This window comes from Gossypium raimondii, chromosome 7 (assembly GCF_025698545.1).
Source record: "Gossypium raimondii isolate GPD5lz chromosome 7, ASM2569854v1, whole genome shotgun sequence".
Taxonomy (NCBI): Eukaryota; Viridiplantae; Streptophyta; class Magnoliopsida; order Malvales; family Malvaceae; genus Gossypium; species Gossypium raimondii.
Genome location: NC_068571.1, coordinates 24,631,698 through 24,703,786, shown reverse-complemented (window position 1 = coordinate 24,703,786; position 72,089 = coordinate 24,631,698). Strand labels below are relative to the sequence as shown.

At 34.6% G+C, this 72,089-nt stretch overlaps 1 protein-coding gene, 2 non-coding genes and 1 pseudogene across 3 annotated transcripts; 2 read left to right on the top strand and 2 right to left on the bottom strand.

Moving 5' to 3' along the window:
- The first annotated feature begins 18,790 nt into the window (after window positions 1-18,790).
- LOC105771191 (BTB/POZ domain-containing protein At5g17580) lies at window positions 18,791-20,715 on the top strand. Its single transcript, XM_012592606.2, has 3 exons — window positions 18,791-18,911; window positions 18,989-19,058; window positions 19,150-20,715. Exons 1-3 carry the CDS (start codon window positions 18,877-18,879, stop codon window positions 20,713-20,715), a joined length of 1,671 nt encoding a protein of 556 aa, XP_012448060.1. The 5' UTR covers window positions 18,791-18,876.
- A 1,160-nt stretch (window positions 20,716-21,875) lies between these two features.
- Window positions 21,876-46,775, top strand: LOC105763076 (BTB/POZ domain-containing protein At5g17580-like; annotated as a pseudogene).
- Window positions 42,036-42,142, bottom strand: LOC128042627 (small nucleolar RNA R71). Its single transcript, XR_008198142.1, has one exon. It is a non-coding gene; the product is annotated as a small nucleolar RNA R71 (small nucleolar RNA).
- Window positions 46,776-55,013: 8,238 nt separating the features above from the next.
- On the bottom strand, window positions 55,014-55,118 carry LOC128042712 (small nucleolar RNA R71). Its single transcript, XR_008198225.1, has one exon. It is a non-coding gene; the product is annotated as a small nucleolar RNA R71 (small nucleolar RNA).
- Between the last annotated feature and the right edge of the window lie 16,971 nt (window positions 55,119-72,089).

The following is a 72,089-nucleotide window of genomic DNA, read 5'->3' as shown; positions in this document are numbered from 1 at the left end:
GATAACTAAGTTCTTCCTAAACAACCATGGCTGACCTTCCATAACAGTTTCTAAATCTTCCTCAGACTCAAACATAATCAAAAAAAGGTTTTGCCCTACCAATTAGATCTCAAACTTTTTCTTTGTTTTCCAAATACTCTTCATCTGTGCCCTAAAGCTATCCGGATTGTAGGATTTCTCTGTCCAAATAGTGTAGATTAGAGTTGGCTTGTCGTTTGGTTCCACCATCGAGCTTTTGACCGATAGTTGAATAAGTTCCTCTGCCAATTTGGAGACCTTGTCTCCCCCAAACCTGTTGTTGCCACCACTTTCCGTCATCCCAAGCCGCGGTAGCCACTGTTTTCGCTAGGATACCAAGGAGAGCACTCTTGGCTACTAGGGTTTCACTCTTATTATTATATATATTTATTTACATTGAATTGAAAGTATTTTTTGTTAAGGTAAAATACTAATAAAAAATAAAAGCATATTTTCTCTTCAAAAATTTTAAAATTAATTATTATTATTTATTGAAATAAAACATTAATTGTTTTATTACTATTTAATTAAAGTCACTATTAAAGTAAATTTCCTTAAATGATCATTTTATTAATTAAATATTAACTAAAATTTTATGTTAATTTCTTATAATTAAATTGAATTGAATTTTTTTATTAAAATAAAATATTAATAAATTGTATTTTTTTAGTTAGTTTGCTCTTTTGGCAAGTATTTTCTTACTGTTTCTTTTCAGCTTTCTTTTTGCTTCCTTCTAGTTTTTCAATCTGTCTTCTTCAGAATTCTTTTTAACTTTTCTTTGTCATTTTATTGTTTGTGCTCTGGATCAATTGGTGTTTGGGTTTATTGGTTTCTAATCTAGGGTGCAGTGTACATCGCTCACCATGAAGACCAAATGGCTAACTTGCAGATTGATGATGGGGAGGAGGCCTGGGAAGTGAACGTCGAGGAAAGGGAATATGGTCCCAATGATGGGTTTTGCCTTGTCGGGTGTTTTCTAACCTCTGGTGTAGTCCAATTTCAAACGATGCATTATATGGTTGTGAACCTTTGGCATCCATTGGGGGTGTGTGTGTCTATCTCAAATTTAGGGGAGGAACTATATCTATTTAAATTCTTTTATGGTATTAACATTGATCAGATAGTGGATAGGGCATCGTGGACTTTCAATAATCATCTTTTGGTTTTCTACCAGATTGATAATGATGAGAACCCTTTGCAAGTTCCTCTGTATTTTACTGATTTCTAAGTTTAGATACATGATCTCCCAAGCGGGTTAATGTCGAAAGCAATGGCAAAGCAAATCAGTAATTTTATTGGTCTATTTCTTGAATACAATGTGAAATCGCTAAGTCGGGATTTCAAATTTTTATGTGCATAAGGGTATGAATCGATATTCGTAATCCTTTGAAGAGAAAAAGCAAGATTTCCTTCCCTAAGGGTAGTTTTGTTTACGTCAAGTTTTTTTAATGAAAAACCGCCATTATTTTGCTTCATGTGTGGTCGTCTTGGCCACGGTGAAAACTTTTACCCTCATAAGATTACAATTGGAAAGTAGAAGGTTAGTTTTGGTTGGGATGTGTAGCTCCCTAGCAAGCTACCCCACCACAAGTGTTTGGCTAAGGGAGGAAAACAATTTGAATTTTGTTAAATTTGAGGAGATAAGGAGGGATATTGGGAGTAATGATAGGAATTATCTTAATTCAATTTTTTCCAAGATGTAAAATAAAATTTAGGGATCAATTCAGTTCGTGGATCACGAGGGAAAGAGACTGAACTAAATTCAGTGAGTGGACCTAATGGTATGGGCAGTGATGTGAAAGATCTCTAAATTGACCCAACAAATGGTAAGAAGCAACCCAATATGTCAACTATGGTGCCAAGTGTTTTAGACCAGATTGATTCGTCCAACGCTAATTTGGGGCAAACCTCTACCTACCATGTTATAACAATAGACTTTGCAGTGCAAGGTCGCCAAGCTTAACAAAAATCTTAAGCTAGAAAGTCCATAGGTTGGGGGTCTGTTGTCCGTTCGTCAATTTCAACGTATGCTTAGAAAAATTAGTCCCCAATATTCAAACTAAGTTTGTTAGCTAGGAAGGATCAACTCGTCATCGACGACAGGGAGGTTGAATCGGCCTTTGAGAAGTTATGGTGGAAGCAATAAAAATGTTGCAACAAAGAACACAAGAATTTATAGTGATTCGGCCCCAATTGCCTACTCTACTACCTTAGCTTTCCACAACTAAGTTCACTAATTTGACAACCTTTGAGGATAATGTTTAACCTTACAATCTCTCTTAAGACTTATACCCCAAAATCTTAAGATACATCTCTCTTAAAGTTTCTACCCAAACCTTAAGAATGAACCCTCTCTCAAAGAGAAATAAATAAGCAAACAAACTTAGAAGATCAGGATATTTTCCAATTAAGCACAAATACAAAGAAGGAGACTTGAGCTAAATGAATACAATGAAAGCTCACAAATGCCTACAAGAAAATGTAAGAAAAAAAATTAAACTCTAGATTATTTTGATTTATCTTTTAAGCTGTAGGTATGTAAGAATAAAGTATCAATAAATTTATTAGCATCAAAATTAAAGTTATTATTAAAGTGAAATTTCTAATAGATTAAAATATTAATAAAATATATTACCATCACTATTAACATTAACATTAACATTAAAGTCCTTATTACAATGAAATTACTTAACTGATTATTTTATTAATTTAAACATAACTAATTTTTCTGTCAATTATGATATATATTTATTTACATTGAATTGAAAGTATTTTTTATTAAGGTAAAATATTAATAAAAATAAAAGCATATTTTCTCTTCGAAAATTTTAAAATTAATTATTAATTTTATTGAAATAAAATATTAATTATTTTTATTACTATTAAATTAAAGTCCCTACTAAAGTAAAATTCCTTAAATGATTATTTTTATTAATTAAATATTAACTAAATTTGTAACAACCCGTTTTTCAGTGGTGTTGGAAATAGTGGTTTTTGAGCCACAAATCCGACGAGTAAGTTTGTAAATATTATTATTTAATATTTACATGTCAAATATGGTTTTATAAAGGTTTTTGATATGATAATTTATGCTATATAAACGATTAATTAAGTTCAAGTGGTAAGACCCTAAAGTCAAGTAGTTTTAGAAAATGAGGTATCGGGACCTCGTTTCTATAAATTGAACCATAAATATTTTATAAATATTTACGAAGTGTTATCGAGGTTGTATTAAAGCTTCGTTAAGAAACTTTAATGTTTAGATAGTTAATTAATTAAAAGGACTAAATCATAAAGGATGTAAAATTTGATTACTATTAGATTTGAGTGATTAAATGGCTTAATGAATAAAGGTAAACAGACTTAAATGGTAATTAAAACATTTAAGGAGTTAGTGGACAAATATAGACATGGATTTGGTGTTTTATTTAATTATTAACCAAAATTAAAATGGTAATTTGATAATTAAATTAAATTAAATAAAACAAAAGTTTTTATCATCTTTTCAAAGCCTTCATCATCGAATTGTAAAAGGCGGAAGAAGCCATTTTTAAGCTTGGAGGTTTTGGCAAGTTCAAATGCTAGCATGGTATGTCGTTTTAGCCCCGTTTTTAATAATTTTTATGTTTTGAGATTGTTGCAACTAGGTCCAACTAGCCCGTACCTTCGATTTTGAAACTGATAAAGATTTTGAATGTTACAATTGGTAAATATTTGTGATTTTAGATGTTAAATTATGAATTTGAGGTATTAGTTATTATTTATAAGTATTTTGTTAAGTGATTTTGGGTGAATTTAACGATTAGGGATTAAATTATTGAAATAGTAAAAATACAAGAACTTGATGAGAAATTTTTGCAAATATGGGCTGTAATGGAAGCTATGAACATCCAGTTGGCATGGGTTTTCAATAAAAATGGTTCATTTGCATGTTTTAGGCTTAGGGACTAAATTGAATAAAAGTAAAATATTCAAGAAATTTTGTAAAAATGTAAAAAATGAATAAATTGCATAAAATGAATTATTTTTACTATCTAAATTAATGAATTGAATGAAATTATTAATTTAGATCAAGAACGAGTGAAAAATCGAAGAGAAGGGAAAATTATCAAATAGCTCTTGTACTTTGACATTTCTGCAATTTAGCCAGGTAAGTTCGTACGAACTATAATCACTTAAATGTTTATTAAATTGAATATTTAATGTGTTGTTCTAATGTAAATGAATTAATATATATATATGATTATGTCCATATTATGACGAATTGATGATTATTGATCCCCGTTTGAACATTAGGAATATATACGATACAAATGACATGTCATTAGGGTTTCCATGTTTCGGGTTCTAGTCTTGAATGTCCTACCGATGGTTGAGGTCCTGCATTTGTTGCAGATACTCCATAGCTCGTGTGAGCAGTATTGTGTAGCTTACATTTCAACCCACAGCTTGTGTGAGTAGGCCTATTTCACAGCTAGTGTGAGCAACGATGTAAAGGAAAAGGAAAAGAATGGTTTCAACAAGATGTTTAGCACACTTTGTGTGAGCTTCCCGCATATTTGATATTATTCTAAGTGGTTCAACGAGCATGAAAAGGAAAGGAACGATGAGAATTCAAATGACTTATGTCATGAAAACTATGAAAAAGAATAAAAAGGAAATGTTCAATGAAAGTATGCCTATGTTCATGAAATTGATGATTTCAAGTGATGTGGTTCATGTTTAATGAATTATCTTATGTTAATTCAAATGAATTATGAATTATGCACTAACATGTATTGTTGATGATGCTTAGGCTTGTGCCAAGCTATTGGTTGGATTGTACAATGTTTTATTTTAAAGTTATGCATTGAAATGGTAAGTGTCCAAATGGAAATATGCTTATGTTCATGAAAGGGTGGTATGAATCAAATATGTATTTTCTAATGAAATGGGTTATCATGTGGTTGATGATTATGCTTATGTCTTGTATTATGCAAATGAAACAGGTAGAAAAGGTAATGAAATTGTAAGTTCATAATTGAAATGTAATATGATGAAAAAGGGATTGATGAGAGAATGATATACTTATATGTGAGGAATATACTAATTCATGAAACTGGTGTTGTTATTTAAGTTTATGCTAAGTAAATGGAACAGAAAGTAAGTAAAGAAAGTAGTTCATAGTTTTATAAAAGGTCAATGATGATGTAATATGTGTAATAAAATCCCATGGTGTTTGGAATGAAAATCATATATGATGGTGATAGACTTACTCATTTGTGAGTTGATGGTTATGTAGTTGCTAAATCTTGAGGCACTGATATAGGTTTATATTTAAATTATAAAGTTCATTTTTGAAATAGAATGTTATGTTTAAAGTTTATACGAGCTGATTAAGTATTCATTGCTTACGTAGTTATTTTCCTTTACTTTACAGATTATTAGAAGCTCGACCGGTTTGGAAGCTCGTAGGAGATTTATCACACTATCCAGTGATTATATCAGTAGTTTTGATGTGTTGGTCAAGGTTATAATGGCATGTATAGGTGGACTTATGTTTAATAATTTAGTTGTTATGTTTGGCATGTATATATGGTATTATGGTTGGTGTGCTTTTGGCACATTGATACCTTGATGGATGGTTTTTTTATGGTTAAGTTGATGCATGTTGGAATGACCAATTTGGCATGTGATGGTATGGTTATTATGTGGCTAAATTAGGTTATGTTTTGAGATGGTTATGAGCCATACGAATTGGTATGAATATGGTCAATTATGCATATGATTAGGTATATTTGATGGTTTTTGTTTGAGGTGCCTATACAGCATATTGGTTGGATGGTTAAATGACTTATTGAATTGGTCTTATTATGCATGATTTGGGTACATTTTAAGGTCTTGATTATATGTGCAAGTTGCTTGAAGGTTCATGTTTGAATGGGTAAAAGAAATGGCTTGATTTTGGTCATTTTCTTGTCCACACGACCTAAGACATGGGTGTGTGTCTTAGCCGTGTATAACACATGGCCATACGACACGGCTGTGTGTCCCCTGTAGGTTTTAAAGGTTGCTTTTCAAAAGTAATACGTCCTAGCACACAGGCGTATGAGGCCATTTTGAGTGTTACATGGCCTAGCACACAAGCGTGTGGCTTGGCCGTGTGACCCAAGTTAGAGAGTTACACGGGCACGAACATGGGCTAGGACACGGCCGTGTGTCCCTATTTTGATTGTTACATGGCCTGGCCACAGGGCCGTGTGACCCCTACTGTGTGAATTTTTCTAACTTTTTCCTTCATGTTCCAAATGTTTCCGATTTGGTCTTGAATCGTTTTTAAAAAGTTTTTAAGGCCTTGAGGGCTCGAATAAGAGACGATATGCATGTGTGTGAATGAATTATACTATGGTTAATGAAATTTTTGGAGATGAATGTTTTAAGTTACATTTTCACGGTAATGCTCTGTAGCCTTGTTTCGGCGACGAATACGGGCTAGGGGTGTTATAGAAAGAAAGAAAGAAAGAAAGAAAGAAAGAAAAATCAAATTTTGATGAAAAACGAGGACAGCAGTGACGATGGTTTGGCGATGGTCCCGATGAGGTGAGAAAAATATAAAAAAAGGGGGGAAGAGGGTTCAGTCACAAAGTTAAGAGAAAAGAGAAAAGAAAATGGGTAGAGGAGAATGGGTTTCCCGTGGTGGTTCGCGGCGGTTCACGGTGGCGATGGTGGTGGTGAGGGGTGGTAACCAAAAGAAAAGAGAAGGAGAAGAGAATATTGAGAGGTGGTGTCGAGCTGGTGAAACTATAGCCCACTGTAGATGAATTTTAAGTGGTGGTTGAAGGCGGTGGTTGTTTGTCAAATGGAGAGAAAATTGAGGTGAAAGAAAATGAAAAAAAATGAGAATATGGGAGAAATGAGAGAGGTAGGGACAACAATGGGTGTGTCTAGCTTGGTCAACTGTGACCAAGTTCAATGAATCACATCAAATAGGCAAGATGAGAGGTTTTGGCAAGGGAGAGAGACATGGAGTTAAAAAGGGAATCATGCACCCCTAACTTAAGGTAAGTTTGACTCTTAATGGAGGAAAGGAATCAACTTATATGAGGCGACAAGGGGGTGGACCACAAATACTTATGTCACATGGAAAAATTGTAAAAAAAAATTAAATAAGATAGTGTAAACATTAAGATTTGAACCTTAGACCTCTAGGATAGCTAAGAAGTTTTTAAACCACTAGACTACACATTCTTTTATTCTCATTCTTGAGCACATATTAATGAAAAATATATGGGATGTGACATTTTATCTTTTTAGATCAATTTTTTTGAAGCTTGGATTTTCTCAGATTTGGATCGATCTAGGTCAAGCAGGTGTAGATAAATTCAAATAATTTTGATATTTTATAATATATAAACAATTTTATTTCAATGTAATAATCAATTTTACTTTTATATAATGATAATAATGTAACATCCCAAAAATTGGGGAATAGTAGAATCGGGTTTAGGAATCGAGAGAGAGTGGTCATGCCTTAAATTTTGAGCTTATTTATACGTTTTTAGGAATAAATGAGGTATTGGTTTGTTGGTAAGTGTTAGTGAAATGTTCCTTGAAACTCAAGTTCAAATCTCTTTTCTCTCACCATTTTTATTATTTTGCTAAATTTGCCTCAAACCTTAGTATTTGACACACATTGTTTTTAAAATATATATTGCAAAATTATTTTAAAAATAAGGAAATAACTTAGTCGTTAATTGATAAATTCAAAAGCATGAAAATTAAATTAAGGTCCCAAGTTTGAATCCTTCCTCATGCAAAATAACCATTTTTTTTACAAAATCCCTTACTTCAAATGTGTGTGGTATAAATGTTAATTTTACACAAAATAATCGGCCTTTATTCTATTTTCACTCACCCTAGCCGTTCCTCCCCTCTTTTCTTGTTAAACTAAGCTTTATTTGGTAAAATATTTTGATATAACAAATTAAAAGTGTTTTTGAATATAAGCTAAAATTGAAAAAATAATTTTAAAATTTGAATTGTAAGAAATAAAACTTTGAATATTTACAATAAACTATTAGAAAATTTTGAAAAAATTTTAAAATCAAGTAAAAATGTTTTTTAACGAAGTCAAAATGATATCAATTAAGTTAAAATCATTTTAACACATCAAAATTATTTTCAAACAAGTCAGAATTGCTTCAGGCCAAAAAGTATCGGTACCATTTGGCCAAGTATCGATAATTTTGGAAATATCTATACCCTTAGAAAAATCGAGACCAAAAAGACATTTTGTTTCCAAAAACCTTAAAAATTATCGATATCATATTTTTGGTATCGATACTTTTTTGAAAGTAATTGATACATTTCTTAAAAATGGTACCAAAATTGTATTATGTTTCTCATAAACCCAACGAAGTATCGATCTGGTATCGATACCTATTTCATGAAATATCGATAAAATATTTTTTTAAGTATCGATTATTTCATTCCAACTACCACTGAATTAGCATTTATGACAAAAAAAAAATCAAGTGTGACAATACTAGTGCTATTTGTCTCACTAAAAATCCCATCCAACATTCTAGAACTAAACACATTGAAATTAGACATCATTTCATTAGAGATCATGTCCAAAAGGGTGAAATAGTTCTAGAGTACATAGACACCTTAAACCAATTAGCTGACATTTTCACAAAACAACTAGACAAAGAAAGATTTTGGACACTTAGGGGAGAACTAGGTTTAACAACCTTGTCTTGACTTTGTGTTACAACCTTCTTGTACCTTATTTGATTATTTTTATTGCAAAAAGCTTGTTGAGTTTGGATTTCATGACTTTTATATGCAAAAAGGTAGCGAGAGTTTCATGTGAAAAATTGTTCTATTTTGATTTCATTTCCTTTTACATTTTAGAGAAGTGGTATTAATTTAGTCATTTTTTAACATATTTTTGTTTCATGCATTTTATTCATTTTACTCATACTACATATCTTTATACATATGAAATATTTAGGAACAGTTTTGGAGTCATTTTAGGACCCTTAGCAAACAATATAACCTAAAAATCTCGTTTTTGCTATCTTATTGCACTTGGAAAACAAAATGGTAAGTTGGTATCGATACTAACTTAAAAATATCGATAATTTTATAAAAATATCAATACTCGTGTAAAAATATCGATACCACTAACGCTTTAAAGGTACCTGCTGCTGTTTTAAAACAAAAATCCCTAAAAATAGTTTTTCTCTCTATCGAAAATCCTCTCATCTCCTCTCCAAAGTTTTTCAAATTTCTTCAATTTTTTGACAAATATTGGTTCTTTTATATCTTCAAACATCTTTTTCACAAGATTTCCTCATCCTTGCTTGAAGATATTTCCTATTTCAACATTTTTTAGGTAAATAACTTAAACTTTCAACTTGTTAATTTTGACAAATGTAGGTTGAAATCGTGTTTGTTGATGGTTATTGGGATATTTTTGAACAATATATATCATGTTTTATTACAGGAGGTCAACTATTCCTAAAGATCTTTGTTAAAAAAAATTTTCAAACCTTAACCCACCAAGTGTCTGACAAAATTCCTTAAAGAGATTTTTTTTTTGGTTTTTGTGTTTTTCTAAGTGGTTAATAGCTAGTATGTCCCCAAAAAAGCATTCTAGGACTAGTGCATCTTCTTCTAATCCATATAGTGAGTTAGAGTCATAATTTAACACTTGTTTTCAAAATTCTCACACTCGGTATATTTTTAACTCGTATTTTGCATCAAAACGTGTATGGGAGGCTAGGAAAATTGATATAGTCGTGTTAGAAGCTATTAGCTTTACTTATCTCCCTATTTTACAAAATTGAGGGTGGATGGAATTTTCAAATATTTCTTCACCAACTTATTTAAATCTTGTTTGAGCTTTCTTTTCAAATGCTAAACTCGAACATGATGAGTTCAGCGATACCGTTACTGCCATCACCTCATTTTTAATGGGAACTCCTATTTGCCTCACTCTCGAAGAGTTTGGTGATTATCTTCACTTACCTTCCGAAGGTTCCTCTGATGAAAAAGGGCATTTTGATCCCTCCATTTTTATCCAATTTGGATCGACATCCGAACTCAATCTCCATGATTGTGTTCTCCATTTAATTCTCACCTGGAATCTAAGACCTATCAAAAATTATTAGTGGCTCGACTATTTTAAATCCAATAGCCGTCCTGACCTTGCACTTATCTTGTTTAATGACATTACGAAACATATTGGAAGGGGGATGAGTACAAGTATTACTCTTCCTCATGGTAAGTATTTGTCATACATTTTTAGGCAATTAGGCATTAGCACCTATGGAGACACCCCCATTTCTTCTAATCAACCTATTAATTATGGGATCCTACATTATGTGGGATATCATTTCGATGTTGCCACCAAAACTTGGATGAAACATGACCATCCAGCGAATAATGAAGATGAAAACATCGACGCTACTTTTGACGATATTTCGGTACCCGAGCCCGTTGCTCCACCGACTTCTTCTTCACATGTTGCTTAACCTTCCTCCGAGGTTAATGTGCTATCCCCGATGCTATCCATTCCTTGAGCAATGACATTCGAGGTCTTAAGGAAGATGTTAACTCTCGTCTCTCGACTTTGGAGACGCAAATGACATCTCTCTTAGCTCGTTTCCCTTCGACGCCTCCTTTCTCCCCTCATTATGATGATTAGACTAGCTCTAGACCATACATTTCATTTTCATAACATTTGCACCTTTATTTTTATGTTTATGCCTATATATTTTTATTGCACTTTATTGCTTTATTTGTATCTTAAGATATTTTTTAGATGTTCATTTAACTTTATCTATCTTTTGATGAACTAACTTCTTTTCTCTTTAAGCTTTATTTGTTTTTGATATAACAAAAAGGGAGAAGAAAAGGTAAATTGATCGATTACACTTTGATGATAACTAAATGCAATTTTTGTGACCAAAATTTTTTAAGTAAAATGAATGCCAACTTGAATGACAAATTTTATTTTGGCCTCAAATTTAAAATGTCTTTTATTAAGAGGAGCAATTATTCAAAATAAATTTATCAAATGTTTTTATATCAAAAGGGGAGATTGTTAAACTAAGCTTTATTTGATAAAAGATTTTGATATAACAAATTAAAAGTGTTTTTGAATATAAGCTAAAATTGACAAAATAATTTTAAATTTGAATTGTAAGAAATAAAACTTTGAATATTTACAATAAACTCTTAGAAAATTTTGAAACAATTTTAAAATCAAGTAAAATGATTTTAACGAAGTCAAAATGATCTCAATTAAGTTAAAATCATTTTAACACATCAAAATTATTTTCAAACAAGTCAGAATTGCTCCAGGCAAAAAAAGTATCGATATCATTTGGCCAAGTATCGATAATTTTGGAAATATCAATACGCTTAGAAAAATCGAGACCAAAAAGACATTTTGTTTTTAGAAACCCTAAAAATTATCGATACTATGTTTTTGGTATCGATACTTTTTTTTGAAAATAATCAATACCTTTCTTAAAAATGATACCAAAATTGTATTATGTTTCTCATAAACCCTACGAAGTATCGATCCGGTATCGATACCTATTTCATAAAGTATCGATAAAATATTTTTAAGTATCGATTATTTCATTCCAACGATCACTGAATTAGCATTTATGACAACAAATATCGATACCCTTTTTGGAGGTATCAATACTTGCAGTTGCAGGTGAAATAATTGCTCTGGTTTTACATCCCCAACGGCTATATTAACTTCACCAACAACCTCAATGGCTGGAAATCTATTAGGGGGTATAAATATCATCTTTCAAAGTCCTACAACATCCAAGAAAGTACTTATAAGCAATAATCATCAATCAAACAACCTTAGAGCTTAAATTTTCATATTCTTCCTACATACACTTGGGAGCTTTATCTCTATTCTTTTGCTCAAGTGTATCTCATTGTATTTGTGCTTCAATTTGCAAACAATTTTATCTTGTAAAGATTGTTTTCTTTGTTTACTCATTTGTATCTCTTTGAGAGGGCTTGAAACTTAAGATTTAGAGTAGAAATCTTAAGGAGTTGTAAGGTTAAACCTTGTCCTCAAAGGTTGAACAAATTAGTGAGTTTGAGAAAATCCTTAGTGGTGAAAAGATAAGATAGTGGAGTAGGCAATTGAGGCCAAACCACTCTAAATTTTTTGTGTTCTTTATTTCTTTATTGCCTTTACTTTCACCAAAAATTTTTAAGGCCAATTCATCCCCTCTTGGCATTTTCAATTTTCTTCATCGAGCTATCACCTCTCCTCATTGATCTTCAATTTTTTTCTTTCTTCCTCCATTGTTGTCGTCGCCTACACCTAGTTTTACCATCTCTTTCTTTTTTTTTGTCTCAAGATTTGTTAACATCTTCTTCACCACATTGATGATATTTTTCCTCATTAAAATCAGCCCCAATTCTGAAATCTTGAACTCCAAGATCGATCCCGAACATTGCCAAGAAAGTGTCATTGTCGTTTCTCTCAACTAGCTTGTGTAAGATCTCTTCTTTCTTCAATTTACTGATTAATCTTGTCAATTAAAAACTTAAATTTAAAGATATGAAATTTAGGACAATTTTAAATATTTTAAAGGTGTTTTTCCATATTTTTAATGGATCTTTAAATCGTTTTTAAATTAGCCCCAAATTTGGCCATCGCAGGTGGTGGTGCATGCGCCTCTGTGCAAAAAAATGAGTTGTTTTGTTTCTTGGTTATTGCACATTTTTTCCCAGAATTAATTTGAGTTCATGAACCCTCCTAATAATCCTTTAATCACATGGTTAATTAGGGAAAGACATTCTTGATCAATTAGCCATTCGGATCTCACAATTCGAGAAGTGTAAGTGCGATTAACTGTAAACTACTTTGTTGTTTTGATAGAGTTGTTGGGAAAAGGTTATGAATTGATTAAATCAAGGATTTTAATCAATATTAGCTACTTATTTTCTAATATGTAATTATTTTAGGTGCTGACCAGAACACCCCAAATCAACAGTAAAATCGAAAGACGTTTGCGCGCACGATTTACAACAAAATAGTATAAGAAATCTAACTAGTTTGGATTCATAAAATAGTAGTAATTTTGATGATTTGTTGGAACCCATAAGTGGGTGTTTAAGGGAGATGAATTGCTGGAATTTATACTAATTTTTCATTTTAAGGTTTATTAAGGAAAATTGGAATATTCACTAGTGTGCTGTGAGAAAGCAAAAAATAAGGTGTAGGTCCTAAACTCAAAAACTTAATTAAAAATGATAATTTTTTATATATATTTGATGATTTAGCTTACTGATTGGATTGGCTTAATATCCAAATAATTAATTTTGAAAGTGGTTGAACCAAGTACGTTTTGAGCCCTAAAAGATTGATATGTTAGCAAAGTTGCTACTTTGACAGTGTGACTGTGTGAATATATTGTGATGCATGATTGTGTTATTTGGTATGATATTGATTGTATATATAGCATGATTTGCTGACATATGAGTTTATTCATGATATAATAGCATGGATAGTTTGTTATGTTATATTGGAAATGTTGCTATACATGCACATTAGAAAATCGTAAAAGTATGTGAAATTGTGTACTATTGAATGATATAATCTTAATGGTAATTTGAAAGTTGGAACACTGTTTCCATTTACTAAAAGTATGTAATTATTGAGGGCATGTTGAACTGTTGGATCACTTGTACACCCCATGGCGCAGCGAAAAATTAAGTCCGGCGATCACATCCAGGGATCCATGTGCAAGGAATGAATCGGGGTGAAAACGGCATGAACGATTACCTTTAATCTTCTGAAAAATTGAAGAATCAAATTACACAATTGTGTGTCAATTCTAAGGCACTACAAAATGTTTCGGCCTCTACGTAATCCACCCGGTGTGACAACGAATGGTAAGCACTCTCTAAAACTTTTTTAGAGAGAGAAAAATCTCTTGACGGCTACTAGACCTCACACACACCATATTTTGGGTATCTTAGGTTTTTCTTAAAAACCCTATATATCCTAATTCATGAATAATTGATATTTTTTATATAAATCTAATCATAATAATTAACTAAATATAATAATTATAATTACCATAATTATAATAATTTTGACCAAAAATTACAATTACAATACTTATAATAATATTCGATCCTAAATTATAATTAAAATGTTTATAACAAGGATTTTGGTAAATTATTTTTAGTTAAATTTTACACAAATCAAATTCATATATTAATTTAACCATATTTTTCATTATGTGTACAACATACTTGTACATATAATTACTTCGATATTTAACTGCCCAATTAAATTAATTCTATAATCAATTTAATTCATGTGACAGCTAAACACAATACCAACTATATTTGGATTCCGTTCGTTTCAACCATAAGGTGTGACCTTGTAGGTTCTTGTAACGTTAGCAGTAATACTAGAACGATTCTAATATTACAAACAATAAGTGGCATCTAGCAATGCATCATTGCTATCTAAGTTACAAGAAGTCATGATTCGACATAACCTCTCTGTGATTAACCCTTCATTTATTAAATCATTTTTCCCTTTATATCTAGAACAGACACAAGTCATGGAATAGTCACACTAGCATAGTCCATCTAATGTTTCTTGATATCCTGAGTAGACTATGAAAAACAAATAAGTATGATATCTCATATCAACTTATTCAAGCATGGCCATGCATTTTTAGTCTTACTTAATCAAGTGGCCTAGCATATTGTTCCCATTATGTAGGAGGGACAAATTCTATATTGATCAACTATATCCCACTACATAGATTATGGTATATCCAACATCAGCTTGTATAGAACAACTAGTTATGGTGGAAGTTTGATTGTATCAAAATATACTACTCCCGATGTTGGGATAATAATGATCTCAAGTCTGACGATCGTATACATAATAATCACTATGAGTAATATTGTGACTATTATAGAATAATCCAAAAAACATACCCATAGCGGGTTAGTTCAATATGTTGTTCTCTAACACACATACTCATGTATTGATTTTGACATCTCATGTCAATAACAACACTTTGTCATCAATCAAGTACACGTTAGTCTTAATGTATTATTGTTGTCCAAGCCCACAATAATACTCGACTAATGACCTTTTAAGAATAATCATACTATTTTCAGGATATTATTATAAAATAGTTTATTTATATACACAAAAAATAAACTGAAATAATAATGTTTATGCCTTATATTAATAAATGAGGTAAAATAAGTATGTTATTACAATCATCTCATGATTGGTCTTTGGGCATACTCTAACATTAACATGTCAAATATATGTGAAAAGTATTGAGATATGATTATGTATGAGTTTGTGTGACATATTGCATTTTCATTGGGATGGAATATCTTGTACTTGATGGAGGAGTTCCGTAGAGTACCGGCAGCATATTAAGTCTGCATTTATATGTAGTCAGTTCACTGCACCTGGAGTACCGAGGGGATTGACGATTTTATTGCATATTGTATGTTATTGGCGATTGTGTCGTACTATTTGATATTCGACATATTTTCTGCATTATTGATTATTCGGTGGTTTTACCACATCGAGCTATGCTCACATTTGTTGAAGTTTGGCAAACGGGTTCTAGGGAACACGTGGTGTGTAGCGGATGGTATGGGTAGGAACCTTTTTGCATAGCATCATGCTCACGACATATTCGAATTTTATTGATTTATGCTACTTTTTGTATTGTGTTGTATTGAATGGTACTGAAATTAATGATTGTTACTCGGATGAATGATGATCCATGCTCATACACCGTTTGACATCAATTTGATAAGGCTATATAATGATATGAAATTCCAATGATGGTTCTGTGTTCTTCTGTTAAAGCTAATATGTTTCACTATATTTGATATATATGTCTGTTTAAATAACTATTCCACTCACACTGAGCTTTCATAAGCTCACCCCTTAGTGTCTAACTTTTTAGGTAAACCTCGAAATTAGGACCAGACCTAGCATACAGAGAATCACCTTGGACCTCATACTATTCTTAATAAGTACTATTATTAAGTCTTTATTGGTTTTGGTTTGTAATTTTTAATTATTTTTGGTTTGTGGCTTGATAACTTTTTTTGGGGGGATTTTTACATGCATGGATTACTCAAGCATAATAACAGAAAAATGCATGATGTCGGGCTTAAGTAAAACTTGACATTATTCCCTAGTTTTTGATGCATTGCAAATGAACCGTTTTTGAAAATCAAATCGATAAGGCAACTAAGTTTCTAAAATGACTTGAAAAATAGTTTTTCTGCTACATTAGTTTAACATCGAGTTTTTACAAAGAAGAGTGACAAGCAAACGATTTTTTTCTTAAACAACACTATCAATAATAAAATGAGTCGTAAGTATAGATTATCTAATAAATGAACTCTTTTAAACTAACTCAAAGTGAAAATATGATTTTTCTCTAAAATGAGTTTATTTCAAGTCTTCAAAAGTAATGTAAGTTAGTTTAGCCATTTCGGTGGCTAATGTAGCCTTATCAATCTAGCCATAACGTCTAGGCTTACAATATAATTTATTATAATTTGCATTATTATATTATGTATATGATAATCTATCATATACTATAACTATATTATATTATAGGTTTAATGGTATAAAAAATCTTTGAAATATTCTAAAAATATCAAATAAGACCCACCAAAATTTTTGCACTCAATTGAACTCCAACTGACAAAATACATCAATTAACCCCTTTGACTGTTAGGTTGTCATACCTGTTCACAACAGTTGAGTCAGTCATCTTGATGTTGATGTGACAATCCATGTTAGTAATAGACAAGATACTTCTATGTCAGCAAAAATTTTAAAAATTAAAAATTATTAAGAATTTAATTCTAAAATGAATTCATAGAAATAAATACCTAAACTCAATTAAATTTGGATATCAATTTGTGAAATTCATTCTCAAGATAGGTTTTAAACTAAAAAATTTTATTCATATTAGTAATACATTGCAAAAATAAAAAATATAAAAAAACATTATGGTTCTTGCTTTCTTGCTATCTCAAAACAGGTAAATTCCAATTTTTTATTAGTTTTGAAGTTCTTGCTATCATTTTTTTAATCTAATTTGATAATTGTTTTCTTAGTGGGTTTTTCAAAATAGGAACAATGATCGAACTAGTAAACAATTGATTCTTGATTTAATCGTTAGCCTAGTAAAATTTACTTGTCCAATTCAACTGGATAAATTAATAAAAACTCATTAAAAAAATAGAAAATAGTTTATCTAGTTCAACTGCTCGTTCAAAATTATTTTAACTCGATTCAATCAATTCATACTAGTTCATGGATTAACTAGACCAGCCTCTTATTTTAGATCAGTTTCAATCCATTAGGTTATAAAAAACATATTTACTATTCTTTTAAGTTCATTTTTCTATCAACCGTTTCAGTGTGGGATATAAAACTATAATGTTGAAAAATACACTACTTTTATCATCAAACATGAGCATAAAATGTGAAAAAAAAAGAAAAAAGAAAAAAGAAAACATGATATGTAGTTAATTTATTTAGCATAAATGGTAAAAGATTAGCCTTTGCGCAATTCAATCAATTACTCATTTTCTTTATAATGTTTACAATTATATATATATTTTAAAATATATTTCTAAAAATTAATTTAGATAAATTAATGTTCATATTCAAACGAACTTGGCAATTTGTTATTAAATTTAAAAATATTTTATATTCATAATTTTTAAATTTTTTTAATTTATAACTTAAATTTTTAATTAATTTTATTGTTTATAATTGTTTAATATAACTACCACTTATTTGTTTATGCTTTATTTTTATTTTAATTATTATCATAATGTTAATTATTAATGTCTATTTAGTTATAAATTAGGTTTTGGATCGAACATATTATGGGCTTGGATTGACATTGATCTCGGATTATTTCGAGCTTGGATCAACATGAACTTAGAATTTGCTCAGGTTTGAACTTTCCCAAGCTTAAATTTTTTTTGAGTTCAGATCGTTACATACTCGAATTATTTTAAGCTCAATCATTATGGGCAAGCTTTCTAGCTCAAACCAATTTTGTTAGCCTGACCCTTAAAAAAGTCTAATTAAATAACAATTGTTTAAATTTTAATATTTTTTTAATGATTGTTTTAAATTTAAGTTTTTTCTCAAAAATATTATTTGAGTTCATTTCAATTTATTGGTATAATTTTTTAAATGAATCGGTTTGGGATTTGAATTCAAAAGATTATAAAATTAATTTGTTTTGTAAGGAAAAGTAATAATAATAAAATAAACAGCTTCTAGTATCAAAATCCCTTTGGAAAATATTTTAAATAACAGAAGCCCCCACAAAATTAGGAACTAGTATTTGTGTTATTGTAGAACGTTTGTTTTACTTTTTCCTTCAACTCTTTCTCAACAAATGAAGATTTACCAATGATGTAAATGCTGTTCTTCCTCTCTTACTTCTCTCACCATATTCTTCAAGGTAATAAACATATTTTCTGTGTATAATTTGGCTTTCAATCCTAGATATCACATATACATGCTTCTTGTTCTGTTTTTTCATAAGGCTGTTTTTCCCCATCAAACATTTTGTTTAAGAATCGCTAACATCCGATGTAACTGTTCATAAACATTTGCTGTTAATATTATCAATATATTATAGTTACTGTTATGGAACATTCTGCTTTTCAACTCTGTAGCACTGAATTGGCCTAACTTTGTCAAACTGATCAAGGAACCTGAATTTATAAAGTCTACTGTGATTCTGCATTCTGGTTGGCATTCAAAAGCTGAAACCAAACAACATGACCGAAAGGCGATACGTAGATACATTATTGAGGTATTGAATCTTCGAATTGTTTCTCCAGATTCCTACCAATTTCCGCCTTATAACTTTTTCCTTTTTGTCGTTCTCAGGATGACTAAATCTGCATCTTCTACAGAATCGGAAGTTCAAGTAGGAAGTATGCCTCTTTCCTTAGACAAAGTGAGATCTGTTCCAAAACAACCTTCATTTCATTAATAATATCTTCTCTATCAATCAACACTTAAATTTGAATATGATCATTATAATTTAGGAACTTCTGGCCTCTAAATCAGCTAAAGTTGCTGCCTTAATTCAAGAGAATTCCAATGCAGATCTATATTACTTGCTTCATGACATTCCGGCTGATTCAGAGACTTTCGACCTTGTTGCAAGATTCTGCCATGGATGTGCAGTTCAGATGTCCACTGAAAACATTGTACCACTCATCTGCTTATCTTTCTACTTGGGTATGGATGAAAATCACTGCAATAACAATCTACTAAGCAAAGCTGTTACTTTCTTCGAACAAACAGTCCTTCCTAGTTGGAATGAAATTATCAAGGCTTTGCGCTCGTCCGAAAAGTCCCTTCAACAAACGATGCAGATCGGTTTATTCGATGCCTGCTTACAGGCTATGATTGCAAAGGCATCAGATAATCCCAGACATCTAGGGGAACCAATCGTCTCAACAGACAAAGGCGATGACAGGCCTAATGCAAAGAGGAGGCTCTTTGCTCTTGACTGGCAGGAGGATTTGACAACATTGTCTCTCCAGCTATATGAGCCTATCATTTACACAATGAAACAGCATGAAATCCCACCAACTTACATTTCTGCTTCCATTTATCGATATGCAAAGAAGTGGATCTTTCATTGTAACAATGGAAGGGAGACTATGTCAATTTACAAGAGGAAATCTCAAAGAAATGTAATTGAAACTTTGGAAAAGCTTCTGCCTCACGGAAGAGAACTCCTTCCTTGCACATTGTTGTTCGAAATGCTCCGATGCGCGATCAACTTGGAAGCTAGCTCGGTTTGTAGGAATGGTTTTGAGATTAGGATTGGAAAGCAGCTGGACCAGGCAAAAGTAAAGGACTTGCTAATTCTTCCTCAAGGCTATGCCAAGGAAGTGCAATATGATATTGAGTGCATAAGGAGGATTCTGAAAGTATTCTACAGCAATTACGATAGCTCCGATGCTTCTGGATTTATCACCGTGGCAGAACTCATGGAAGAATTCTTAGCAGAAGTTGCTTGTGATATGGATTTAATGATAGACAGTTTCATTTCACTTGCAGAGATGTCCATGGCAGCAGCGATAGGAACAAAAAGAAACTCTGATGGAATATACCGGGTTATCGACATATACTTTGAAAAGCATGCTTACCTGACAGAGAAGGAGAAAGAACAGGTTTGTAAGGTCCTGGATTTCCGGAAAATGTCACCTGAAGCTTGTGAGCATGCTGCCAAAAATGAAAGATTACCAGTGAGAGCAGTAGTGCAGGTGCTGTTTATGGCACAATTGCAGATGCGAGAAACACTGGCCCGGACGGCTTATGATGACGATAAATCAGAGAAAGAAGAGAAGGAAGAAGATGAAGTAAGGATGGAAATGGAGAAAATGAGCATCAAGGTGAAGGAGCTTGAAAAGGGCTGCCGTGAAATGAAGCAAGAAATCACAAATGGGTGCATCAGGCAAAGAGTAAATAAAGGAAAGGTGAGCTTGTGGAGTGAAATGAAGAGGAAATTTGGGTGCATGACTAGCATGGGGGACTTCCATTGCCCGGCCAAGAAGAAGAAGGAGCATCCAAAATGCGGAATTCATCACAATAGTTGAGTCAGTCATCTTGATGACAATGCATGTCAGTAATAGACAAGATACTTCTATGTAAGCAAAAATTTCAAAAATTTAAAATTATTAAAAATTCATTTAATGAATGCATAGAAATGAATGTCTAAATTCAATTAAATTTGGATATTAATTTATCGAAATTTATTCTCAGATAGATTTTAAACAAAAAAGATTATTCATATTTGTAATACATTGCAAAATTAAAAGTATAAAAAAATTATGGTTCTTCCTTTCTTGCTATCTCAAAACAGGTAAATGCCAATTTTTTTATTAGTTTTTGAAGTTCTTGCTATCATTTTTTTATCTAATTTGATAATTGTTTTCTTAGTGGGTTTTCCAAAATAGGAACAGTGATCGAACTAATTAAACATTTGATTCTTGACTTAATCGTTAGCCTAGTAAAATTTATTTGTCTAATTCAATTAAATAAATTATTAAAAATAAAAAAATAGAAAAATAGTTTATCTAATTCAACTACCCATTCAGTTATAAAAATAACATATTAACTATACTTTTTAAGTTGTTTTTCTATTAACCGTTTCAATGTGGGATATAAAACTATAATGTTGAAAAATACACTACTTTTATCATTAAACATGAGCATAAAATGTAAAAAAAAAAAAAAAAAAAAGAAAACATGATAAATAGTTGATTTATTTAGCACAAATGGTAAAAAGATTAGCCTTTGCACAATTCAATCAATTACTCATTTTCTTTATAATGTTTACAATTATATATATTTAAAATATATTTCTAAAATTAATTTAGATAAATTAATGTTGATATTCAAACCAACATGATCATTTGTTATTAAATTTAAAAATATTTTATATTCATAATTATTTTTAATTATTTTTAATTTATAACTTAAATTGTTAATTAATTTTATTGTTTATAATTGTTTAATATAATTATCACTTATTTGTTTATATTGTAATTTTATTTTAATTATTATCATAATGTTAATTATTAATGTCTATTTGGTTATAAATTCAGGTTTTGGATCGAACATATTATGGGCTTGGGTTGGCACTGATTTCGGATTATTTCGAGCTCGATTTTTTTCGAGCTTGGATCAACACGAACTTAGAATTTGCTGAGGTTCGAACTTTTCAAAGCTTAAATTTTTTCGAGCTTGGATCAACATGAGTTTTTTTGAGCTTGGATCCACTGAAAACATTGTACCACTCATCTGCTTGTCTTTCTACTTGGGGATGGATGAAAATCACTGCAATAACAATCTATTAAGCAAAGTTGTTACTTTCTTCGAACAAACAATCCTTTCTAGTTGGAATGAAATTATCAAGGCTTCGCGCTCGTCTGAAAAGTCCCTTCAACGGTAACACCCCAAAACCCAGCCTAGAAGTTTCGACCAGATCTCGGAGGTTGCATTTATCATCGAAGTGATCGTAGGAAGTTTGTAAAAATCGAGTTGTCAAAGACTCGTTTCAACATAGTTTGCAAGATTCAAGTTAAACCGTTTATTATTTCTGAATTTAAAATAGAAAATTTTAGATTACGTTAAAAACGTTCGGAAATGTAATTCTATAGTTTCCAAAATTTAGTCCAAAATAGTATTTTACAAAAATAGCCCAAGATTAAAGTTTACGAAAATCCGAAATTTAACTTAAACCACAGTTCTTATAAAATCTTAAAGTTCAAAACAGTTTATAAAAATAGGAACTGAAAAAAAAGACTTATTAACTTGTTTTTAAATGTGACTGTCCGAGACCTCCTGTATGCCAAGTCTAGCTACAGAAAACGTGAGTACCTGAAAAGGGAAAACTAATAGGGTGAGCTACACGAGGTCAGTGTGAGTCCAAAACATATACTAAAAGGCAAAAAACTGAGTGACACGACAAATATTCTGGAACACAGTATCCTAAATGGAAACTCAACCGATGAGCCAAAATAAATCAACATAACAGTCATTTCAATGTTACCACATCATCGATACCTCAGTACTAGCATAGTCAAACACACACATATATATATTTAGACATTTAATAAGACGCGTACGAATGCAACAAGTAAAAAAAACCCACCCATCTAGCCAAACACCTCTCCGACCACCCTGCACACCACATATGAGCTAATCAAGCCCAACCAACCCTACACACCTCATAGGACCTCGAAAGACCCATCCAACCCAACACACCACGTATGTGGACGAAGCCACTCAAATGATAATATGCAGCTGAGCTGGCATATGCAAAGTATAATGCGGTAAACCGCAGTACTAATAAGTCACAGTTAAGACTACTCAGAACAGATCAGACTCCCTCATCTTCGTAACCAAACCCAAAAAGAGTAATGTAAATGCATAATGCACTACATTTGTAAACATACATAAAGAAAAAGAATACATAACCTGACATGCACACATTCAGTTGCCCAGATTCAACATCACTTATGACGAAACATCCATTAACACTTAAACGAATCGTTTAACTAGAGCTATGATTGCGAATAACGCACTAGTTCAAGTCGAAACAAAGTTTCGGTCACCCTTGCTAAGACCTAGCCAAGGTTCGGAACACACATAAACACAATCAGATAAAAAACTAACACAGTACAAAAATTGGCGAAATAGGCCACAAAACCGTATGGAAGTGCCTAGTTGTGTGGGGGTCAACACGCCCATGTGAAGGAGGCACACACCCGTGTGAAGAAGCACACACTCGTGTGAAGAAGCACAAGCCTGTATGAGAGGAGGCACATGACCATGTGACTATGACACACGCCCGTGTGACCCAGGAACATGATCGTGTGGACAGCCCGTATAACTATCTGTCTATTTATGCTAAAATAGGGTACAGGGTAGACACGATTGTGTGGAAGTCTCACATGCCCGTGTGCCGACGGGACACGGCCGTGTGTCCAGAACACACGCCCGTGTGAAAAATCGACTAAAGTCCCCAAAATTTGGCTTAAAACTCTAATTCCCAAAAGCTGGGCCGTGTGAACCACCCATGTGAGGCACATGCCCGTGTGGCTACCTATGTGGTCATGCAACCACACTAAAATTGGCTGCAACCCACGCAATTTACTACCAAACCATTTCCCCCAGTTGCCTAAACTCAAAAGTATACTAGAAATTATAGATTGCTCTATGATCCAACATCATCCCAACCCAAAATAACACATCTATCAAACAATTTACGGAAACACATAGAATTTGTCGAAAGTCGTAGAATCTAAGAAGTAATACGTTAAAGGAACAGAAGGGTTTCAAACCCACATCTGAGTACACGATTTTGAATGCCCAAAACGAAGACCCTCAAAACAAGTTTTAAGATCAAAACCCTAAACTTGAGAAATCTAAAAATTGAAAGAGGAAGAAAAGGGGAAACGTGTCAAGGAGAAAAGAACGTGAAAACCTCTTTCTTTTTCTTTTTTCAAATAAAAAACATAAAATGTAAAAATAATTAAAGCAAATAAAAATAAATATTTACACTTTAAAAAAACAAAAATAAAACAACCCCTCAAAATGCACATGAGGATTCGAACCCAGAACTCAGAGGTACACTAACACACAACCAATCATTAGACCAGCAGGCCCAATCTAACACTAAACGCGAAAACATACAAAATTGGTCGAGCTACGTGCTGAACCTCAACACGTACCTTAAAACTTCTAACCCCAAAATTCGAGGTGTTACAACTCACCCCCTCCATAAAGAAATTTTGTCCTCTAAATTTCCCACTTACAAAACAATTGTTACACAAGCTACACTACTACACTCCCACTGCGCACTCTAATCCCGAAGCACTACTTTACTAGATAGTGGGATTTGAACCCAAGACCTCAAACAAACACCCAAAACAATTAGCCATTGAAGCAAATACACATTTTATATCCACCACACACACAATCACTATGCCAAAATCAGAAAGTCGAAACATTTTCAACCATTAGCACCCAACCATACTTGTCTCAATGTCACCGAGGACACTATCTAATCTGATGTTCCATGGAACCGTATTTGAGACACGCTCTCAACTATTTACAACAGTCGCCCAGAAAATGCTTTTTACAGTGCGCACAAGCCGGAGCGCTTACACCAATTTTAGCACCCTCCACACTACCTTTATTGTCACTCAAATGCGTTTTTATACGTTTCGCAGACCGAGGCTCCAACCTCGAAGGACTACGATCTCTTTTCTTTCCACAATCTACACACCTATCTTGAAGCATTTCTCTAGACCTCTCTAAACTAGCCTCAAATACTTTCTCTAACACTTCTCTCATTACCCGAGTTAATGCCTCAGTACCAACTTCTGGGTTATCGCTACCTGAAGTTGGCAGAGTCACTTTGACCTCTGACTTTTAATTAAGCACACATCCTGGAGAAGTTGATGACCCATCGAGAGTCTCACCAAGTTGATCCTCACAATCGACTTACCATCAAAATCCATAACGATCTTCGGACTAATCTCTTATGAAATCTACAATTTCCAAAATTGAACACAAGCATAAATATCTAAACATTACAGTTCTAGTCTTACAGAATTAATCTTACATTCTCAAAGATTCACATAGACCAATATTTGAGTCTCAAACTAACCATTTTCATAAAATCTTTTTCAAAAACACTGTGGTATAGTTTCTCAAAATCATTTTAAAAAAACGAACATACGTGTACACACGTATACGCAAAAAAACATCGACTGAGTTTTTGTAAACTTGGCTCTGATAACATTAAATGTAACACCCAAAATCTGACCTAAAAGTTTTGACCGAATCTCAGAGGTCACATTAATCACTAAATTGATCGTAGGAAGTTTATATAAAACGAGTTGTCGAAGTCTCATTTCAACATATTTTGCTGGATTCAAGCTAAATCGTTTATTATTTTCGAATTTAAAATAGAAAATTTCAAATTACGTTAAAAACATTTGGAAATGCAATTCTATAATTTCCAAAATTTAGTCCAAAATAGTGTTTTACAAAAATAGTCCAAGATTAAAGTTTACGAAAATCCAGAATTTAACTTAAACCACAGTTCTTATAAAATCTTACAGTTCAAAATAGTTTCTCAAAATAAGAACTGAAAAAGAAAACTTATTAACTTGTTTTTAAAAGTTACTGTCCGAGACCTCCGGTATGGCAAGCCCAGCTACTGAAACTGTGAGTAATTGAAAAGGGAAAACTAAAGGGGAGAGCTACATGAGCTTAGTGTGAGTCCAGAACATATACTAAAAGGTCGAAAACAGAATGACGGGACTAGTATTTTGAAACACAGTATCATAAACGAAAACTCAACAGATAAGCCAAAATAAATCAACATAATAGTCATCTCAATGTTACCACATCATCGATACCTCAGTACTCGCATAGTCAAACATATATGTATTCAAACATTTAATCAGATGCGTATAAATGCAACAAGTAATAAAAACCCACTCATCCAACCAAAAACCTTTCCGACCATCCTGCACACCACATATGAGCTAATCAAGCCCAACCAACCCTGTACAAAAGATAGGACCTTGAAAGGCCCATCCAACCCAACACACCACGTATATGGATGAAGCCACTCAAATGATAATATGCTTTTGAGCTGACATATGCAAAGTACAATACAATAAACCACAGTACTGATAAGTCGCAATTAAGACTGCCGAGAACAAATCAGACTCCCTTCTCTTCCCAACCAAACCCCCAAAAAGTGATGCAAATGCAGCACACCATTTGTAAACAGAAATACAGAAACAAAATACACGACTAGAAATGCACACATTCAGTTGCCCAGATTCAGCATCATTTATGACGTACCATCCATTAACACTTAAATGAATCGTTTAACTAGAGCTATGATTGCCAATAATGCATCAGTCCAAGCTGGAATAGAGTTCCGGCCACCCTTACTAAGACCTAGCCAATGGTCGAAACACAAAGAAACACAATCAGATAAAAACTAACATACTATGAAAATTGGCGAAATAGGGCCACAAGGCCGTTTGGAAGTGCATAAGCCGTATGGGGCTCAACACGCCCATGTGAAGGAGGTACACGATCGTGTGACTATGACACATGCCTGTATGACCCAGGAACATGGTCGTGTGCACAACTCGTATAACTATCTGTCTACTTGTCCTAAAATATGGTGCAGGGCAGACACGGCTGTGTGGAAGTTTCACACGCCCGTGTGAAAAATCGACTAAAGTCCCCAACATTAGCCACACGATCGTGTGGCACTGAAATTTGGAAAAAAACCCTAATTCCCAAAAGTTGGGTCCTGTGAACCACCCATGTGGGGTACACGCCCGTGTGGCCACTCGTGTGATCACAAAACCACACCGAAATTGGCTACAACCTACACAATTCACCACCAAACCATTTCCCCAAGTAGTCTAAACTCAAAAGTATACTAGAAATTGCAGATTGCTCTATGATCCAACATCATCCCAACCCAAAATAACACCTTTATCAAACAATTTACGGAAACACACAGAACCAATAAGTTAAAGGAACAGAAGGGTTTCAAACCCACACTTGAGTATGCAGTTTTGAATGCCTAAAACGAAGACCCTTAAAACAAGTTTTAAGATCAAAACCCTAAACTTGAGAAATCCAAAAATTGAAAGAGGAAGAAAAGGGGAAACATGTCAAGGAGAAAAGAACGTGAAAGCCTCTTTCTTTCTTTTTTTCAAATAAAAAAACATAAAATATAAAAATAATTAAAACAAATAAAAGTAATTTAGACTTAAAAAAATAAAACAACTTCTCAAAACGCACATGAGGATTCAAACCCAAAACCCAGAGGTAGACTAACACACAACCAACCACTAGACTAGCATGCCTATTCTGACGCTAAAACACGAAAACACACATAATTGGTCTAGTTATGCACTGACCCTAAACACGTGCCTTAAAAATTCTAACCTCAAAATTCGGGGTGTTAGAACTCACTCCTCCTTAAAGAAATTTCGTCCTCGAAATTTCCCACTAACAGAATAGTTGTTTACACAAGCTACACCACTACGTTCTCGCTGCGCACTCTAATCCCGAAGCACTACTGTACTAGACAGTGGGATTTGGACCTAAGACCTCAAACACACACTCAGAACACTTAGCTACTGAAGCAGATACACATTTTATATCCATCACACATACAATCACTATGCCAAAATCAGAAAGTCGAAACATTCTCAACCATTAACACCTAACCATACCTGTCTCAATGTCACCGATGACAGTATCTAATCTAATGTTCCATGGACCCGCATTTGAGACACGCTCTCGAATTTTTCCAACAGTCGCCCGGATGACACTTTTTATAGTGCGCACAAGCTAGAACGCTTGCACCACTACAAGCAGCATCCGCACTACCTTTACTGTGACTCAAATGCACTTTTATATGGTTCGCAGACCGAGACTCTAACCTCAAAGGACCAGGATATCTTTTTTTTCCATAATCTACACACCTATCTTGAAGTATTTCTCCAGTCCTCTCTAAACTAGCCTCGAATACTTTCTCTAACACTTCTCTCATTACCCGAGTTAACGCCTCAGTACCAACTTCTCGGTTATCGCTACTCGAAGTTAGCGAAGGCATATTAACCTCTGACTTTTAAATAGGCACACGTCCTAGAGAAGTTGACGACCCGTCAAGAGTCTCACCGAGCTAATCCTCACGAACCTGCTTACCATCAGAATCCATTACGATCTTCGGACTAATCTCTTTCGAAATCTACAATTTCCAAAATCTAACATAAGCATAAATATCTAAACATTAAAGTTTTAGTCTACGGAACTAATCTTACAGTCGCAGAGTTTCGCATGGAACAGCATTAGAGTTTCAGACAAACTATTTTCACAAAATCTTTTTCAAAACCACTGTGGTATAGTTTCTCAAAATTATTTTTTTAAAACAAGCACATGCGCATAAATGGATACGTAAAAAAACACAGGCCAAGTTTTTACAAACCTGGCTTTAATACCACTAAATGTAACACCCCAAAAATTGACCTAAAAGTTTTGGCCGAATCTCAGAGGTCATATTGATCACCAAGTGATCGTAGGAAGTTTGTACAAAGCGAGTTGTCGAAGTCTCATTTAAACATAGTTTACAGGATTCAAGCTAAACTGTTTATTATTTCTGGATTTAAAACAGAAAATTTTAGATTACATTAAAAACATTTGGATATGTAAGTCTATAGTTTCCAAAATTTAGTCCAAATTAGTACTTTACAAAAATAGTCCAAGATTAAAGTTTACAAAAATCTGGAATTTAATTTAAACCACAGTTCTTATAAAATCTTACAGTACAAAACAGTTTATCAAAATAGGAACTGAAAAAGAAGACTTATTAACTTGGTTTTCAATATGACTATGTGAGACCTCCGATATGCCAAGTCTAGCTATAGAAAACGTGAGTACCTGAAAAGGGAAAACTAGGGGGCTGAGCTACATACATTCACTCGGATGACGCTGCTTACAATGCGCACAAGTCGGAACGCTTACACCACTACTAGCACCCTCCGCACTACCTTTACTGTCACTGAAATGCATTTTTATACGCTTCGTAGACCAAAGCTCCAACCTTAAAAGACTACGATCTCTTTTCTTTCCACAATCTACACACCTATCTTGAAGCATTTCTTTAATCCTCTCTAAACTAGCCTCGAATACTTTCTCTAACACTTCTCTCATTACTCGAGTTAACACCTCAGTACCAACTTCTAGGTTAGCTGCCCGAAATTGGCGGAGCCACATTGACCTCCGACTCTTAAACAGACACATGTCCTGAAGAAGTTGATGACCTGTCGAGAGTCTCACCAAACTGATCCTCACGAACCTACTTACCATCAGAATCCATAACGATCTTCGGACTAATCTCTTATGAAATCTACAATTTCCAAAATCCAACACAAGCATAAATATCTAAACATTACAGTTCTAGTCTTACGGAACTAATCTTACAGTTGCAGAGTTTTGCATGGACTAGCATCGGAGTCTTAGACAAACTATTTTCACAAATTTTTTTCGAAAACACTGTGGTATAGTTTCTCAAAATTCTTTTTTTTAAAACGAACATACGTGCACAGACGGATACATAAAAAATCAGAGGCCAAGTTTTTTGCAAATCTGGCTCTGATACCACTAAATGTAACACCCCAAAACTCGACCAAGAACTTTGACTGGATCTATGAGGTCACATTGATCACCGAAGTGATCGTAGGAAGTTTGTACAAAACGAGTTGTTGAAATCTCATTTCAACATAGTTTGTTGGATTCAAGCTAAACCGTTTATTATTTCTGGATTTAAAACATAAAATTTCAGATTACGTTAAAAACATTTGGAAATGTCATTCTATAGTTTCCAAAATTTAATCCAAAATAGTACTTTCTAAAAATAGTCCAAGATTAAAGTTTACGAAAATCCAAAATTTAACTTAAACCACAGTTTTTATAAAATCTTACGGTACACAACAGTTTATCAAAATAGGAACTGAAAAAGAAGACTTATTAACTTGTTTTTAAATGTGACTGTGTGAGACCTCCGATATGCTAAATCCAGCTACCAAAAACGTGAGTACTTGAAAAGAGAAAACTAAGGGGCTAAGCTACACGAGCTTAGCATGAGCCCAAACCATATACTAAAAGGCGAAAAATAGAATGACACGACTAATATTCTGAAACACAGTATCCTAAATGGAAACTCAACCGATGAGCCAAAATAAATCAACATAACAATCATCTCAATTTTACCACATCACCGATACCTCAGTACCCGCATAGTCAGACACACATATATATATTTAGACATTTAATCAGATGTGCATGAATGCAACAAGTAATAAAAACCAGCCCATCCAACGAAACACCTCTCTGACCACCGTGCACACCACATATGAGCTAATCAAGCCCAACAAACCCTGCACACCTCATAGGACCTCAAAAGGCCCATCCAACCTAACACACCACGTATGTGGACCAAGCCACTCAAATGATAATATGTAGCTGAGCTGACATATGCGAACTACAATATTATAAATCGTAGTACTGATAAGTCACAATTAAGACTGTCCAGAACATATTAGACTCCATTCTCTTTGCAACCAAACCCAAAAAATAGTAATGTAAATACAGAATGCAAACCATTTGTAAACAGACATACATAAACATAATACAGAACTAGAAATGCACACACTCAGTTGCCTAGATTCAGCATCACTTATGACGTAACATCCATTAACACTTAAATGAATCATTTAACTAGAGCTATGATATCGAATAACGCACCAGTCCAAGCCGAAACAGAGTTTTGGCCACCTATACTAAGACCTAGCCAAGGGTCAAAACACACAAAAACACAATCAGATAAAAAACTTACACAATACAAAAATTTGTTAAATAGGGCCACACGGCCGTATGAAAGTGGCTAGGCTGTGTGGGGGTCAACATGCCCATGTGAAGGAGGGAAACACTCCTGTGAAGAAGTATACGCCTGGGTGAGAGGTGGCACACGACCGTGTGGCTATGACATACACTCGTGTGACCCAGGAACATGGCTGTGTGGACAGCCCAGCAGACACGGCTGTGTGGAAGTCTTACACGCCGGTATGCCTATGGGACACGACCTTGTGTCCAAAACACACATCCATGTGAAAAATCAACTAAAGTCCTTAAAATTAGCCACACGGCCGTGTGGCACCAAAATTTGGCGAAAAACCTTAATTCCCAAAAGCTGGGTCGTGTGAACCACCCATGTAGAGCACACACCCGTGTGGCCACCTGTGTAGTCATGAAACCACACTAAAATTGGCTGCAACCCACGTAATTCACCACCAAACCATTTCTCCTAGTTGCCTAAACTCAAAAGTATAACAGAAAATGCAGATTGTTCTATAATTCAACATCATCCCAACCCAAAATAACACATCTATCAAACAATTTGCAAAAACATACAGAATTTTTTGAAATTCATAGAACCCAAGTAGCAATACGTTAAAGGAACATAAGAGTTTCGAACACACACACCTGAGTACACGATTTTGAATGCCCAAAATGAAGACCCCTAAAATAAGTTTTAAGATCAAAATCGTAAACTTGAGAAATCCAAAAATTGAAGGAAGAAGAAAAGGGGAAACGTGCCAAGGAGAAACAAAACGTGAATGCCCCTCTCTTTTTTTCATATAAAAAAATAAAATGTAAAAATAATTAAAACAAATAAAAATAAATATTTAGACTTTTAAAACAAAATAAAAATAAAACAACTCCTCAAAACGTACATGAGGGTTCGAGCCCAGAACCCAGAGGTACACTAACACACAACCAACTAACAGACCATCTGGCCCATTCTGACAGTAAAACGCGAAAAGACGTATAATTGGTCTAGCTACACACTAACCCTAAACATGTACCTTAAAATTTCTAAACCCGAAATCTGGGGTGTTACAACTCACCCCTCCTAAAAGAAATTTCGTCCCTGAAATTTCCCACTATTAGAACAGTTGTCTACACAAGCTACACCACTACGCTCCCGCTGCGCATTCTAATCCCGAAGCACTACCTTACTAGACAGTGAGATTTGAACCCAAGACCTCAAACACACACCCAGAACACTTAGCCACTAAAGCAGATACACATTTTATATTCATCACACAAACAATCACTATGCCAAAATCAGAAAGTCGAAACATTCTCAACCAATTGTACCCAACCATACTTGTCTTAATGTCGCCGAAGACACTATCTAATCCGATGTTCCATGGACCCGCATTTAAGACACCTTCCCTACTTTTTCTAATAGTCTCCCGGATGACACTTTTTACAGTGCACACAAGCTGGAGCGATTACACCACTACTAGCACTCTCCGCACTACCTTTACTGTCATTCAAATGTATTTTTATACGCTTTGCAGACTGAGGCTCCAACCTCAAAGGACTATGATCTCTTTTCTTTCCACAATCTACAAACCTAGTTTGAAACATTTCTCTTGTCATCTCTAAACTAGCTTTGAATACCCTATCTAACACTTCTCGCATTACCCGAGTTAACGCCTCAATACCAACTTCCAGGTTATCGCTACCCGAAGTTGGCAGAGTCATATTGACCTCAAACTCTTAAATAGACACATGTCCCGGAGAAGTTGACGACCTGTCGAGAGTCTCACCAAGCTGATCCTTACGAACCTACTTACCATCAGATTCCATAACGATCTTCAGACTAATCTCTTACGAAATCTACAATTTCAAAAATCCAACACAAGTATGAATATCTAAACATTACAGTTCTAGTCTTACGGAACTAATCTTACAGTCTTAGAGTTTCGTATGGACTAGCATCGGAGTCTCAGACAAACTATTTTCACAAAATCTTTTTCAAAAACATTGTGGTATAGTTTCTCAAAATATTTTTTTTAAAATGAACACTCGCGTACACACGGATACGTAAAAAACATAGGTCATGTTTTTGCAAACCTGACTCTGATACCACTAAATATAACACCCAAAACTTGACCTAAAAGTTTTGACCGGATCTCAGAGGTCACATTGATCATTGAAGTGACTGTAGGAAGTTTGTACAAAACAAGTTGTCGAAGTCTCATTTCAACATAGTTTGCTGGATTCAAGCTAAACCATTTATCATTTCTGTATTTAAAATAGAAAATTTCAGATTACGTTAAAAAGATTTGGAAATATAATTCTATAGTTTCCAAAATTTAGTCCAAAATAGTATTTTACAAAAATAGTCCAAGATTAAAGTTTTCGAAAATTTAGAATTTAACTTAAACCACAATTATTATAAAATCTTACGGTTCAAAAAAGTTTATCAAAATAGGAACTGAAAAAGAAGACTTATTAACTTGTTTTTAAATGTGACTGTGCGAGACCTCCAGTATGCCAAGTTCAGCTACAGAAAATGTGAGTTCCTAAAAAGGGAAAGCCAAAGGGGTGAGATACACGAGCTCAGTGGTAGTCCAAAACATATACTAAAAGGCGGAAAACAAAAGGACACGACTAATATTCTGGAAGATAGTATCCTAAATAGAAACTCAACCGATGAGCCAAAATAAATCAAGATAACAGTCATCTCAATGTTACCACATCATCGATACCTAAGTATCCGTGTAGTCAAACACACATATATATTTAGATATTTAATCAGATGCATATGAATGCAACAAGTAATAAAAACTCACCCATCCAGCCAAACACCTCTCTGACCACCCTGCACATCACATATGAGCTAATCAAGCCCAACCAACACTAGACACCACATAGGACCTTTAAAGGCGCATCCAACCCATCTCACCACGTATGTGGACCAAGCCACTGAAATGATAATTTGCAGCTGAATTGAGATATGCAAAGTAAAATACGTTAAATCGTAGTACTGATAAGTCGCAATTAAGATTGCCCAAAATATATTAGACTTCCTTCTCTTCACAACCAAACCCAAAAAGAGTGGTGGAAATACAGAATGCACACCATTTGTAAACAGACATACAGAAACAGAATACAGAACCAGAAATACACACATTCAGTTGCCTAGATTCAGCATCACTTATGACGTAACATGTCATAACACTTAAATGAATCGTTTAACTAGAGCTATGATTGTGAATAACGCACCAGTTCAAGCCGAAATAGAGTTTTGGCCGCCTTTACTAAGACCTGGACAAGGGTCAGAACACACAGAAACACAATCAAATTAAAAAATTACACAGTACGAAATTTGGAAAAATAGGGCTTCACGGCCGTGTGGAAGTGCCTAGGTCGTGTAGTGGTTTACACGCCTATGTGAAGGAGTCACATGACTGTGTGAAGATGCACTCGCCTGTGTGAAGAAGCACTCACCCATGTGAGAGGAGGCACACGACCGTGTGACTATGACACACACTCGTGTGACCTAGAAACATGGCTGTATGGACAGCCCGTGTAATTATCTGTCTATTTGTGATAAAATAGGGTGCACGGTAGGCATGGCCATGTGAACCACCCATGTAGGGCACATGCCCGTGTGGCCACCCGTGTGGTCATGAAATCACACCGAAATCGGATGCAACCCACACAATTAACCACCAAACCATTTTCCCCAGTTGCCTAAACTCAAAAGTATACCAGAAATTACAGATTGTTCTATGATTCAACATCATCCCAACCCAAAATAACAACTATATCAAAAAATTTGCGGAAACACATAGAATTTTTCAAAAGTCGTAGAACCCAAGCAGCAATACATTAAAGGAATAGAAGGGTTTCAAACACACACTTGAACTTGAGAAATTCAAAAACTGAAGGAGGAAGAAAATGGGAAATGTTCCAAGGGGAAAAGAACGTGAAAGCCTCTCTTTTTTTCAAATAAAAAATAAAATGTAAAAATAATTAAAACAAATAAAAATAAATATTTAGACTTAAAAAAAACAAAAATAAAACAACTCTTCAAAACACACATGAGGATTCAAACCCAGAGCCTAGGGGTATACTAACACACAACCAATCACCAGACCAATATGCCCATTCTAACACTAAAATGCCGAAACATGCATAATTGATCGAGATACGCACTGACCTTAAACACATACGTTAAAACTTCTATCTTCGAAATTTAGGGTGTTACATTGATAGTACTAGAAAGAACATAGGTTTTCCTCCTTACTTATTGGTTAAATTGTTCCCATTTAGTTATCCTTAGCATATATTTTTGCATTTTTAGTTTAGTAAATTGTATTTTATAACTCGATGAATTCTAGCCTATTTTATCCTTAATGTTGCTATCTTTTTGCATTAATATCGTTGTATGAGTTAATTCTAGATTGCATCCAGAATTGTAGCCGTACCTAACAACTGTCCGGATAAGAACTAAAAATGCATGAGCTGTCCAATCTGGTATAACCAACCTGTACGTAAAAGGAAAAAATAATTCTGAGGAAATGACACATTTACTATTGGAGGAGGACATAAAAGGTTGACGTGAGAAGAGAAAAAAGGGGAGAAGAGCTTTTTCTTAACCATCATCTTTTTCATCCTACCTTGAAGCTTGCGGCTATGGCAGCTTAAGCCTCTCACGGGTGAGCCAACGTGAAAATGGATGTAGATTAGCTTCTGACGAGGAGACGTAAATACGAGACAAGAGGCATTAGAGAGATTTAGTCGAGTTGTCTATGAATAGTATCCTCCACTTGATTCTTTTTTTTTTTTCTAAATGCTGGTGATTACTCTCTGTTTTCTGTTTGTATGGAGATACACACGAATTCTTGGTTAAATGTTATCTTATTCAATCTTGATTTTATTGTTTAATCTTCGGGTTTGAATGTTTCTTAACACGGAAGTGTTATTGTAGTCACTGATATTGGAAAGTGCAGTGACAGTTCAAGCCAACAAGCAGTACAACGAAAGTTAAGTGAGGATTAGAGGAATTTAGTCCACTTGTTCTTAATAGTGCTATATTGCCATCATCGGAAGGTGGGGTTAATGTGCATATTTAAGTCTCAGATTAAATAGAAGAGTGACGCTTGGTAAGATATACATTGAAATTTATTGCCTCGACAATCAACTATCCTTTTATACCTTGTGAGCACTTAGTATTCTGCTGATGATTCATGTTGGAGTTCCTAGTTTATTATTATCATATTTTATTTTATTATTTTCAAATTGTTACTCCGGCAACTATCATCACAATTTATCTCGTTTCTATCTAGTTATTACACTGACATTAATAGACAAAAGACAACCATCCCCATGGGACAGACATCTGACAGACTCACATCTGTCTACTATAATTGCATCGACAGTGTACACTTGCAGATTATTGCTGTGACGTTAAACAACCGATCATACATCAATAAACAATGCAGATCATTTTATTCGATACCTGCTTACAGGCTATGATTGCAAAGGCATCAGATAATCCGAGACATCTAGGGGAACCAATCGTCTCAACAGACAAAGGTGATGACAGGCCTAATGCAAAGAGGAGGTTCTTTGCTCTTGACTGGCAAGAGGATTTGACAACATTGTCTCTCCAGCTATATGAGCCTATCATTTACACAATGAAGCAACATGAAATCCCACCAACTTACATTTCTGCTTCCATTTATCGATATGCAGAGAAGTTAATCTTTCATTGTAACAATGGAAGGGAGACTATGTCAATTTACAAGAGGAAATCTCAAAGAAATGTAATTGAAACTTTGGAAAAGCTCTTGCCTCACGGAAGAGAACTCCTTCCTTGCACATTGTTGTTCGAAGTGCTCCGATGCACGATCAACTTGGAAGCTAGCTCGGTTTGTAGGAATGGTTTTGAGATTAGGATTAGAAAGCAGCTGGACCAGGAAAAAGTAAAGGACTTGCTAATTCTTCCTCAAGGCTATGCCAAGGAAGTGCAATATGATATTGAGTGCATAAGGAGGATTCTGAAAGTATTCTATAGCAATTACGATGGCTCCTATACTTCTTGATTTATCACCGTGGCATAACTTGGAAGAATTCTTAGCAGAAGTTGTTTGTGATATGGATTTAATGATAGACAGTTTCATTTCACTTACAGAGATGTCTATGGCAGCAACGTTAGGAACAAAAAGAAACTCTGATGGAATATACCGGGTTATCGACATATACTTTGAAAAGCATGCTTACCTGACAGAGAAGGAGAAAGAATAGGTTTATAAGGTCCTGGATTTTTGAAAAATTTTACGTGAAGCTTGTGAGCATGCTGCCAAAAATGAAAGATTACCAGAGAGAGCAGTAGTGCAGGTGAGTTCAAAAGTATAAAATATTTAGAATTTATAACAATATTAATAATTATTTTAAAATTATAAAAACTATTAAACATATAAAAATTAAAAAATTGGATTTTAATATTTTAATATTTATTAATAATTTATATATATTCAATTAAAAATTCAAATTGAAATATTGAAATAATAATTTTATATCCAATATTTTTATTAATAAATTATTACTAAAATTGAATGAATAAATTTTGTATACAAAATTTGTATATATAAATTTTGAATATAAAAGTATTAATTCAATATTTCAATTTGAACTTTTTAATTTGAATATATATAAAATATTAAAAATTAAAATTTGAATTTTTCTACTTTTTATGATTTTTAAATAATAACTTTTTTATAATTTCTAATTTTGATAGTTTTGATCTCATCAGAACAATTTGGACAAATGGTTGCCCAAATTCAAATGAACTTGGACAACTATATGTCCTACGTCATTTTCATGTAAATTTTATTAATTACTTTTATAATTTGTTTCAAAAAATACTTAAAAAAAACTTGTTAACGTGGCATGCCATGTCATCATCCTTCCACGTGGCATGAAACATGTCATCTCCTAGTGGTTACTGTCAGCCAAATCAGTGTCTTTAATGGTTAAACTGGTCAACTTATGGTTTTCGTTAATGGAAGGACTTAGTTAATTAGTTTTTGGTCATTACGGATTTAATATGGTGTGCTTTTTTAAAGGGTTCAATTTATTATTTATTATTTTTTATAAAAGATTTTTTTATCCTTAAGCTATAAATTAAAATAAAAAAGGTTTGTTATTAAATAAGCATACATATTATATTTTGATATTACAGAAAAGAGTATGCATGCATGCATTTCAAAAAAAAAAAAAAAATTGGTTCACTTCTATTTAAATATATTTACTATTCTAAATAAATATTTATAATTCAAACTTTATTTGAAAATACAAAAATGACTCCAGCAAGTGAAATAATGCTTGTCGTCCCAAATCTAACAGGGATTGGGTTTAAAAGACTTGGTGCTTTGGAATGAAATTTGCTTTATCAGTAATCATTTGCTTATACTCTAAAAGCTATTTTTTTATGGGTTGCATGGTTAGAACAATATTCCTAAAAAGGAAGAGATTTGATTGAGATGGAAGATGCGTCGTAAACTAACCAAAATTTTAACTAAGGGAAGTGTACCTATTAATTAATAGTATAGTTATGGTGAGTAAAGATATCGTTCCCACGAAGACTAGAAGTACTATTAATTATTGTCTTTCTATTATTTAACCGAATAAATCGAGCATTTGATTAAAAACTAAAATTAACTAAATTAATTATTTAATGAACATAGTAAAGAACAAATCAGGAAAATAAATGATTAACAATCAAGAAATGAAACAATATCTAGGAAAGAATTCACCTAGATTTCATTTGTCATTATTAATTTAAATTACGCAATTTCTTTATTTAGTAACTTAATCTGTAAAATCCCTAAATTACGCTAATATCTATTTTGAAAGTAAGAGCAACTGGTTATAGGTTGATTAATTGAAATTTCTTTCTAATTAAAACCGCTATTATAGCATTAACTCATATTATGGATTCCCCTATTAGATTTGACTCTAATCTGGTAGATTTATGTCACCCTATTTCTAAGATTGCATGCAACCCCACTTAATTACGCAAGATCTACTCTTAAATAAGGTTTATTCCTCCTCTGATTTAAGCACATCAAACATGAATCAATAATCTAGAAGTATCAAACCAAGAATTAAGCACACATAATTGAGAATAAGATCTAAGTATTTATTGCGTAAAATAAAAAATCAAAAGACATAATCCATCATAGGGTTCATCTCCTTAAGTATTTAGAAAATTAGTTCATGCTTGAAAATAAAAACGTCCAAAATATAGTATAACCAAAAGAAACAAAGAAACTCATGATAATCTTCTAAGAAATCAAATGTGAATTTTCACTCTTCACGGAAATCTGCTTCAGAATCGGCTTCAATGGTGTTTTTTGAGTTATTTTCTTGGGTATTTTATGACAACTCATCCTATCTTATTATTTTCATATATATGTCTTAAAATTCCAGAAAAACCTAAAACACACAACTCCCGTAGTTTAGAGTGCAAATTCGCAAAATCGACAGAACCTACCACATAGTCGTGTGGCAGGCCATGTGGCTCACACGACTATGTGTCCAGGACATGTGGATTAGGTCAACCCGTTTTTGCTCGTTTTTCACTGTTTTTGTTCCCAAATGCTTTATTAAACATAAAAACATGAATTTAAAGGATTAGGAGCATAAAGTTCACAATTAACATTGAATAATTATAAACTTGAAATTATATAGGATTTTTCTATATATTTTTACCACCTTTTGACTTAATAAATATGTTATTCTTGAGTAATTGTTATTGAATTAAGTAAATTGTACTTAAATATTAATATTGGACATGAATTTATAAAGTATGTGAAATTATGCTTTATTACATGATTTTTGTGCATATTTTATATTATTTCATGTTAATTATTAATATGTGAATTTTCACTATAGAGAAGGACTATAGAAGTGAGATTAATATAAAGGTTGCATGGACATGCAAATACCCACTTTATAAATGATAAAACTAACATATTTTAATCTCATTTTTAATGCATTTTTGGATGATTACATATTCAAATTGGTGAATTTGATGCTCCTAATCCCTTTAATTCATGTTTTTATACTTAGGTGAGCATTTGGGAGCAAAAGGAGTGAAAATCGGAGAAAAAGACAAGATTTTAGGAGCCACGCGGGCTGGGCACACACCCATGTGACCCATACGGTCTGGGCACACGACTATGTGACCCACACGGGCTAGACACACGCCCATGTGCCAGCTCGTGTAGATATTGCACCTTACTTCCCGAATACACGGAAAAGCACAGTTTTTAGGCTTTTTGAGCATTCTAAAGTCTATAAATACCAAATAGATGGAGAGATATAGGGAGCCATTAGAGAAGATCAAAGAAAACACTTGAAGAACACCATTAGAGCGAACTCGGAAGCGGATCTCTATCAAGTTTGAAGATCTCTTTTTAATTTCTTTTGAAGTTTTTATGATTTTCTTTAAGTCTTGTGGTTATTCTGACTTTGAGATGTTTTCATTCAGGATTATGAACTAATTCCCTAAATACCTAGGGAAGATGAAACCTCAGATGAATTCTATTATTTGATTTTTGATTTACATGATAAATACTTGATTCTTGTTCTCAATTATGTGGGCTTATTTCTTGTTTTAATATTTTCGGGATATTAATTCATGGTAATGTGCTTAATTCAATGGAGAAAAATCCCTATTTATGAGTAGATCTAGCATAATTAAGTGGAGTAGCATGCAATCTTAGAAATAGGACGACATAAATCTACCAGATTAGAGTCAAATCTAATAGGGGAATCCATAGATCGAGTTAATGTGACGATATGGGTTTTAATTAGAAAGAGATTTCAATTAATCAACCTAGAGTTAGTTGTTCTTACTATTGAAAGAGATATTAACATAATTTAGAGATTTCTACGGATCAAGCCACCAAGTGAACAAATCGTCTAATTCAGATTCATAATAATAGGTGAAGTCTAGATGAATTCTTTCCTGGGTATTGTTTCTCTCATTGGTTAATATTTAATTATTTCCTTGATTCATTCTCTGTTGCGTTCCTAGTTAAATTAATTTAGTAATTTTAGCTTTAAAATCCATCACTCCAAATTATCGGCTAAATAATAAGAAAACGGTAATTACAAATACTTTTAGTCATCGTGGATACGATATCTTTACTTACTGTAGCTATACTATTATTCAATAGGTGTGTTTTCCTTTGACGTATTTATTGTTAGTTTTGTGACTATCAAGTTTTTGGTGTCGTTGTCGGGGACTAAAATATTAGGAACACTTTATTTTTATTAGTTTATCAATTTTATTTTATTTTATATTTTTTTAGTTTCATTTTTACATTCTAATTTTTCTTTTATTTGCTTCTGGCAGGTTCCTTTAGTTTATGACTAGAAGAAACCCATCGGGACCATTGTTAATTGACAATGAAATTGAAAGTACAGCTCTTAGAAACTGTAGAGAAGCAAGGCAGAGTCGATAGAATTTAGTACACGAACAAGAGGACATTATTATTACTGAGGGGATGGACGATAATCAGAATATTCAGCTACCTCCTGCAGCAGCTCATGTTCCTCGTACTATGTACGATTATACCAAGCCCACTCTGACTGGGCTGAATCGAGTATTGTACGACCCACTATTGCTGCAAATAATTTCGAACTGAAGCCGAATAAAAATCAAATGGTACAACAGTTTGTTCAGTTCGGTGATTTGCAAGACGAAGATCCAAATACTCATTTGGCCAATTTTTTGGAAATCTGTGATACTTTCAAGATTAATGGCGCCACTGACGACGCCATTCATTTACGATTATTTCTTTTCTCGTTGAGGAACAAAGCTAAATAGTGGTTAAACTCTTTACTATGAGGTTTCATCATTACATGGACCCAAATGATTGGAAAGTTCCTTCTAAAGTACTTCCCACCAGTTAAGACAGCCAAGTTGAGGAATGATATCTCCTCCTTTGTACAGATCGATTTAAAGACTTTATATGATGCATGAAAGAGATACAAGGACTTACTGAGACGATGCCCTCACCATGGGTTACCTTTATGGTTAACGGTTCAAACTTTCTACAATGGTTTGAACCCCTTAAGGAGATAGTGATTGATGTCGCAGCTGGTGGTACACTGAACAATAAAACACCCGAAGCGACTTATGAATTTATTGAGGAGATGGCACTGAATAATTACCAGTGGCAAGTCATAAGGATAAAGCCAATGAAAGCAACTGGTGTCTTTAATTTAGATGCAGTCACCATGTTATCAAACCAAGTAGATTTGCTTAATAAGAAAATTGATGATTTATATCTTTCTACGTAAGTAGATCCGATGATGTAATGTGATGCAAATGGAGGTGGAATAAATAGTCCAAAATGTTTACCCTTCACTCCTAGCACATAGAACGAGAAAGTCAATTATATGAGTAATAATTCTAAGCCTCAAAATAAATAGTAATAACTATAATGTAGGTTGGAGGAACCATCCCAATTTCTCTCGGGGTTGTTCAAAGAAATCAGAGAGCACAACCCCCTCCGGGCTTCCAACAACCACCTTACCATCAAGAGAAGAAGTCGAACCTTAAGGAAATGTTGACAAAGTTTATCTCAGTGTCAGAAACACGTTTCCAAAACATTGAGGCAACATTGAAAAATTAACAAGAATCGATTCAGGGGCTCAAAAATTAAATCAGTCAACTTGCTAAATTAATTTCGAAAAGTCCACAAGGTAGTTTGCCTAGAAATACTAAAACTAACCTAAGGGAGAAGCTTCATGCAATTGTTGTTTGAGATGAAGAAAGGCTCGTTGAATATGAACAAGAATCAATGTAAGAAATTGTGGTGAATAACGATAATGTTGAGGTAAGCCAGAAAGAGCAAAAGCCGGTTGCCAAAGAATATAAACCTTGAGTTCCATATCCTAATGTGATGAAGAGAGACCACATGAACGAACAATTTGGTAATTCTTAAACTCTTAAAGAAATTACATATTAACTTACAAATTGTTAAATCTCTTTCGTAGATTCCCAATTATGTCAAATTTTTAAAGTTGTTGGAAAACAAACAGAAGTTAGACAATTTGTTGACTATGGAGCTCAATGTAGTTTGCTTGGTTATCCTACAAAATAAACTACCCAACAAACTGAAAGATCTAGGGACTTTTACTATTCTTTGTTTAATTGGTAGTTTAAATATTGATAATGCTTTCGCTGATTTAGGGGCTAGTATTAATGTCATGCCCTATAAAATGTTTAAACAACTAGGTATTCAGAAACCCAAACAAACGAGGATGAGTATTCAATTAGCGGATAAAACCATTATATATCCTAGGGGTGTTATTGAGGATGTGCTTGTTAAAATCGGTAAATTTATATTCCTCGTTGACTTTGATATATTAGAGATGGATGAGGGTAATGAGGTACCTTTAATTTTAGGTCGCCTCTTTTTAGCAACTGCTAGGACTACAATAGATGTTGGTACGGGTGAACTTGTACTTCGTATAGGTGATAAAATGATTACTCTCCAAGCACGTGATTCTATGAGAGCCTCTAGTGATCGAGATGGTTTTAAATATTCTGTTAATGTGAGTAACCATGTGGCTCAACCTTCTTTGTAGGAAACCCATGAGAAAACATGATGGAGTCATGTTACAATCAAGGTGACAGAAACCATACAACATACGAAGAGCGAATGCTACATCTCGATGAACTAGATGAATGGCGAACACATGTCAAGGAGAAACCGAAAAAGCACAATGAAGAGCCAAAGCGACGCCATGATGAACATATGAATCGGACAAACCAATTTGAGGTAGGGGACAAAGTACTACTGGAAAAAATGAATCCATGAAACTCCCATTCGGAGCTCGAGTCAAACGGATCAACCTTATGTACGGTACTGAATGTCTTTCGATACGGTATAGTCGAGGTACCCATTCTGAGTTTGGCACGTTTAAGGTAAACAATACTCAACTTAAACCTTATTTTGGTAATAACATTGCTAACAAGAAAAAGGAGCTTCGGCTCCGTGAACCACTATAAGTGCGCATAAAAGGTAAGTCGAGCTTAGACTCTAAATAAGCACTTCTCGAGAGGCAAATCGAGTGTCTAACTTTTTCTAATTCTTTTAATTCCATTGCATGCTAATTTAAAATCTTAAATAAAAATTTTTTTTTGACCCACATGTCTTGGACACACGGGCGTGTCCCAAGCCGTGTGCACAATGGGGCATTCGACACTGAGTTACACGGTCGTGTGAGTCCTTGGACTTAATTTTTCAAAATTTTGAAGGTTACACGGCCTAAGGTGATCCACACGGCCTGGAGACACGGGTGTGTCCTAGGCCGTGTGAAGGCTGGGCTTGCATTTCAAAACACACACAGCCTGAGAGAGTAGCACACGAGCGTGTGACATGGCCATGTCGCCCAACATGGGCCTTTACACGACTGTGTCACCCTTTTTTAACCCAAGCCCTAATCCTCCTTTCTTTTATTTTGTCTTTTTACCATCCCCAACACCCTAGCCGCTGTCGAACTGCCTTGCAACTCTGGCCACTCTCTGACGCTCCCTTTTCATTCCTTTTCATTCCTCCCTTCCCCTTTCTTTTCCCCGAACTGTCCCTCACAGCCCCACCCCACACACACCAGCCTCACCCCCTTTCTCCCTTCATCCACCACGCATACCACCCCCGACCAGTCCCTACCCTATGCCCATCTCTTCCCTTTTTCCCTTACCCCCTCACCTCATCCTTTCCCCTTCCACTTCTGCGACGCAACACCACAAGCCCCCTCTCATGCACCAACACCACCTGTTCCTTACTATCAGTTCCTCTTTTGTTTGGTCTTTCCTTTTTCTTTTTATTTATTTATTTATTTATTTATTATTCTTTTTATTATTTATTATTTATTATTATTATTATTTATTTATTTTTCATTTCTCTTACTTTTCCATTTTCACTAGTTTTATCATTATTATTATTTCTATGCTTCGTAACATTATGTTTATTTTGTTATCCATTTTATTTTTTCTTTGTTTTTATTTTTATTATTTGTATTAATATTATTATTTCGTAATATTTATTTCTTCTTTTTGTGATAACCATTATTGTTCATTATTTCATTTTGGTTTTTTTCATATTGCTTTTATTATTTTCATTTTTTCCTCTTAATTATCATTATTGCATCTTATCATTGTTAAGCTTATACATGGTATTAGTTTTAGGAAGTCGTGATTATAATTTTTCTTCTTAAGGCATTATGTTTTCTTTTAATTTTTTTTACCTTTATTGTTATTATTATATTTTGGCTGCCTATTTCATGCTCAATGCTGTGTTCAACTCTCTTAGCTACATGTGCAATCTTATGATTTTTGCTGGATTCGACTTTCGTTTTGTTACAATTTGAAATGATCCATTATGTCGATTCATGCTTTTGCATTAAATACTAAATTTTTTTGGTCATCTTTTCTTGCAGGCACACCATGATGAACATACGTGCGAAATCCAAGGTCGTTGTCCCTGCTTCAAAAAAGCGAAAGACTCTAGGTGCAACCTACTCCTTAGGAGCTTCCGCTGATGTATGCCATCCCTATCTCTGATTCCCACAGGGTCCTTAGGAGGACTTATATCATCATCTTTGACTGAGGTCATTCGGATTAGACCGATGTATTGATTGGGTCGCTTTAGAGTAGGTCCAGTTAGTTGATCATGTCTGCGCCATCATTGCTACACCTCCTTGAGACAGGTTCTTTTCCATCATCGAGCCCATATACTCGGAGCTGACCTTAGAGTTTTGTTCGACATTTCTCCTTCAACAAGTGATGTCGACCCATGACAAGCTGGGCACTATTACTTTTAGACTCGGCAGTTTGACATGACATATGAGTGTCTTAGATTCAGAGCTGCATTGGGACTCTACACTGTAGAATTCATGAGTGTTGTGGGGTTTCTTTGATTATACCGGCACATTACTACTCACCATCTCTTTGCTGGGTAGATCTTACGGTGAGCATGGTGCCTTATGACCCGAGTCAGTCGAAGGCGACTTATCTTCCTCAGGCTTTGCACTACTTCATGACATCTTGGCTTACACATTGACCAGTAAGAGATAGAGCACTAGATTCATCAGTACAACTGACGCATATGTTTTGTGGAGCATTGCCACGGGGCGCACCTTTGATCTTGCCTATTTCATTGCCCTCGCTATTAGCCATCAGACAGAGCGCAATAGTAGGGGCCCTATCTATTTAAGCCCTTACGTGACTCGACTCGCACGTCACTTCAATCTCCTTGACACACCAAAACAGTCATCCTCCCTTGCACTAGTTGGACAGATGTCCCCGCAGGGATTCTCGAGTATGACTCACATGAGGATGATCAAGAAACTTCGTGGAGTGGATCCTCCTCAATACCGACAATCTCATCTTGACCCTCAGGATGAGCATGAGGACTTTGCTGATGACATCCTTGTCTACCACGAGGTTCCACCTTTAAGTTATCGTCCTACTTCTTCTATTGTTACCTTAGAGGACCTTTCTGAGCGGTTCACTCGCTTTAAGAAGCACTGCTTTCAAAGGTTCGATAGTATTGACTCGACTTTGCAGCAGATCTATCAGCACCTCTATATATCCTCTTCAACATTGGTGACTCACGATACCGATGCCTTTGACGATGAGGATCATTGAGTTTATTTCTTTTCTTTTTAGTTTTAGTTTTATTTTCTTTATTTTTATTTTTATTTTTAGTTGTTTTATTTTTATGTCCTTAAACTTCTTTCGTTTTTTTTATTATCTTTGAACTATATTTTTAATCTTTATGGTTGTTTATAATTGAGTTGTAACCTCTTAATCTTCTTCACCATTTGTATTTATTTTCTTATTAGTTTGCACATAATCATGCACTTCACCTTCAACTACCTACAGTTCCACTTTTCACCATTCTGGCGATTTCATCCAATATTTAGGGTAGTTTCAGTTTTCTCTCTCTCCCCTATGATATTCTACTTATACTATGATTATATATGTTTGTACATTGAGGATGATGTACATCGTGGAGGTTACTTATATAATTATTAGAAAATCCCTAAATTATGTCTTGTATTTAAGTAATTTTTTCATACTTCCATTAGAATGATTTTTTGTTGATTTGGGATTTTGTTGATGTGCTTTGGATTAATTTGTAGATATTTGTGAATTGGTTGATTTAAACTTTGAAGACATGAGAGAATCAAGCATACTAAGTTATTTTTCAAAAATTAAAAATTTTAGGTTGTTTCCCTAAATTGAAGTTTTATCTTGAAGTTTAAGATTTGCAAGTTTGACATCAAAACCATAATTTTTTGTGAGATTTTAAGCCTTTAGAGTATACGTTTTTCTTGCTCATTTTATTATTGGATTTGAGTGTGTCAATTTGATTTGTTATTCTAAAACTTGTTGCGATTATACATCTCAAGACCACACCTTTGATTTGATATACTGAAATGATAAAGGCACTTAGGTTTTAACCCACTTATCCCATAAAAAGCCTGCCTTTTTAATTAACCCTTAGTGAACCCCATTGAGCCTAAAACACCGTTTCTTGATTTACCCATTAATGTTAACCTATAACTTATTTTTTTGTTGAGACTTTTTCCCGTTTTATTGACTCCATTTTTTGTTGAGATTTGATTTGGTTAGTTGCTTAGCTTTACTCTTTTGGTTGATTTGCTGAATTATTTCTTCTTGTTCTCAAAAAAAAAAAAAAAAAGAAGAAAAAGATCGAAAAAATATTGATTTTTATTTAGTTCTTTTTTGGTTGAGCTTGAATAATTAAATTCATGTATTGAGAAAAAGCTCAATTTTGTTCTTGTGTAGTTCTTGATTGCTTGTTTTTAATTCATAGTTATTAATTTTTCTAGTTTGGTAAATTATCAACTTGATCTCGATTATAACCATATTTTCTTATCTCTATCCACACCTTTAACCTAAGCCCTATTACAACCTTTTAAAGACATTTTGATTAGTGTCTCATATCATTTTATAGTGATGGAGATTTGATTTTCAAGCAAGCTTATGGTAATGACATTTCTTTTTCAACTGTTGAGTGCTTATTCTTGAACCTTAAACACTTTGAGTGAATCTTTAGTGAGGATTTCAATTCTTATAGATTTTGAATTAAAGGTAATTACTTAGATAATGGGAGATACCTATGTTTTCGTGTTTTAAAAATTTTTAGCATAGATTGTTTGAGTCTTGAGTGTCCTTTTAGTTGAATTACCAATGCATGATTATTTGTGAATTATCTCGAAACATTATTGATGAGAATTATAAATTGAGAAAGATTAATTTTAATGTGAGTTGAGGATTTTGCTTAAGGACAAGCAAACACTTAAGTATGGGGATATTTGATAAATGATAAGAGTAACATATTTTAATCTCATTCTTAATGCATTTTTGGATGATTATTTATTCAAATTGGTGAATTTGATGCTCCTAATCCCTTTAATTCATGTTCTTATACTTAGGTGAGCATTTGGGAGAAAAAGGAACAAAAATAAGAGAAAAAGAGCAAATTTTAGGAGCCACATGGGCTGGGCACACGCCTATGTGCCAGCTCGTGTCGATTAGCACCTTACTTCCACATACATAGAAAAACACAATTTTTTGGCTATCTGAGCATTCTAAAGTCTATAAATACCTAATAGAAGAAGAGATATGGGGAGCCATCAGAGAAGATTAAAGAAAACACTCAAAGAACACCATCAGAGCCAACTCGAAAGCGGATCTTCATCAAGATTGAAAATCTCTTTTTAATTTGTTTCGAAGTTTTTATGAGTTTCTTTAAGTCTTGGGGTTATTCTGAATTTGAGATCTTTTCATTCAGGATTATGAACTAATTCCCTAGATACCTAGGGAAGATGAAACCTAAAATGTATTCTATTATTTGATTTCTGATTTACATGATAAATACATGATTCTTGTTCTCAATTATGTGGGCTTATTTTTTGTTTTAATATTTCCGGGATATTAATTTATGGTAATGTGCTTAAATCAATGGGAAAAAAATCCCTGTTTATGAGTATATCTAGCATAATTGAGTGGAGTTGCATGCAATCCTATAAATAGGACGACATAAATCTACCAAATTAGAGTCAAATCTAATAGGGGAATCCATAGATCAAGTTAATGTGACAATAGGGGTTTTAATTAGAAAGAGATTTCAATTAATCAACCTAGAGTTAGTCGTTCTTACTCTTGAAAGAGATATTAACATATTTAGAGATTTCTACAGATCAAGACACCAAGTGAATAAATCGTCTAATTCAGATTCATAATAATAGGTGAAGTCTAGATTAATTCTTTCTTGGGTATTGTTTCTCTCATTGGTTAATATTCGATTATTTCCTTGATTCATTCTCTGTTGTGTTCCTAGTTAAATTAGTTTAGTAATTTTAGCTTTAAAACCCATCGCTCCAAATTGTCGGCTAAATAATAAGAAAACGGTAATTACTAATACTTTTAGTCCTCGTCGATATGATATCTTTACTCACCGTAGCTATACTATTGTTCGATAGGTGTGCTTGCCTTTGTCGTATTTATAGTTAGTTTTGTGACCATTAGCACTCTGTTTGGATGACAAGACCATGCAAAACTGGGTCATAAGGATGTCAATTTGACCCAGTAAAAGTGTGCTACATGATGGAAAGGTCTGATTATTTATTGGACTAAGAAACCGTCCTACAAGGGGAATTAAAGCCCAATTTCGGGACAAGCAAATGGTTGCCCAAAAATAAGCTTTGGGATATTTTTTTTGAAGGTTCTTGCAATTGGAAAGATGTCAGAAATCAGCACACAAGTCCACCCTTTGAAACCGTCCACCTTATAGCTATTAATAGCAAAGTTTTGAATTCAAAATGAAGCAACAAAGTCATCCCTTTTTCCACAATTTGTGGTCGGCCAAATATGAGAGAATGAGGAATTTAAAATTCTATTTTTAGTAAACTTCACCCTTACCTTCACCTATAAATACCACACAAGTTTCACCTTTCAAAGCATCCATCATCCCTTAATCCATTCATAGATTAAGCATTCTCTCGTTTCCTCTCTTGTTCCTTTTTCCCTACTCCTAGCCTTTCCATTTTCCTTTCCATTCTTTAGCCAAAAAAAGCTTCGTCTAGACACTTCCTTGGCCGGCCACATTAAGAAACCTTATCAAAAAAGCAACGAGCAAAACGGAGGAACACATCAGTCAGAAAGATCTGAAAGGCTGCTAAATTGAATTAGAGTTTACTATTTCCTTTTTATTATTTAATTTAATCATGTTTGTTATGTGTTTATTGTTCTTGACATCAACGATGATAGCTTAATCCTATTTGCTAGGATGATTATGTTAATTCAATAATATTCATTTGATTCATGTTTAACATGTTTGTGCCTCAGTCGATCATGTTTTTTGTAACATCTCAAAAATCAGGGGTTAGTAGAATCGGGTTTGTGAATCGAGAGAGAGTGGTCATGCCTTAATTTTTTAAATTTATCCATGCATTTCTAGAAAATAAATGAGTTATTGGTTTGTTGGCTAAGTGTTAGTGAAATGTTCCCTGAAACCCAAGTACAAATTCTTTTTCTCTTACCATTTTTATTATTTTGAAAATTTTGCCTTAAACCTTAGTATGAGACATGCCTTGTTTTTTAAAATAAATATTTTAAACTATAACAAGAATGAGTTATTGGTTTGATGGTTAAACATAAGTGAATTTATCCTTGAGGTCCTAACTTTAATTCCCTTCCCATGCAAATAATTTAATTTTTTAACAAAAATCCCTTATTTTAATGTGTGAGCCATCCAAGCCTAGTTAACTTAGGTATAAATATTAATTTTTCACTAATAATCAGCCTTCAATCCTCCTCCTCATTGCCCTAGCCGTTCCTCTCCTTCACTTTGATTTTTATTTTTTTAATTTCCTCCATTATTATTGTCACCTACACCTAGTTTTACCATATCTTTCTTTTACTTTTCTTTTTTCCACAAGATTTGTTAACATGTTCTCCACCGTATTGCTGTAATTTTTCCTCATTTAAATCAGCCCCAAATCTGAAATCTTGAACTCCATGATCGATCCCAAACATTGCCAAGAAAGTGCCATTGCCATTTCTCTCGACTAGCTTGGGTAAAGTCTCTTCTCTCTTCAATTTTTTAATTAATCTTGTCCATTAAAAACATAAATTTCTAGGTCTTGAATTTGGTGGATTTTAAATGATTTCAAAGGTATTTTTCCAGATTTTAATGAAATCTCAAACCGTTTTAAAATTTAGCCCCAATTTTGGCCACGCGGGTGGTGGTGCATGTACTTATGGGCAAGAAAAGGGGCTATTTTGTTTCTTGTTTCTTGCCTATATTTTTCTAGAATTAATTTTATTTCTTGAACCCTCCTAATAATATTTTAAACTCATTTCAATTATGGAAAAATGTTCTTGATCGATTGGCCATTTGGATCCCACAAATCGTGAAGCGTAAGTGCAATTAAGGGACACTAGTTTGTTATTTCGACATAGTTGTTGGGTAAAGGTTATGATTGATTAAATCAACGAATTTAATAATTAATTAGCTACTAATTTTCCAGTATATTATTGAATTATGTGCTGACCCAAACACACCAAATCATTTGTAAAGGCGAAGAACGATTGTACGTACGATTTGCATCGATACAGTGTAAGGAATCTAACTAGTTTGGATTCATAAAATAGTTATAATTTCAACGATTGGTTTGAATTCATAAGTGGGTGTTTGGGGTCTAGTTTAATGGTAATTTTATTGAATTTATTGTGAATTTTGGTTTAAGTTCGTTTAAGGAATTATTAAGGAAAATTGGAAGATTCGCTAGTGCACTGCGAGGAAGCAAAAAATAAGGTGTGGGTCCTAAACTAATAAAATTGTTTGAAAATGTTAAATATCATGTTATATTTGATAAATTAGCTTGCTGATTGGATTGTATTAATAGCCAAATTATTGATTTTGTGACTGGCCGAACCAGGTATGCTTCGAGCCTTAAAAGATTGACATGTTGACAAAATTTCTAGTTTGATAGTATGGATGTAATTGCATATTTGAGTTATGAGATATGATAATGTTTGACTGAATGATATAATGTGTTGAGATATTAAGCTTTTGTATGATTTAAATGCATAAGATATTTGTTATATTGTGTACTAAAAAGGGTGCTATTTATACACAATGAAAATCCATAAAGTATGTGAAATTGAATGATATTGGTTGATACCAACACAATGGTAATTTGAAATATTCGAACAATGTGTCCATTTACTGAAAGTATGTGATTATTGAGGACATGCTGAGCATGTCAAATGAATGTGAAAAGTACTGAGATATGGTTATGTATGAGATTGTGTGACATATTGCATATGCATTGGGTTGGGATTTTGTGGTTGACGGAAGAGTTTTGTGGAGTATCAGCGGCATATTAAGTCCGCATTATTTGTAATCAGTGCACTGCACCTGAAGTACTGAGGGGATTGGCGATTTTATCACATATTATATGTTATTGGTGATTTTATCGCACTATTTGATATCCAGCAGATTTTCTGCATTATTGATTATTCGGTGGTTTTACCACATCGAGCTATGCTCATAATGTTTTGGAGTTTGTTAGACGGGTTCTGGGGAACTTGTGGTGTATAGCAGATGGTATGGGTAGGAACCTTGTTACATTGTATCATGTGCATGACGTATTCGAATGTTATTAATTTATGTTACGCATTGTATTTTGTTGTATTGAATGGTATTGAAAGTATTGATTGTTACTCGAATGAATGATGACCTATGCTCATACACCGTTTGACATTAATTTGATAATGGCTACGTAATAACATGAAATTCCTATGATGGTTCTATTTTCTTCTATTAATGCTAATATGTTTCACTATATTTGATGTTTTTGCCCATTTAAATAATTATTCAACTCACACTGAACTTTTCACAAGCTAACCCCCCAATAATGTTTAACTTTTCAGGTAAACTTCAAAATTAGGACCAAACTCGGCATTCGGAGAATCAACTTGGACCTCAGATTACTATTTTTTAATTAAGTACTATTAAGTCTTTATTGGTTTTAGCTTGTAATTTTTAATTATTTCTGGTCTGTGGCTTCGTAACTTTTCTTTTGGGGATTTTTGCATGCATGAATTAATCAAGCATAATAACCGGATAATACATGATATCGGGCTTAAGTAAAATTTGATATTGTTCCCTAGTTTCCACTACATTGCAAAGGAACTGTTTTTTAAAAACAAATCAATAAGGCAACTAATTTTCCAAAATGACTTGAAAAATGGTTTTTCCGCTGCATTAGTTTAACTTTGAGTTTTCTTTTAAAGAAGAGCGACAAGCAAATGGTGTTTCTAAAACAACACTATCAACAATAAAATGAATCCTTGGTATACACGACGTAATGAATGAATGCTTTTAATCTAACTCAAAGTAAAACTACAGTTTTCTCTAAAATGAGTTTATTTAAGGTCTTTAAAAGTAATGTAAGTTAGCTTAGCTATTTCAGTGGCTAATGTAGCTTTCTCAATCTAGCCATAACGTCTAGGCTAGATTTGGGAGGTTACATTTTCAATTAAAATAAAGATGTATTTCATTTAGATTAGCTGAGCGATCGTAACCAGACGATGGCTAGTAGACACATAATTGGAAAGTGTAATATCATTAAACCCGACTAAATTAGAGGTTCATAATATATTTAGTTAGCTCTATTATCTTGCATAGTTTTTAGGTTGATGTGATTAAACTATTTCAAACATAAATGTCCCTGTTACGTCGTATAAATACTAAGAAACCTTTAGTTTAATATGATCAGTAAAAGGCATATTTCACTAAGTAAAAGATCCGAATGACTTAATTTGGTTTCCAAACTCATGAAAGATCGAGTTGCCATGGAATCTTTTCCGAACATTGTTAAGCATGATGAAAATGAATTGAGTTAATTAACATAATTATCCTAGCCTATTTTATGTTGATTGTTTTTGTTGCTAAAGTCATACATTCATACATTTAGATAATTTAATTTAATCTAATCATTCACCACTAAAAATATTATGTTTCTACCACCAAATTGTGAATTTATAATTTTGCAAATAATCGATTAACATACACAGTCCCTGTGGAGACGATAACTCATTTTACTTACTTATTACTTGAACGATTGTGTACACTTGCACAAAAATCTCATTACAAATTTTTGGCGTCGTTGCTAGAGACTGTTGCCCTGATCATTCTTTGTGAAATTAGTTTTCCAGTTTGGTTTTTATTTAATTTCTAACATTACTAATATATTCTTTATTCTTTATTTGTAATTTATTTATCAGGTGTTTATGAGCATGGATCAAATCATCAATCTATTACCTATAGACCTTGAAATTAAGCGGACATTTAGACAGAGAATATGCGAGAGATTTGCTCAAACACAAGCCAAGGTGGACCTTGGAAATCAAATTGATGGACAAGGTAATGGAGTCAATCATGTGTACAACCCAATCTTTATTGCTAATGGTAGGGATCGTGCCTTAAAACAATACGCCATGCCACTCTTTAATGAATTAAATTCGGGAATTAGGAGGCTAGATATTGGGACACCTCAATTTGAATTGAAACCAGTGATGTTTCAAATGCTTCATACGGTGGGCCAATTCAGTGGTATGCCCACAGAAGATCCGCATCTTCACCTTTGATTATTCATGGATGTGAGTGATTCGTTTAAGATAGCTGGTGTGACTGAAGATGCATTAAGGTTGAAGCTATTTCTGTACTCGTTGCGAGATCAAGCACTAGCATAGCTGAATTCATTGCCACCAAGTTCAATATCTACTTGCAAGAATTAGCAGAAAGGTTTTTAGTAAAGTATTTTCCACCGAGTAAGAACACAAAGTTGCAAAATGAGATAACTACTTTTCAACAATTGGATGATGATTCTTTGTACGAGGCTGGGAAAAATTCAAGGAATTGTTTCATAAGTGTCCTCGTCATGGGATTCTTTATTGTATCCAACTGGAGACATTTTATAACGGTTTTAATGCACATTCAAGATTAATGGTAGATGCTTCTACAAATGGTGTGATTTTGTCTAAGTCTTATAACGAAGCTTACGAGACCTTTCGATCGCTAGCAACAATTACCAATTGCTGACAAATCGAGCAATTTCTAGAAGATGAGTAGCTAGAGTGAATGAAGTGGACGCACTGACTTCACTCTTTGCTCAGGTATCTTCTATTTTCTCAATGTTAAAATAGTTTACCACTAATGGTTTGAATAGTTTTGCAGCTCAACCACCAAGTCAGTATGACGTTATTTCTTGTGTGTATTATAGGGATGGTCAATCTTTCAAGAATTGCCCTTCCAATCCCGAGTTTGTTTGTTATGTAAGGAATCAGTATCAAAATAGAAGTGGAAAAGGACCACAGTCCAACTTCTACAATCCATCATGGCGGAATCATCCAAACATTTCCTGGAGTAACCAAGGAAATGGACTGAACAACAATCATATGTAACATAGACCTTACCAATCCTAAGGGTTTAGTCAACAAGCTCCTAAACCACCTCAAGTTGAGTCATCAAACAGTTTGGAGGACTTATTGAAGGCATACATAGCAAAAATGATACTTTGATCCAACGTTAAGTAGTAACACTGAAAAATCTGGAGAACCAGATGGGTCAGTTAGCTACTCAGATTCATAGTAGACCACAATGAGCCTTGTGATTGAAGATGAGCCTACTGAGAAGGAGGAAAGTCAACCAACAGTTGAAATTTATACACTAGAAAAATTAAATGCTGAGAAATCTGATGAGTTAAACCCTAACTTAATAAATTTTGAGAAGCTAGCACCTTCTTTTGTAGATTTACTTCCTTAAAAAAGTTGTCTGTATTAACCTAGAGTTTCATATCCTCAAAGACTCCAGTAGTACAAGCAGAAAAAAGAGGTACAATTCAATAAGTTCTAGGATGTTTTAAAGCAATTGCATATCAACATTCCATTGGTAGAGGCTTTAGAACAGATGCCCAATTATGTGAAGTTTATAAAAGATATTCTGTCTAAGAAGAAAAGGCTTAGTGAGTATGAGATTGTTGCTATGATGAAGAAGTACAGTGTGTTCTTACAGAGCAATCTACCTCCAAAATTGAAAGGCCTTGGAAGCTTTATGATACCCTATAACATTGGAAAATCTTCCTGCGATAAAGCTTTGTGCGACTTAGGAGCAAGCATCACTTGATGCCAAAATCTATTTTCAAATTTCTGGGAATAGGTGACGTAAGTCCTACTGCTGTGATAGTTCAATTAATAGATCGTTCGTTAGCATATCCTAAGGGAAAGATTGAGGATGTTTTGGTAAGAATTGATAGGTTTATTTTTCCTGCTAACTTTATTGTGTTAGATTTTGAAGTAGATAAGGAAGTTCTGATCATCCTAGGGAGACCTTTCCTAGCTACGGGTAGAATGTTGATAGATGTGCAAAAACAAGAACTTACAATGAGAGTTCAAGATGACCAACTAACATTTGACATTATGAAGGCCATGAAATTTCCCGATCCGACAGAGGAATGTTCAATAATGGAGGAATTAGAAACCTTAGTTTCTATGGAATGCAAGAGAAATCTTTAAGAAGACCCGTTGGAGAACACTTTAGGGTTTAAACCGTTAGAAGATGAAAAAGGTAATAAAAATATGGTTTTTATAGAAGACAATTTGAGGAGTTATGTTCAACCACTACGGTTTGAACCGCTAGAGTTGGAAGTTTGAGAATTTACAAAACCCAAGTTGTCAATCGAGGAACCACCTAAGCTTAAACTAAAGGTACTTTCGTCCCATTTAAAATACATTTATTTAGGTAACTGTTCTACTTTTCCTGTTATTGTTTCAGCAGAATTGACAGAACATCAAGAGAAGCAACTGATTATTGCTTTAAAGAAATTTAAAAAGGTAATTGGTTGGACCCTAGCTAACATACGAGGTATAAGCCCTTCCTTCTATATGCATAAGATTATTTTGGAGGACGGTGAGCGAGGTAGAATTGATGGGCAAATGAGACTTAAACCTATCATGAAAGTAGTACAGAATGAGGTTATCAAATGGTTAGATGCGGGAATTATTTACCCCATCTTAGATAGTTCTTGGGTAAGTCTGATACAATGTGTACCAAAGAAAAGTGGAATCACGATTTTCGAGAATGAATGTAATGAGTTAGTCTCAATGAGAATTGTCACGGGTTGGAGAATCTGTATTGAATAAAAAAGTTGAACAAAGCCCCTCGTAAAGATCATTTTTCGTTGCCTTTTATGGATTATATGTTAGATCGACTAACAGGTAACGAATTTTAGTGCTTTTTAGATGGACATTCAGGATACAACCAGATAATTGTAGCCCTAAAAGACCAAAATAAAACTATTTTTACCTGCCCATACGATACATTTTCTTTTAGGCGAATGCCTTTCGGCTTATGTAATGCACCTGCCACATTTCAGCAATGTGTGATGGCAATTTTCACTGATATGGTTGAAAATTTTGTTGAGGTTTTCATGGAAGATTTTTCTATTTTTGGTAACACTTATGATGTTTGTTTGAGTAATTTGGCTAAGGTACTAAAAAGATGCGAAGAGACGAATCTTATCCTTAACTGGAAGAAATGTCATTTTATGGTTAATGAGAGAATTGTTTTAAGACATAAAATTTCCAAAAAAACATTTAAAGTGGGTAAAGTAAAAGTGGATGTAATTGAAAGATCACCACCTCCAGTTAGTGTGGAAGGAGTTAGAAGTTTCTTAGGCCATGTTGGTTTTTATAGTAGATTTATCAAAAACATTTCAAAATTTTCTAAACCTTTGTGTATGGTTTTTGAAAAAAAAAATATTTTTTATTATTTTAATAAAGCATGTTTAGAAGCTTTTGAGGAATTAAAATTCGGTTAATCCCAGCCCCAATAATTGTTACACCTGCTTGGAAATCACCTTTTGAGAGTATGTGTGATGCAAACAATTTCTAAGTTGGAGTTGTGATGGGTCAAAGAAGAAATAAAGTGTTTCACCATATCTATTATGTAAGCAAACCTTTGACAGGAGCCCAAATCAATTATACGATAACTGAAAAAGAACTCTTCGCTATAGTTTTTGCTAACAAGTTCCGTTCATATCTTGTAGGCACCAAAGTTACAGTGTTTACTGATCATGCGGCTATTAAGTATTTAATCATGAAGAACGATGCTAAATCGAGGCTAATTTGTTGGATACTTTTAGTCCAATAATTTGACCTTAAAATCCAAGATAGAAAATGGGTTAAAAATCAAGTTGTAACACCCCAACCTGGCCTAGACGTTATGTCCGTATCTGGTGTGTCACATTGAACTGTCTCTCAAAAGTTTGACTTGTTGATAAAACTCGTTTCTTTATTTTGGAAACCTCTTTAGTAATGTTTAACGAAACACTTAACCAAATTTTTTCCTTATTATCTACTATTATAATAATGAGTTGATTTAAAACGATGAAGCATTTGAAAAATCTAACGTTTAAAGTCTGTGTCTTTGAAAAATCGTAATTATTTTGAAAATTCGTTTTCACCTAACTAGCAGTATAAAATATGTAAGCAAAGCCCAATTAAAGTTTAAAAAAACCAAATTAAAGGCCTTATTACAAAACCAAAACCCAAATAGTTAATAAAATTAAAAAAAAGGAAAATGTAAACATCAGCAGTAGTTGTGTGGCCACCTCTGAGTCCCTCACAGCCCCGAATCGCCTGTGGCTGAGGATTACATGCACAGTTAAAAGGAAAGAGTGAGTTTTCGAAACTCAATGTGTAATCCCCTACCAAACAGTCCACATACAACATGTAGTTATGCAACCCATCCTAATCCAGCCAACACATTAGTCAATACCACCAACACACCATGTGAGGGTAAAATCGACCCACCCAGCTGACACACCAATATCGCAGCAGAGCTGCCAGTGATAATGACACAAAAAGTCGCGATGAATGATAACGCAAAGAGCACGCCGTAGAATAAAGATATGTGGCAAAGCCACCATCGATATAGATACCTCCCCATATTTGAATCCCAACCCCATGCAGTATGACATGCCATAAATCATACGTGTATGTAGTATGTCATACTCAGTAACAGTCATATATGTAACGTAAAGCAAATCAGTCATACACTCATTTCAACTACTAGGGGTATAACAGTTATTTTACCCTTCGGAGGTATTTCGGTAATTTTATCCTTCGGGGGTATTTCAGTAATTTTACCCTTCGAGAGTATTTCAGTAATTTTACCCTTTGAGGGTGTTTTGGTAATTTTTCCCTTCGAGGGTATTTTAGTAATTTTACCCTTCAGTAATCTTACTCTTTGAGGATATTTCAGTAATTTTACCCTTCGGGAATAATTCAATAATTTTACCCTTCGTGGGTAAGTCGGTCATTTTACCCACGATTCGTAAGTTGGGCTTACCACTCAAGCGTTTGCATGCTCGTGTGGTCTCAAACGCCATGTTTACGAATTTTCAGCTTTTCGTCGATCTACGGTTACAGTAGGGTGATTACACCTGATTGCGAAGGCGCACCTAGATCCACGAACACCCAAAATCTGCATGCAAACACGTTTTCCATTAACCGCTGACAATAGGACTAATCTCCTTCTTTTCCATTAACCACTTACCGATACTCAAAACCCTGCAGCACAGGAACTGTAAGAAGCAGCGGAGAAAGATCAACGTAGAGAACGATACTACGAATGATAATGTTTGGCTACACCACATTCAAACAAAAAAGAGATATGTCTCGGTCAAAAAAGAATAAAAGAAGGTTGAAATCACAAACAGTAAAAGAAGGTTATTCTGTCAATGGAGAAAAAAAAGAAGAGGACAAAGATTTGGCACACAAAGTAAAGAGAGGGAAAAGAGAAGGGGAAAAATGGCCAACAAGAGAAGAAGAAACTAAAAAGAAAGAAGAAAAGAAAAGATGAGGGAAGAGAGTGTGTTCAGCCAAAAAGAAATTAGGTGAAAATAACCCGAGAGGTACCCCAAAACTAACAAAAAGCGGCACCTAAAAGGAGAGAAACACAGACGAGAAACCGACTGAAACCATACTAGCAGAGGAAAAACAACTTCAACCAAGCCGATTACCTCAGTGCCACAGACTAGAATCGGCACAAGCGTACTCCATACGGCACACAACTCCGCCTCTCCTACAAACTCCTTGATTTTCTCCTAAAATCTCTTCCCTTATCCTTCCTTGCCTAATCACAATCCCATTATTCTCTCCATGATACACTCCTTCATTCAAATTCCATAGTATTTCAGTCAAACTCCACCACCTCACTGTACAGGTGATAAAAATAAACACTCCTTAGTGCAACACAGGACTCGAACCTCAGACCTTAAGGCAACTTCACATACCACTTTGCCCCTATACCACAGGCTCATTTTGTGACATAAAACCAACACTAATATTTATAAGGCCTACCTGCTTATGACCAAATTCACTTAAAAGCAAAAATTAAAAATTCTGGAAAAGTCAATACTTGAACCTCGGCTTCTCAAACATCCCCACACAAACCCAAATCACTTAACCATTGAAGCAAACAAGCAATTTGTGACAAATCATACCAAATTTAGAGACTTAAATTTTAGGGCGCCTTAACGAAATTTTGGCCTCGAAATTTACCTGGTCAGAATAGGTGAGGGTATTGTTGTCGCATCGCCTCTTCGGGTTCCCACGTGGCTTCTGCTGAACTGTTATTATGCCAAAGCACTTTAACTAGAGGAATGGACTTCTTCCTTAGTACTTTAATCTCATGGTCCAAAATCTGCACAGGCTACTCCTCGAAAGTTAGATCTGGATTAACTTCGATCTCCTCGACTGGCACTATATTTGTAGGATCAAAGCGATAAAGTCTCAGCATGGAGACATGGAACACATCGTGAATCTGATCCAACTCTGGAGGCAACTCAAACTGATATGCAACCAGTCCCACACGCTTTCGTATACGGTAAGGCCCAATGAACCTAGGACTAAGCTTACCCTTCTGCCCAAACCTTAATATCTTTTTCTATGGGGAGACTATGAGAAATACGAAATCCCCTATAGAATACTCAATGTCTCGACGTTTAAGATCCGTATAAGACTTCTACCTATCAGATGCTTCCTTCAACTGGTCTCGAACTAGTTTTATCTTCTCTTCAGTATCAGAAACCAACTCTGGCCCTAGAACTTACCGCTCGCCCAACTTAGTCCAACAGGTGGGAGTATGACACCTACGGCCATATAATGCTTCGTACATTGCCATTTGAATACTGGACTGGTAGCTATTATTATACGCACACTCTGCTAGCGGCAAATAATCTTCCCAATTGCCTTGGAAATGCACCACACAACACCTTAACATATCCTCTAGAATTTGAATCATCTTCTCTAACTGACCATCAATCTGGGGATGAAACGCAGTACTAAAGTCCAGTCTTGTACCCAAAGCCTCGTGTAACTTCTTTCAAAACTGAGACGTAAAACGAGGATCTCTATCAGATATAATAGAAACCAATACCCCTTGCAGCCTCACAATCTCAGCTACATACAGTTTATCCAACTTCTGCAAAGAGTAATCAGTACGAACTGGTATGAAGTGGGCAGATTTAGTCAATCGATCTACAATACCCCATACCGAATCCTTCTTAGTTGGTATTAAGGGCAGCCCAATCACAAAATCCATGGTTACTTTCTCCCATTTGCAAAGTGGAATCTTAACTAGCTGTAGTAACCCTGAAGGTAACTGATGTTCAGCCTTCACTTGCTGACAAGTTAAACACTTACCCACGAAATCAATTACTTCACATTTCAGTCCTGGCCACCAATACAACTCACGAAGATCTCGATACATTTTATTCCTACCTGGATGCATAGCATAAGGACTATTATGCGTCTCTCGTAGTATAGATTGCCTCAAATCATTATCCCTCGGTACACAGACTCTCCCACGGAAGCACAGTACTCGTTCACGCACAGTACTCGTTCACTATTTAACCCAAAAAATCTGAAGTTTCCCCATTGTCAACCTGACGAAAACGACGAACGAATAACTCATCCAACAACTGTTTACCCTTAATCTGTTCAGTCCACGTCGGTCTAACTTGCGACTCAGCTAACAAGCTACCATCATCCAACAAACTAAGACGAGCAAACATCGCTTTCAATTCAGATACAGCCCTACGGCTCAGTGCGTCAGCTACCACGTTAGCCTTACCAGGATGGTATTCAATCGAGCACTCATAGTTCTTAAGCAGCTCTATCCATCTTCGCTGCCTAATATTCAACTCTCTTTCTGAGTGAGGAGGTACTTAAGACTCTTATGATCTGTGTAGATAGTACACTTCTCACCGTAAAGATAGTGCCACCAAATTTTTAGTGTGAGTACCACCGCAGCTAACTCCAACTCATGAATAGGGTAATTCGGCTCGTGAGGCTTAAGCTGATGAGATACATAAGCAATCAACTTACCCTCCTGCATCAGCACACAACCCAAACCAACGTGTGATGCATCACTGTAGACAGTGAATTCCTTCCCAGACTTTGGCTATATTAAGACAAGGGCCTCAGTTAGAACTTTCTTCAATTTCTCAAAACTTTCTTATTGCTTATCAGTCCTATTAAATGGTACCCCTTTACGCAGCAACTTAGTTAGGGGTGCAGCAATCAAGGAAAACCCCACAACAAAACGCTCATAATACCTTGGCAGACCTAGAAAACTTTAAATCTCAAATACGGTCTTAGGTGGTTTCTAATCCAGTACAGTTTCAATTTTATGAGGATCAACCCTAATCTCCTCGGCATATACCACGTGACCCAGAATTGTCACTTCTCGCAGCCAGAACTCACACTTGCTGAACTTAGCATATAGTTGTTTCTCCCTTAAAATCTACAGAACAATTTGGAGATGTGCATCACGCTCATCCTCAGTTCTCAAATACACCAAGATATTGTCTATGAATACCACTACTAATAAATCCAAGTAGGGTTGGAATACTCGGTTCATTAGGTCCATGAAGGTAGCTGGTGCATTCATTAGCCCAAACAACATTACTAGGAACTCGTAATGACCATAACGAGTTCTAAATGAAGTCTTATACACATCAACCTCTTCAACTCTCAATTGATTGTACCCAGAACGAAGATCTATTTTGGAGAAAACTGATGCTCCTTGCAACTGATCAAATAAATCATCTATCCTCGGTAAAAGATACTTATTCTTGATAGTCAGCTTATACAGTTGATGATAATCGATGCACATGTGCATAGTCCCATCATTCTTCTTAACGAATAGCACTGGTGCTCTCCATAGAGACACGCTAGGTTGAATAAATCTTCGATCCAACAGTCCTTGGATTTGACCTTTTAACTCCACCGGCTCCTTCGGTGCCACTTTATAAGGGGCAATGGACACTAGAGTCGTTCCTGGCAAAAGCTCAATTCCAAATTCAACTTTGCGGTTCGGAGGCAAACCAGAGAGCTCATTAGGAAATACATCTAAAAAATCTCTAACTGTTCTGATATCTCCAATAGAAGGACGCCCAGAATCAGATACACCAACATATAGGCTAGAAACGCCTCACAACCCTTGCGAACTAGTTTTTTGGCCCTTAATGCAGAGATCACATTAGACAGAAAGTCCCTTCGCTCCCCAATCACAGCCACCTCCTAATCCTCATTAGTCTTTAAGACCATCCACTTAGCATGACAATCCAAATTTGCACGGTTGCACGGTGTTTTACCAACCAATCCATCCCCAAGATTAGGTCAAATTCACCAAACAGAAGCTCCATCAAATCTGCTAGAAATATAACTCTTTGAACCTCTAGGGGCACATCTTTGAACAACTTGTCTACCTTTATCGATTGTCTCAGTGGACTTAACACAGTCATCTCATTAATAGTACTTTCACACATGATACCCAAGGTGCCAGACACAGTGCATGCAATGTATGAATGTGTAGACCCTAATCAATTAAAGCAGCATAAGGTACATTATGAATTAAGAACGTACCAGTTATAACATCTGGAGCGTCACCATCCTTATGGCGACGAGTAGCATAAACCAATGCTGGCTGTCTCGCCTCACTATTACCAAAACCTCTACCAAACATTCCACGACCTCATCCCATACCATTACCACCTCTATTTGGCTGAACAAAACCTTGACCTGCAGTTTGCATCTGAATAGGCCTCTGTGGACAATACTTAACTTGATGCTGCTTAGACCCACATCTGAAACATGCCCCAATCTTCTTCCAACACTCACCCAGATGATATCTCCCACAATCAGCACAAGGCTAAACTCTTTCAACAAAATCCCCAGCTCGGACTGGCCCATCAAACTTGGCCTTCTTCTTAGGCCTTCTAGAAGAACTTGAGGGCTCTGAATCCCTCCTAAACCTGCCCCTATCTTTCTCACGATTCTAACACTCAGAGCGCTTCACATTCTTAGCGATTCTCGCATTTTCAACTAGGGCAGGAAAATCTCGCTCCCTCTGCGGAGCTATCAGTACTCGCAACTCATCTCGGAGGCATTCTTCAAATCACACACAACATTCATAATCATTTGCCACTATTCCACGAGCATAACGGCTCAATCGCGGAAACTTTGCCTCATATTCAGCCACAGTTTTATCCCCCTGGACCAAACTCAAAAATTCCTTTCTCCGGGCGTCCACATAACTTGCCCCCACATACTTTCCTTGAAATGTCGACTTAAAGAAATCCCACATTAACCAGTCGGCCTGAATACCTTCTCTCACAGTAAGCCACCACTGATAGGCTTCATCTCACAGTAAAGACACTGCGCCTTTTAGCTTTTGCTCAAAAGTGCAATCGAGGTCATCCATTATTTTCTTCGTGGCTTCCAACCAGTATTCAGCCACATTAGGGGCCACTCCAGAAACACCCCTAAAAATTTCTACTCCATTTGATCGTAGTTGTTCTAAAATTGACCCACGACCCATAGTACCTGTACTGGTCCCTACGACCCTTTCAAGAATACGAAGCATAGCTTGAGATAGCGCATCATCCCCAACTGCTTGATCGAATGATCTTGACTCAGTCACCGGTGAAGCTGGTACCTCCTTAGCCTCAACATTAGGCATGTGGCCTGACGCCGAAGACCCAGCCCTAGCACTTCCTCAGCCTCTACTACGGCCTCGTGTATCCCTTCCGTGAGTACCTCTAGCATTCATATCGAATAACGTATAATCTGATTGCGAAGTTTTATGCATTAGTTTACGATTCCAGTAATTATTAACATATGTCTTATGAAAAAGCAGTAATCAGAGTTTGTTTTCGCAATTCAAGAGTCTCTCTACAGTTTCCAATTTTCTCTAATCTAAGAGTTTTAGTAAAGTCCTACTATCTATAGTAATCTCTCAATATATTTTAGTTTAAGTAGTCTACAGTATATAGAAACTACAGATTCGACGCTGGAGACTCAGTGAGCACACATGTAACCTTTAAGAATAATTCAAAACAATTTTCCAAAAATTTCATATATTTTCAAACCCATTCCACAGCCAAGTTTTGCAACTTGACTCTGATACCACTAAATGTAACACCTCAAACCTGGCCTATATGTTATGGTCGTATTTGGTGTGTCACATTGACGTTTCTCTCAAAACTTAGACTTGTTGATAAAATTCATTTCATGTTGATAAAACTCGTTTCGTTATTTTAGAAACCTCTTTCGTAATATTTAACTAAACACTTAACCAAATATTTCCTTATTAACTGCTATTATAATAATGAGTTGATTTAAAAGGCGAAAGCATTTGAAAACTCTAACGTTTGAAGTCCGTGTCTTTGAAAAGTCGTAATTATTTTGAAAATTTGTTTTCACCTAACTAGCATTATAATATATGTAACCAAAGCCCAATTAAAGTTTTAAAAAACCAAATTAAAGGCCTTATTACAAAAATAAAACCTGATAAATTAATAAAATTAAAAAAAGGCAAATGTAAACATCAGCAGTAGTTGTGGGGCCACCTCTGAGTCCCTCGCAACCCCGAATTGCCTATGGCGGAGGATTACCTGCACAGTTAAAAGGAAAGAGTGAGTTTTTGAAACTCAGTGTGTAATCCCCAACCAAACAGTCCACATACAACATGTAGTAATAGTATGGGCCTGAGCCTTATTCAGTAACAGTACGGTGTGGGCCTAAGCCCAGTACAATAACAGTGAGTGGGCCTTAGCCAAATACATTAATCAGTACAATGCAGTTATGCAACCCATCCCAATCTAGCCAACACACCACTCCGTACCTCCAAAACACCATGTGGGGATAAAATCAACCCACCCAGCCGACACACCAATATCGTAGTAGAGCTTCCAGTAATAATGACGTAGCAAATCTGGCAATAACAGTAACGTAACAAGGGTGCCCATAATAGTATATGTGGCAAATTAACTAGTATAGTATACTTCCCCTATATTAGAATCCCAACCCCATGGAGTATGTCATGTCATAAATCATACGTGTATGCAGTATGTCATACTCAGTAACAATCATATGTGTAACATAGAGCAAATCGGTCATACACTCATTTTAACTACTAGAGGTATAACAGTTATTTTACCTTTCGGGGGTATTTTAGTAATTTTACCCTTTAAGGGCATTTTAGTAATTTTACCCTTTGAGGGTATTTCAATAATTTTACCCTTTGAGGGTATTTTAGTAATTTTACTCTTTAAGGGTAATTCGGTAATTTTACCCTTCGAGGGTAATTTGATCATTTTACCCATGATTCACAAGTTGGGCTTACCACTCGAGTGTTCGTACGCCCGTGTGGTCACAAACGTCAGGTTTACGGCTTTTTGGCTTTTTGTCGATCTACGGTTGTAGTAGGGTGATTACACACTTGATTGCGAAGGCGCACTTAGATCCATGAACACCCAAAATATGCATACAAACACATTTTCCATTAATCGCTAACAATAGGACTAATCTCCTTCTTTTACATCCATGATCAAAACTAAACTAATACTTGTCATGACTAACAAAAATAGCTTAGCCCACTTTTACAATCGATGAAGATTGTTTAATCATGTGATTAAAATCCACACATGATTACATACAGAACCATAGAACATTCGGCCTTTACATAAAAGAAGACTAGCCTACCTACCTTGATCGAGGAATGAGATAGTGATTTTGATGACTTCACAATGCTTACATTACCCCACTCTTTGAGGAAAACCTTAATACCGCAACAAGCAACACATCAAGAGAAAGCATCAGTAGTTGGTAATCAAATATTACAAGGGAGGGTATTTGGTTTTAAGATAAGGAAAAGAAGAGAACAAACTTACACAAGAGAGGAGTGTAACCACTTACCGATAATCAGAACCCTACAGCACAAGAGCCGCAAGAAGCTGTGGAGAAAGATCAAGTTAGAGAATGACACTACGAATGATAATGTTTGGCTACACCACATTCAAACAAAAGAGAGATATGTCTCGATCAAAAAGAATAAAATAAGGTTGAAATCATAAACAGTAAAAGAAGGTTATTCGGTTAATGGAAAAAAATGGAGAAGAGGAAAAAGATTCGGCACACAAAGTAAATAAGAGGGAAAAAGAAGGGGAAAAATTGGCAACAAGAGAAGAAGAAACTGAAAAGAAAGAAGAAAAGAAAAGATGAGGGGGGAGAGTGTGTTCGGCCAAAAAGAAATTAGGTAAAAACAACCTGAGAGGTACCCCAAAACTAACAAAAAGCGACACCTAGAAGCAGAGAAACAAAGACAAGAAACTGACCGAAACCACACTAACAGAGGAAAAATAACTTCAACCAAGTCAATTACCTCAGTGCCACAGACCAGAATTGGCATAAGCATAATCCACACGGCACACAACTCCGCCTTTCCTACAAACTCCTTGATTTTCTCATAAAATCTCTCCCCTTATCCCTCATTGATTCTCTCCACCCAATCACAATCCCACTATTCTCTCCATGATACACTCCTCCATTCAAATTCCACAGCATTTCAGTCAAACTCCACCACCTCACTGCAGAGGTGATAAAAATAAACACTCCTTAGTGCAGCACAAGACTCAAACCTCAGACCTCAAGGGAACTTCACAAGCCACCTTGCCCCTATACCACAGGCTCATTTTGTGACATAAAACCAACACTAATATTTATAAGGCCTACTTGCCTATGTCCAGATTCACTTAAGAGCAAAAATTAAAAATTCTACAAAAGCCAAGACTTGAACCTAGGCTTCTCAAACACCTCCATACACACCCAAATCACTTAATCATTGAAGCAAACAAAAAATTTGTGACAAATTATACAAAAATTAGAGACTTAAATTTTGGGGCGTTACACAAGTAGCTGATCATCTATCGAGGCTGGAAGAAAATGAGGTAACTTATTCACATGTTCTAATTAATGAGGGTTTTCCTAATGAGCATATCTTCGAGGTAAGTCAAATTAATGAAACACCTTAGATTGCTAATTTTGCCAATTATTTAGCATGTGGAATAATTCCTCGAGAAATGATATACTAACAAAGGAAGAAATTCCTTTATGATAGTCGATATTATTTCTTGGAGGATCCATTTTTATTTAGATAATCTATAGATAACATAATCAGGAAGTGTGTAGCTTAAAGTGAAATTGACGAAATTTCGTACCATTTCCATTCATCTCCGAGTTGGGGACACTTTGGTGGTTCCCACACTACAGCGAAGATTTTACAAGCAGGATTATTTTGGCCTACATTGTTTAAGGATGCATATGCATATGTGAAAAACCATGATAGATGCTAAAGAACTGGAAACATATCAAGGAGGAACGAGATTCCCTTGACAAATATTTTAGAGGTTGAACTATTCAACGTATGGGGAATTGATTTTCTGGGCCCGTTTCCTTCTTCTTATGGGAGAAAATATATTTTTTGGCTGCTGTTGTATTGTATCCAAGTGGGTTGAAGCCAAGGAATACCCAACAAATGATGCTAAGGTAGTCATGTGATTCATCCATAATCATGTATTTACACGGTTTGGGACTTTAGAGCTATAATTAGAGATGAAAGATCTTACTTTGAAAATAAATTGCTTAAGTGGTTGCTTAAAAAGTACGACGTGAAACATAAAATTGCTACTGCCTATCACCCATAGTCAAATGGACAAGTTGAAAGGGTGAATCGTGAAATCAAAGGTATTCTTGGAAGGGTAGTGCACCCTAACAAAAAAGATTGGTCTCGAAGGCTCGATGATGGTCTATAGGCATATCAAACTATTTTTAAAACACCGTTAGGAATGACTACCTATCAACTTGTTTTTGGAAAGACATGTCATTTGCTGCTTGAATTGGAAAATAAAGCTCACTGGGCCTTGAAACAATTAAACTTGGATCTTAAGCAAGTTGGTGAGAGAAGGATGCTACAACTTGATGAGTTAGAAGAGTTAAGGTTATTTTCATACGAGAATGCCAAGATGTGTAAAAATATGGAAAAATACCCATTAAATCTTTAAAAATCCCCCAAATTTTGGATATAGAAGTTTGGGTTTTTAACTCAGATGATTCATGAAGAAATTGAAAGAAAACAAGAACTTACACAAGCTAGGTGAAAGGGGCAGCAATGGAGTTCTTTTGGGGCATTAATAGAGGACGATCTTGAGTGCTAAAATGTTAAATTTAAGGTTGGAAATTTTATGATAAAATGAAAGCAATAAGAGGAAAAAAAATGGTGCAAAAACGCATTGCAAAAAGAAGAGAATTGATGGTGAATCTTGGTGGCTTGGGCAGTGGCACACAAGGGAAAAAAGAAAGAAAATTGAAGAGAAAAGAGGAGAGGAAGAGGGTAAATGGATAGGGTAGGGAAAAATTAACTTAAAGCCTGACAAATAAAATAAAAAATTGTATTTTACCTAGGGTTCAACAGTATGGACGACACAAACATTGTAAACACAAGAGATTTTGCAAGGGAAACATTTCGAACTTGAGACCTTAATCTAATTTCAATGCTTTCTCATATTTCTTTTAACCACTGGGCTATATCCTCCTTGAAATAATTTGAAAGTATTTAGTTTAAAAACAAGGCCTGTCACATATTAGGGTTTGATGCAAAATTTGCAAAATAATAAAAATGATGTGATAGAAGGGATTTGAACTTAGGTTTCAAGGAACGTTTCACCAACACTTAGCAAACAAACCAATACCTCATTTATTTCCAAAAAAGGCATAGATAATCTGAAAGATTAGAGCATGACCACTCTCTCTTAAGTCACAAACCTGATTATTCTAACCCCTGATTTTTGGGATGTTACAATACATATCATCCCACCCCATGCAATGCAATATGACATGCTCAAAATAGATCTATACAATAGCATTTAATATGCTTTTTAACAGAACAATACTGTGGCAATCAATATGCTTATAACAATTTTATAGAATAATAAATAATATTATTAAAACAGATCAATTCAATAGAAAAAGCCATGCTTAATATGTGTTCGTTTTAACGGTAACATAAGGCATGTTGTATGTATAATCTCAAACACAAATTTAATAGACATATGTAGTAATCACAACTCATACAAATATATATAATTTTAATTCAGTCAACCAAGTCATGGATTCTAACACTATTCATATCATTAGGGACTTAATTGAATAAAATAAAACACTAAAAATATTTTGGTAACCATTTAGGGACTAGACTGAATAAATCATAAAATTTTGGGAAAAATTATAAAATTTGAAAAAAGGGGCATACAACTGTGTGGCCAAGCCATGTGGGGTGCTATAACCCATGTGGAGGAGTTACATGGCCATGTGGCTAGGCAATGTAACAAACTATGGCCGTGTGGAAATTACAAAATTAAGCTACAGGGGAGACATGACAACGTGAAGGGTTCTTGGCTATGTGAGATTCGAACTAGCCTAGGGTTTCCTAGGAACATGGCTGTAAGAGGGGCCATGTGGTCCATACTATGGTTCGCATGCCCATGTGGCCCTAATCCTAGGCACAATTTAACCCAATTTGTTAAGCCCGAATGATGTCCCTTACGATCAAATATGATCAATGTGCTTCAAATAGGTCTTTCAAACGACATTTATACACGTGTTAATGATTGATTTCAAGATTCATCAAGATTGTCGAAAGATTAGGCAAGAACTGAAAAGGATTAAGTAATTGAATTGAAAGATTAATGTCGGATAGAAATTCTATGAAAATTCGGGATCTAAACATCATAAATTAGATGTAATTACCGATTCTTGAAAAAGATAACGAATATTTATTGATGACAAATCTAAATTGCGATAGAAAATGATTGAATGAGGAATGATTTGATTCGGGGTAGCAAAGTAATCAACAACATTTAAGATGAAAATATGGTACAAAGAAAAGGGAAGAAAATAAAAATAGAATAAATAGAAAGAAAGATGGAGAGCAAATTCTATTAGGATTTGAAAAAGGACAATATGAAAATCTAATTAAGAAAAGAAGAGAAAAAAATGGTGGAATTCTAATTCTATTAGAATTTTGAGGAATGACAAGATATGAATTCTAATTAGGAAAGAATTGGTTAAATTTGTAGGGTTTGTAAACCCTAGGGGCATCATCTGTAATTTTCCCAATATTTTGTTGAAATTTGAAAATCAAAATAAAAAAGAAGGAGGAGGAGGAGGAGGAGGAGAAGGCTCAAACTCAGGTTCTTAAAGAGGAAACTAACGCTTTAACCATTGAGCTAGCGCTCATTTCTTATTTGTTTTTTATGATTAATCATATAGATATGTTTTTGAAACGTTTTTGGTGAAATTATGAAATAAAAAGGGGAGGGGCCTCAAACTTGGGTCTGGAGGGGTACTAAAACCTTAACCATTGGGTTAATACCCATTTCTTGTTAAATTTTATCCCCAACAGTTTATATTTTGTGTTGAAGGGATTTGAACCTAAAACCTCCAAGAGGGGTT

Coding starts and splice junctions, on each gene's coding strand:
- LOC105771191 (XM_012592606.2), top strand. CDS start 18,877: ATGACCGAAAGGCGATACGTAGATACATTATTGAG. Junction 18,912..18,988: donor TACGTAGATACATTATTGAG/GTATTGAATCTT, acceptor TGTCGTTCTCAG/GATGACTAAATCTGCATCTT. Junction 19,059..19,149: donor TGCCTCTTTCCTTAGACAAA/GTGAGATCTGTT, acceptor ATTATAATTTAG/GAACTTCTGGCCTCTAAATC.